General features: G+C 39.7%; 1 protein-coding gene across 1 annotated transcript; it reads right to left on the bottom strand.

Annotated features, from left to right (window-relative positions):
• Positions 1-19,406: 19,406 nt before the first annotated feature.
• LOC106092580 (collagen alpha-1(I) chain-like) lies at positions 19,407-47,895 on the bottom strand. The gene is made up of 5 exons (XM_059365649.1): positions 47,865-47,895; positions 46,925-47,809; positions 33,965-34,189; positions 33,171-33,919; positions 19,407-19,586 (listed from the first exon to the last, which is right to left on the bottom strand). The coding sequence occupies exons 1-5, from the start codon at positions 47,893-47,895 to the stop codon at positions 19,407-19,409; spliced, it is 2,070 nt and encodes a 689-aa protein (XP_059221632.1).
• Positions 47,896-72,089: the final 24,194 nt, after the last annotated feature.

Raw genomic sequence — 72,089 nt, 5'->3', positions numbered from 1 at the left:
GAGCTATATCAGGTTATGGACCGATTTGAACCATATTTGACACAGTTGTTAAAAGTCATAACAGACCACCTCATGCAAAATTTCAGCCAAATCGGATAGGAATTGCGCCCTCTAGTGGGTCAAGAAATCAAGATCCAAGATCGGTTTATATGGCAGCTATATCAGGTTATGAACCGATTTAAACCATACTCGGCACAGTTGTTGGAAGTTATATCGAAACACGTCGTCCAAAATTTTATCCAAATCGGATAGGCATAGCGCCCTCTTGACGCCCAAGAAGTCAAGACCACAGATAGGTTTATATGACAGCTATATCAGGTTATGGGCAGACTTAAACCATAATTGGCATAGTTATTGCAAATCATAACAAAACACCTCATGCAAAATTTCAGCCAAATGGCAGCTATATCAAAACATGGACCGGTATGGCCCATTTACAATCCCAACCGACCTACACTAATAAGAATTATTTGTGCAAAATTTCAAGCGGCTAGCATTACTAATTCGAAAGATAGCGTGCTTTCGGACGGACGGAAATGGCTAGATCGACTAAAAATGTCATGACGTTCAAGAACATTAGAACGTGAGAAAGCTATGACTTCACTCATTCTCAGTAAACTGCACCTTTGAGGCGAGGTCTGCTGCTATCAAAGTACTTTGGGAGTTCACGATCTTCGTCAAAAGCCACACCATACCAGTCGCCCCGTCAGCTAGTGGAGTCAGTTTTGAGCTTGATGCCGCCCTTTAGATCTGCCGCTCCATGGGAAATTGTGAAACGGAGAACATTGTTAGAATTCCTTAGACCTTAGAAATCTGCGCTTTGAACTGATTTGACAGAGATTTGGGAAGTGAAGTTCACTTAAGCCCTCTAACACTCGTATCAAATGTCACCCTGATGGGTCAATAAATTAATAGAGCTTCCTTAGAATCATGACTCCATTAGAACATCTATATGGCTGAATCAACATTTTAAATTGCGTTAACAAGTGCTGTTTTAGCCGAATCAATGGTGATGTGTAAAGTTGAAAACTTGTCTTGATATGTGTGTTCCACTTTGGCTAATACGCTATGCCGCTTACTGTGTGGCATGTCAAACGTGTCGCTTGAATTTCACAACAACGACCATTCCCTAGTAAACTTTATATCGATACCCATACTTTCACATGTTACAGATAAATTGAAATGATTTCTGTTATTGTCTGCTTAAATGCTCACCCCTGCAGTATGCGAAATGGATTTCCATGACTTCATATCATACCTGTGATTAAAATTATTGTGTAACATTTTTTTTAGCACAAAAGTTATGTGTGTTAATTGAAATTGCATTCATTGAAATTTACACGATAATCCTTGAGGAACAATGCCTGGCTGCATAACAGGGTAATTGCTGATAAATTGAGGTGAACGAGGTTAAATACATAAAAAGCTTATTTTCAATATACAGTGTGTACACTGTGTCAGGAGTATACGTATATATGTTGAGATTACCCAGCGTGCCCCGATGGTAAAGTAGATCTTATCTGGTTAATTGACATTCGGAGATAGTTGGTATGAAAATTAAGGAAAATGAGCAGCGGAATAAGAGCAATGTGGACGAGAAGAAGTATGGGGAGTTTGTTGTGTATGGGAGCTATTTTTACAAACGTTAGGAGAACAAGTTTCATGAGCTTTCACCCTATGACAGTCGCTAGCGTCGAACTAGACACAAACCCATAGATGCTACTTCACCCAGATTAGGTTAGGCGGTTCCTGGTATTGAAAGATCTTCTGTTCTAGAATGCACGTGAATATCTCTAAAGACCAGCACGAGGTGAACGAGGTTAAATACATAAAAATCTTATTTTCAATATACAGTGTGTACACTGTGTCAGGAGTATACGTATATATTTTGAGATTACCCAGCGTGGCCTGATGGCAAATTAGATCTAATCTATTTAATTGACATTCGGAGATAGTTGGTATGAAAATTAAGGAAAATGTGCAGCGGATTAAGAGCAATGTGGACGAGAAGAAGTATGAGGAGTTTGTTGTGTATGGATGCTATTTTTACAAACGTTTGGAGAACAAGTTTTATGAGCTTTCACCCTAGGACAGTCGCAAGTGTCGAACTAGACACAAACCCAGAGATACTACTTCACCCAGATCAGGTTAGGCGGTTCCTGGTATTGAAAGTTCGTCTGTTGTAGAATGCTTTACTTTATAGTTTCTAGAGCTCACAAAAAACCGATTACTGGCTTAGGTGTATGTCCATAGTGGCATGGGGCGGATTAATATCTGCAACCTCTTTTCAACCTAACCTAACCTTAGCTATGCTATTGGAACTATATCAAGTTATAGTTCAATTCGGATAATAAGTGAATTCTGAACATTGTAGAAGTCATGGTGTAATTCGGATAAGAATTGCGCCTTGTAGGTGCTCAAGAAGCAAAATCGAGAGATCGGTTTATATGGGAGCTGTATCAAGCTATTTATCGATTCAGAGCATATTAGACACGAATTTTGAAGGTCATGAGAGAAGCCGTTGTAGAAAATTTCTTCCAAATCGGATGAGAATTGCGCCCTCTAGAGGCTCAAGAAATCAATAGATATAAAAACCAGATCGGTTTATATGGCAGCTATATCAGATTATGTACCGATTTGCCGCCTACTCTGCACAGTTGTTGGAAGTCATAACTAAACATCTCATGCAAAATTTTAGCAAAATCGGATAAGAATTGCGCTCTCTATTGGCTCAAGATCCAAGATTGGTTTATATGACAGCTATACCAGATTATTATCCGATTTGAGTGATACTTAGCTCAGTTATTGGAAGTGGTAGAGAAACTTTACATGCAAAATTTCAGCAAAATCGGATGAGAATTGCGCGCTCTATTAGCTCAAGAAGTCAATATCCAAGATCGGTTTTTATGGCAGCTATATCAAAACATGGATCGGTTTGAACCATACTTAGCGCTGATGTTGGAAGTCATACCAAAATACCACGTGCAAAGTTGCGCCCTCTAGAGGCTCAAAAATTCAAGACCCAAGATCGGTTTATATGGCAGCTATATCAAAACATGGAGCGATTTGGCTCATTTACAATCCCAACCGACCTACACTAATAAGAAGTATTTGTACGAAATTTCAAGCGACTAGCTTTACTCCTTCGAAAGTTAGCGTGTTTTCGGAAGACATACTGACGGACAGACGGACGGACATGGCTAGATCGACTTAAAATGACATGACGATCAAGAATATATATACTCTATGGGGTCTCAGACGCTTATTTCGAGGGGTTACAAACAGAATGACGAAATTAGTATACCCCCATCCAATGTTGGAGGGGATATAAAAAGTTCACACCTATAGATCAGACTAGGAATTTTGCTAACAGAATTCGTATTTCGATTGGTGTATAAGAGCGTGCTATCCATAGTGCACACAGCTTTGCATATGTCTGCCGGGAAATAGCATTTATAAGATTTGACCAAGTTAAAGAACTGTTAAAAATCACACCTTAATTCTCACAATATCAATTTTCAATTTAAATTTTCTATTGATTTATAGCGATATCCAGGTCTCGCAAACTAAATCTTTTATTTTTGTGAATAACATTCACTTTCGATTTCCGGGGGTTCAGAAATAAACCATTTGCTGTAGCCCTCTTATAGACATGGGACAGGTTCTCGTTGAGTTTCGCAACGCATTCACTTATATTATTGTATTAACATAGCCGCTAAGGAATAACTGAACATCATCACCATACATAAGGATTTGGCTATGGAACAGCTGGGTAGGAAGTTCGTTTGCGTAGAACGGACCAATTATTAAGCCTTGTGGAACTCCCTTGGGCAATATAATTGGATCTGATATTGAATCACCTACGTGCACTGACTGTTGCCGATTACTAAGATATGATTCAACCAATTTGATAGAAGTATCGCTAAAATTGAAAAATCTTCTAAGCTTCATATATAAGTTATGATGATCAACCGATCATAAAGCCTTTAAATGATCTAGTAGGACGAGAAAAGTATCATTGCCATCATCAACTTCGCTTCTAATTGATTCCGAAACTTCAACTAATACACTAACGCAACTATGATGGGCACGAAATCCGGATTGTCTATCGGACAACAAAGATTCATGATGGAGATATTCGGACATTTGTTTATGCAAAATCTGCTAGAAAACTTTCGAGAGGTAACATAATATAGAAATCGGACGGAAATCACTATTCGATTTAGAGATTGGGATTATCTTTGATATTTTTCAAATAGTCGAATATGCACTGGTGATTAGATTAGAAACTAAAGGGATCAGTAAAATAAGGTAGAAGAAATGAACTAGTATTCTAATGAAACCCAATACCATTTGACGTGACTGATCTAAAACAATGTAAAACTTCGTCGTGCGATACACATCTAAACTCAAAACCGCAATCAACAGTTGTGTTATTAGTGTCTTGTGTCTACTAGTGTCTTGATAAAAGTCAAGTCTATATCTAAGGTCGGAATATTAACAAAAGTGTCATTCAATTCATTTATATCATCATGGTAATAAAAAATTGCCTTGGATTTTCCAATCCCAATATCGTTTTTAACCCTCCACTAGCCTTTCGTGTCTAACGCCGAATAATATTTGGATGAATAATATAGTAATTATGCATCACTATTCTTTATTTATTGCTGTGCGGAAATCCTCATGAAGTTCAGTCGTTTTAAAACGTTTCCACATGGAGTAGGCTAGGTCCCTGTTACGAATAAAATTCTTAATAGTGGAATTAGTAGCCGATTTCTTCATCTTAGTCCGAATGGGGACTGTTGCATCATAGATACGTCCAATGTTATCTTGAAGAAAGCTGCATTTATCATCGATACATATAATAGACTTCCTAAATCCTTTCATCTAAAGCAGAATAGTCAAAATTTTTGAAATCGCTGTACGAAAACTTCTCCAGTGAAATTGTAAGCCAGATAAATCAAATCATGTCTTGAGAAATAAAGGACAGATATTTGGTCATAGAGCGAATTATTATAAGTATGTTTCTCGAAGAACAAATCCAAAAGGGCATTGACAGTTGACGAAAAATGAGGGGGGTTTCTAGAATTGGTAGGGAAGCGACCCAGTGCTAACATATTGTCCGTCAATTTGGAATCTATAAGAATATTGGAATTAAAGTCCCCAGCGGTAATAACATCATTATATCCCAGTGTATTGGTCTCTAAGACGTTACGAATTTGATTCAAATCTATTGTTTGCCCGGTAGATACAACCAAACAAGATTTTTTTTTTTTAAGTTAGCTAAAAGCTCCACAACTTCGACTAATTAGTTTGCTGATTATTGACCTTACGTAATGGCGAACTCTACCTATAATTTTTATACGCACAATGATTTAACTAACCTACGAGTATATCATTTTGATATCATGCAAACATTTTACCTTTAGCGTAGTGTTGATGCTAAACATTTAATATTTGTGTCACTTTTGCTAGCTACTCAATGTGTTGTACATTAGGGACTAGCATTTAGTACCCGTCACTATTTTCTCTTTTGTGCTTTATGCTTTTTAATTAACGGCAATATTGCACTGAGCATAGTCACTCTGATGTAAATCTCCTTAAATTGTTGTTCACAGAAGTTTGCATTTTCTGTTTCTATGAAATCCTCATCACTTTTCGCAGTTGGCTTGTTTTTGGTCTAATTATTTGGAAGTCTCTGTTGCCAAAAGTTAAAGAAGAGGAAAAACTAAACACTTTTCAATTGTCGTATCTTTTTGCAGCTCAAGTGTTGTTTTATCTGTTGCCCATTTGAAGTGTTTCTCTATAATTGCGTTACAATGTTCATGAAAAAATGTAATCTGTATTGTAATGGACGAAATCGAAACTAATTGGGGAGATTAGGTAACAATGGCGCAAAGTTTTTTTTGGTAGTTTCTGCATACCTTTTGAAGCTTAAAAGGTTTTTTTCTCGTGGAATTAAATACTTAAAACGAAATGTTGAACAATTAAAGCGTTTCAGATTATTTGCCCCAGAATTTGTCATTCAAAATTATGAATCCGAGAATCCGAAATTATGAATAGAGGTCTGGATCTTTATCCAGACAATACTAAAGAAGTTTACGAAGAAGTCGAAGATTGGTCGATTCGAGTAGACATAATTTCTCAACAGAACGATTTTGATATCCAAAAATTTAGAATATTTCGGAATGTCTTGGATACGAAACTGTAGGCGAGCCGTTGACTAAATATGGGGTCAGATTCGGAAGACAGTCCACTGGCTCTATCAGAGCTTGATAGACTCAAAAAAAAGAAAACTTACGCCTCGGCAGCATTTATAAAGGTTATTATGGATGAGAAAGCCAAATACCTACAATTATTACAGTCGAACCCCTAATCACAGAGAGAAAGGATGAATGGGTGAGTAAATTGAAACCACCCTGAAGTACTGTGAGAGCGATCCCAGGACGGTGGTTCCTGTGTAGGAACACTATTGATTGTGCCCTATAATTACGACTATTAAAAAAACATGTAAAAAGGCGTTAAGTTCGGCCGGGCCGAACTTTGGATAGCCATCACCTCGGGTATATATGTAAACCACCTTTCGTCAAAATCCAGTGAAAAATGTATACCTTATGCCCCTTAGCAGCTGTATCGAAATATGTTCCGATTGGACCAAATACTAATGAGTACAAGTCATTTTTCAATTGTGTATAACAAAATATTGGTATTTTTAGTTGCTATATCTAAAAACCAGTAAGGAAAGGCAAAAGTCGGGCCGAGCCGACTATATAATAAGCTACACCACCGAGTCTACTTATTACTTTTAGTATATAGTCAGGCTTTAATTTTGCATACCTATTGAAATATCGAATAGAACCTTATATCATTTCCTTATGATGGTACGAAAATTGTGGCTTCTACAGCCTTAAAAGTCGAAATTGGAGCTTTATCTGAATCTGATTCGACTTTGATGAAATTTTGCACACATATTGGGATGTCAATTAAAACATGAACAAGTAAAATGGCGTTAAGTTCGGCCGGGCCGAACTTTGGATACCCACCACCTTGGGTATATATGTAAACCTCCTTTCATCAAAATTCGGTGAAAATTTCATACCTTATGTCCCATATCAGTTATATCAAATTATGTTCCGATTTGGACCAAATACTAATAAGTACACTAGCAATATCTAAAAATAAACCGATCTGAACCATATACGACACGGATGTCGAAAAGCCTAACATAAGTCACTGTGTCAAATTTCAGTGAAATCGGATTATAAATGCGCCTTTCATGGGGCCAAGACTTTAAATCGAGATATCGGTCTACATGGCAGCTATATCCAAATCTGGACCGATTTGGGCCAAGTTGCATAAAAATGTCGAAGAGCCTAACACAAAGCACTGTCCCAAATTTCAGACGGTAAATGACTCTTTTATGGGCCCAAAACCTTAGATCGAGAGATCGGTCTATATGATAGCTATATTGAAATCTGGACCGATCTGGGGCAAATTGAAGAAGGACGTCGAAGAGCCTAACCAAATTCACTGTCTCAAATTTCAGCGACATCGGACAATAAATGCGTTTTTTATGGCCCCAAAACCTAAAATCTAGATATCGGTCTATATGGCAGCCACATCCAACTCTGGACCGATCTGTGCGATATTGCAGAAGTATGTGAAGGGGCTTAACTTAACTCACTGTCCTAAATTTCGGCGACATCGGACAATAAATGAGCATTTTATGGGCCCAAAACAATAAATCAAGAAATCGGTCTATATGGCAGCTATATCCAAATCTGAACCGATCTGGATCAAATTGAAGAAAGATGTCCAAGGGCCTAACGCAACTCACTGTCCCAAATTTCAGCAAAATCGGACAATAAATGTGGCTTTTGTGGACTTAACACCATAAATCGGAGGATCGGTCTATATGGCAGCTATATCCAAATCTGGACCGATCTGAGCCAAATTAACAGAGGAAGTCGAAAGGCCTAACACAACGCACTGTCCCAAATTTCAGCGAAAGCGGATAATAAATGTGGCTTTTATGGGCCTTAGACCATAAATCGGAGGATCGGTCTATATGGCAGCTATGTCCAAATCTGAACCGATCTGGGCCAAATTAACAGAGGCAGTCGAAAGGCCTAATACAACTTACTGCTCCAAATTTCAGCAAAATCGGATAATAAATGTGGCTTTTATGGGCCTAAGACCCTAAATCGGAGGATCGGTCTATATGGGGCCTATATCAAGATATAGTCCGGTATAGCCCTTCTTCGAACTTAACCTGCTTATGAACAAAAAAAGAATCTGTGCAAAATTTCAGCTCAATATCTCTATTTTTAAAGGCTGTAGCGTGATTTCAAAAGAGAGACGGACAGACGGAAATTGTTGAAAATTGTTGTTACTACGGCCATGTAAGTGCAAACCGAGCGGTAAATATATATGGGAGCTAAATCTGAACCAGTTTTTAGCAAAATCAATGGATCTGTACCTTGATTACAAGAACAAACAAATGCACAAACTTTTTATACCCTGTACCACAGTGGTGGTGTAGGACATACAACTAAATGTTATTTTTAAAAAAGTTCTATTGGCCGGAGTCGAGCAAATTTTTTCGATCAAATGTCTCTGACTCCGCGATCCTGATTCGGACTTGCCTATAAAAAGAAGACCCCTTATCGTTGATTTCGAACTTGGATCGGACAGCACTGATTGATAAGAAAAAAGTTTGGCCCTGTTCCTGAATGGAATGTTCATGGTAAAATTTGTATTGCATTGCATTGGATAATAATTGCGTTCTGTAGAGGTTCAAGATGTATAATCGGAAGATTCTTTTATATGAAAGCTACTAGCTGACCTGGGCCCGCTTCGCTGCGCCTTCTTTTACTATATATGGTACAAAAGTTTCCTTGGAATATTTATTTTCGACAGTTAAAGAGCTTTTAGTGAAATACCATGCTACGAAAATAGTATATCGCTTGACTAACAATTTAACATTATAAATGCCTTTATCTGAATCCCATGTGATCTTTATTGGTCTACGAATTTAAGTTTGGATGTAAGGTGTACTCCATTCTTAAAATACTTTATTTCAGCCCGCTACTCTCATGATATCTGATTTAGGGGTGTTTTCGGGGGTGAGGTGGTCCCCCAGGCACTTGGCCGTGAAAAAATATCTGCATCGTGCTCTTCTTTCAAAAACCATTTATTTAAACCCCATATTGCCATTGGTTTAGGGGTGTTTACACGAGGAAGGGGTGATTCCCTAAATACATGGTCCTAAATTTGGATATCAAATTCGTATTCTACTCCCAAATCACTTTATTTGAGCCCCATTTTGCGATGGTCGCTCAAAAATTGCTGGTTGTGGGGTATTTTGGGAGAGGGATTGACCCCCAGCAAATTGGTCCCGAAAGTGGGCATCAATTCTTGATCTACCCCCCAATACCTTTCATTTAAGCTCCACATTGACATGGTCGGTATATATGGCCAATTTGGGGGTGTTTTGGGGATTAGGGTGGTCGCCCAAACACTAAGCCCGGAAAATATATCAGCAACGTGCTCTATTCTCATATATCTATAATATATATCATTTATTTGAACCCCATATTGCCATTGGGCTCAAAATTGGACATCAAATTCGTTTTATACCCACCACCGAAGGATAGGGGTATATTCATTTTGTCATTCCGTTTGCAACACATCGAAATATCCATTTCCGACCCTATAAAGTATATATATTCTTGATCAGCGTAAAAATCTAATACGATCTAGACATGTCCGTCCGTCTGTCTGTTGAAATCACGCTACAGTCTTTAAAAATAGAGATATTGAGCTGAAATTTTGCACAGATTCTTTTTTTGTCCATAAGCAGTTTAAGTTCGAAGAAGGGCAATATCGGACTAAATCTTCATATAGCCCCCATATAGACCGATCCGCCGATTTAGGGTCTTAGGCCCATAAAAGCCACATTTATTATCCGATTTTGCTGAAATTTGGGACAGTGAGTTGTGTTAGGCCCTTAGACATCCTTCGTCAATTTGGCTCAGATCGGTCCAGATTTTGATTTAGCTGCCATATAGACCGATCCTCCGATTTAGGGTCTTAGGGCCATAAAAGGATATAACTGCCATATAGACCGATCTCTCGATATAAGGCTTTGGGTCCATAAAAGGCGCATTTATTGTCCGATTTCGCCGAAATTTGGGACAGTGAGTAGAGTTAGGCCCTTCGACATTTTTCTGAAACTTGGGCCAAATCGGTTCAGATTTGGATGTAGCTGCCGTATAGACCGATATCTCGATTTAAAGTCTTGGCCCCATAAAAGGTGCATTTATAATCCGATTTCACTGAAATTTGACACAGTGACTTATGTTAGGAATTTTGAAATTCGTGTCGTATGTAGCTCAGATCGGTTTAGTTATAGATAAAGCTACTTAAAAGACCAATATTTTGTTATACACAATTGAACAATGACTTGTTCTAATCTCATTTAAACTCCTTATTGCAAAAGTCAGCAAATATGTCCGGTTTGGGGTATTGGCCCTAAAAACTCTAAATATTTAGTTCCACACTCTTTACGACGCAAATTGTCTTGGTGAGCAAATACGTCCTATTTGGGGGTTGTTATGTTGGTGGGACGTCCCCTAGACAGTTGGTCCCTAATATTGATATCAGATACGTGGTCTACTCCCAAATACCTTTAGTTTGAGCCCCATATTTCCATAGTCGGGAAATGTGACCGGCTTGGGGGGTGTTTTGAGGGATGGCGGCCACTCAGTGAGTTGGCCTTGAAAATATATATCGGATTCGTGTTCCACTCTAAAAACCCTCTTATTTAAGCCTCATATTGCAAAAGTCAGCAAATACTTACTATTTGGGGGGTGTTGTGGGGGTGGGGTGGTCCCATAGACACTTTTCCGTGCTTTACTCCAAAGACCTTTCATTTGAGCCCCATGTGGCTATGGTCGTAAATTTGTATCCTTTGGGGCAGGTTTTTGGGGAGAGGCGGCCCCCCAAACACTTGGTCTAATATTTGGATATCAGATTCGAATTCTGTACTCAAATACCTTTTATTTAAGCCCCATATGCCCATGGTCAGTTAATAAGTCCTGTTTGGGGGGTGTTATGGGGAAGGGGTGGACCCCCAGAAACGTGGTCCCACATTTAGATATCAGATTCGTATTCTACTCGCAAATACTTTTCATTTGAGTCCCATATTGCCATGGTCGGTAAACATGTCCGATTTTGGGGTGTTTTGGGGCTTGGGGTGGTCCCCCTAGCACTTGGCTCGACAAATGGATATCAGATACATTTTCTTATCCTAAATAACTTTCATTTGAGTCCCATATTGTTGTGATTAGTCGAAATATATGTTTGGTAGGTTTTAGGGTGGGGCGGCCCCCCTAGGTACCCCATCCGAAATTTGGATACCAAATTTTTAGTTTTTGGGTACTATATGAGAGCACACAAAATTTCGCTTAAATCGCATCACCCATCTCCGAGATCTGGGGTTTCTGATAATAAGGGTAAGGGGGAGGGTCCGCTTCAAATTTCAAGAAAATCGGTTCAGCCGTTTCTGAGTCTTTAAAGAACACACAAACAAAACTACAAACAAACAAACCTACAAACAAACACAAATTGATTTTTATATATACAAGATATCAGGTTATAGACTGAATCGGAACATGCATGGAATATTTGTTGAAGGTCATAGAAGAATTCATTGTGCAATATGTCAGGATTGCGCTCTCTTTGGGCTCAATGTGAGTAATCGGGAGATAGGTTTATATGGGAGCTATATTCTTACATGGACTGATTTAGCCCATTTATCCCAACCGGTCTTAATCACTAAAAGCATTTGTGCAATATGTTGATATTCTAGTTTTACTTGTTCGAATATTAACAAACTTTCGATGACGGATGGACATGACTAGATGACTTTATGGTGTTTAACACCAATAATTCGGGGTGTTAAAACGCAATTATAAAACTTAGTATGCCCCAATCCTATGTTGGAGAGTATAAATTCAACGCAAAAAAAAAAAAAATCATATAGAATTCATATCCATTTTGTCTGTAATGAACATTTCTTTGAACACAATTTACAGAGGAAATGTCCAGCATTCTGCGAAGAGTAGTTCCATTGTTACCTTACACGGGACTGGGTGAGTAATTCAAGGTATCATGACTTTCAGACCACACTCATTGGGCCAAACATATCTTCCTTTGATTGACTTCTGTTGAATACTTCAATGGTTAAAAATCTGAATACTTTCTTATCCAGGGATTTCTTGGTTTAAACTTGCTAATGGAGTGGGCATTAAACATTTTTACCACATTAAGTTCAAAATCCTATTCCGCTAAATTCAATTAATTAGCATTTCTCATCGCCACTAAATACAACATAATTCTCGTCATTCATTCCGGCTTATTTCCCTCGAACCTTCAGCAAAAACACATTTTCTTGTGAAAGTCATTACCAGATTATGTTGAATTTCACCTTTCTCCAGACTCTATGCAGTGCTCTTTGCGTCACCATATTGTCCTTGGCTTCTGGCGGCAATGCGTTTCCGCTTCCTGTCGTTTGTATGCATTTCAAGCAGAAACACTAATTAACAGTATTTAGAAAAAGGACCCGTTTTGTACTTGAGCTTGTTATTTTTTCTCCATTGCTTCTTTATTTAACAAATTGTATTTACTTTTAATGCAACTCTTGTCTACATTTTTCCGTAATAAATAATACAGCTGAAGGGCATAAGCGAAAAAACTGCAAAAACGGACGAAGCATAAAACGCATGGAAAAAACGCCAGTTAGTAAGTGCATGCAGTTGCTGTTGGATGTTTGGATTTACAGCAAATCTACTGTAAGGATTTAAACTGTAAATGCGTTTTTGAATATAATTGGCTGAGATAATACATAGAGTAGCCGAGAATGGAACACTTGGCAAATGGACATTTAGTCACAGAAATGGCAGCACATTTTTTGGGTTTTTTATTTCAAAATGTGTGACAAATTTTAAAGGGATATATACATTTAAAAAACTTTGATATAAAAAAGCTTTAAGTCAAACATTTTTTTTTTAATTTCTCTATTTATTTGCAATGTATTAATCTATGTATCACAGTAGTGGTATCTTATACATATTTGTGGGTATGTAAGTTTGTTCCTTTTGGACTCAGAAACGGCTGAACCAATTTGAAATTTTCGCAGGTTGTGGAAAGTGGTCTGGAAGAAAAAATAGAGCATATAATTTTTTGATATCGGAAGGGGGTCGGACCCTCCACCTTACTCTAAAAGTTCCACCCAAATGCAAAAGTGAACCGATTGGGTTCAAGTAACTAGCGAGCCGCCCCGCCCCCTTAACCCCCTTAAACAGGTTTATTGGACGCTAATGTCAATATGTTAGGTATTCGGGAGTAGATTACAAATATAGTCAGGAAGGAGGTAGGTTAGGTTAGGTTGAAAAGAGGGTGCAGATATTAATCCACCCCATGCCACTATGGACCAAGTCAGTAAACGGCTTGTTGTGCGCTCTAAAAACTATAAAGTAACCTCTAAAAAGAAAACAAGTAAAAGCGTGCTAAGTTCGGCCGGGCCGAATCTTATATACCCTCCACTATGGATCGCATTTGTCGAGTTCTTTTCCCGGCATCTATTCTTAGGCAAAACAGGATATAAGAAAAGATTTGCTCTGCTATTAGAGCGATATTAAGATATGGTCCGGTTTGGACCACAATTAAATTATATGTTGGAGACCTCTGTAAAATGTCAGCCAATTCGAATAAGAATTGCGCTCTTTGTCAGCTCAAAAAGTAAAATAGAGAGATCGGAGCTGTATCGGGCTATGGACCGATTCAGACCATAATAAACACGTATGTTGATGGTCATGAAAGAATCCGTCGTACAAAAATTTCATTCCAATCGGATAAGAATTGCGCACTCTAGAGGCTCATGAAGTCAAGACCCAAGATCGGTTTATATGGCAGCTATATCAGGTTATGAACCGACTTGTACTTTATTTGACATAGTTGTTGAAAGTAACCATAAAAAACGTCTTGCGAAATTTCAGCCAAATCGGATAGGAATTGCGCGCTCTAGAAGCTCAAGAAGTCAAGTCCCCAGATCTGTTTATATGCCAGCTATATCAGGTTATGAACCGATTTGAACCATATTTGGCACAGTTGTTGGATATCATAACAAAATACTACGTGCTAAAACTCATTCAAATTGGATAAGAATTGCGCCCTCTAGAGGCTCAAGAATTCAACACCCAAGATCGGTTTATTTGACAGCTATATAAGGTTATAACCCGATTTGAACCATACTTGGCACAGTTGTTGGATGTCGTAACAAAACACGTCGTGCAAAATTTCATTCCAATCGGATAAGAATTGCGCACTCTAGAGGCTTAGAAGTCAAGACCCAAGATCGGTTTATATAACAGCTATATCAGGTTATGAACCGATTTGAACCATACTTGGCACAGTTGTTGGATATAATAACGAAACACGTCGTGCAAAATTTCATTCCAATCGGATAAGAATTGCGCCTTCTAGAGGCTCAAGAAGTCAAGACCCAAGATCGGTTTATATGGCAGCTATCCCAGGTTATAAACCGATTTGAACCATACTTGGCATAATTGTCCGATGTCATAACAAAACACGTCGTGCAAAATTTCATCCCAATCGGATAAGAAATGCGCACTCTAGAGGCTCAAGAATTCAAGACCCAAGATCGGTTTATATGGCAGCTATATCAAAACATGGACCGATATGGCCCATTTACAATACCAACCGACCTACACTAATAAGAAGTATTTGTGCAAAATTTCAAGCGGCTAGCTTTACTCCTTCGGAAGTTAGCGTGCTTTCGACAGACAGACGGACGGACGGACGGACGGACAGACGGACGGATATGGCTAGATCGATATAAAATTTCACGACGATCAAGAATATATATACTTTATGGGGTCTCAGACGAATATTTCGAGTAGTTACAATCAGAATGACGAAATTAGTATACCCCCATCTTATGGTGGAGGGTATAAAAATTAAGTTAGAAATTCCGTGCTACTTACTCTGTTATGGGCTGGCACCCAAAAGATGCGGATTTCCCCATCCTCAGAGAAGGCATTAATCTCCTTCTTACACCGCAAGACTGTTCGTGACCTTGCCGTCCTGGTTGTTATTGCCCTTATGGCAATTTTACTGTCTGTAAAGACATTCAGACTCGACGTCCTCGCGTTAGCACCACACCACATCACGCATTCCGTGATCGCCCGGATCTCCACCTGCAGGACCGTGTTGTGGTCAGGCAGTCTAAAACAGATGCCAGTCTCTGGGTTTTCAATGTAAACCCCCAGATCCACTCGGTTCTCTAGCTTTGATTCATCCGTGTAACATGATCTTCCAGATGGCAATACTAGGGTTCCGTCAATCCAAGACTGTGCCGATGGCAGCAGTGTCTCGCATTCGACCTCAATTGTCGTCACAGGTATCCGATCGGAAACCTCTCCCCCTTCCTTCCAGGTTTCCTATCGTCGCCTCGATTATACCGCGATGGTATGAGCCGCTCCCATCCTCAATTCATTCTCCCGTCGCCTTAAGTCTCATAGCCGCAGTGGCTGTCGCATACTTAATCTATATGTCAATGAGTCAGATATCTAAAATAGTCTCCAGTACCCTAGTGGGCGTGGTCCTCATCGCTCCGCCTATGCCAAGGCAACATGATCTCTGAACCTGTTGTGTGGTCTTTATGTTGCACTTTTTCTCCAAAGAAGTCCACCAAACTACTGAGGCTTTAATAAGTATTGGTCTTATCACGCTCCTGTAGAGCCAGTGGACTATGCTCGAATTCAGCCCCATTTCGAGCCTACGGCCCTTCTGCATATTGCCCAACATTTGTGAGCCTTGTCAGTACGCTCCTGAATGTGACACTTCCAATTCAGTTTCCTGTCCAAGTTCACACCTAAGTATTTGACCTTGTCAGATATCGAAATCGTCTTATTGAAGAAACGTGGTGCGTTAAATTCGCCCACCTTCCTCTTCCTCGTGAACAGGCATATTTCAGTCTTCTCTGGGTTAACATTGAGACCTCTGGGTCTAGCCCATTCATATGCCATATGCAAGACCCTTTCGGCCCTTCTGCATAACTCCTTCGGATCCTTACCATTTAGAATTATTATAACATCGTCTGCGTAGCAGACGGGTTCAAATCCCTCCTCAGTCAGCATCCGTAATAGGTCATTTATGGTGGTCACCCATAGGAGTGGCGATAAAATGCCTCCCTGTGGCGTGTCTTGTGCCACTTTCTCCCTTATATTTATGCCATGGGACACACAATTTATCCACCTGTTCCTTAGCATATGGTTTATCCAGTCTCTAAGAACCGGGTTCATCTGTTACTTGTCTAAAGTTGGATCAGTGTGTCGGTTCGCACATTGTTAAAAGCCCCCGTCGATGTCAATGCATACCGCCAGGGTGTACGTTTTGGCATCTAAGGTTTCTTCTATTTTATGCACAGCCTCGTGCAAGGCAGTCTCCACCGACCTTTTCTTGATATAGGCATGCTGTTAGTATTAGAGCAGTTCGCTGGATGTCCTACTCTTTATAATGGTGTCCACAATAAGTTCCATGGTTTTGAGTAGAAAGGACGTAAGGCTTATGGGTATGTAGGCCTTTGGTCTCGCATAACTTGGCTTGACGGATTTGGGTATAGATACAAACCTTCCCCCCTGCCAGTCTATCGGAGTATATGCAAGTTCCAGGTAAGCTGTGCAAATAGTGGCCAGATAGTCGTCCTCCTTCTGTAGTAATGCCGGAAATATTCCATCAGGTCCGAGCGACAAGGTTTTACTTTACTGTAGATTCCGCACTGACAAGCCTTCGATCAAACTCATTAATCCAAGAGTCCTACGTCTCCGTGATCCTCGTTGCATTCTGTGGAAATGTGTTTTCATCAAATGAGGCTTTATCATGTTCTCCTTTGCCTCTGCTCTCACTCCCATGTCGTCTACTAACATTTCAGTTCGGACATGGGCATAAACGCTATCTACCTGTTCACAGGAAAGATTCCAGGTGGCACGTTTTGTCGCTCTGAAAATCTTATTTTATTCCTTGAGCCATGTGTAATATTATCCCAATATACTTCAGATTTTTACGATATGCTCTGTTAAAAAGCCTGCGAACCACTTTCCCAATATTGCCCCGGAAGCCGAAATTTTTGTCCGATTTGGCTGAAATTTTGCACGTGGTGTTGTTTTATGACTTCCAACAACTGCACCAAGTAGGGTTCAACTGAGTCCATAACCTGATATAGCTCCCATATAAACCGATCGCCCGATTTGTCTTCTTGAGCCCTTACAAGCCGCAATTTTTTCTAATTTGGCTAAAATTTTGCAAGTAGTGTTTTGTTATGACTTTTAACAACTGTGCCAAATACGGGCAAAATCAATCCATAACCTGATATAGCTCCCAAGTAAACCGGTGTCTCGATTATCCTGGTTCGGTTCCTAGAAGATTTAATTTTTGCTGGTTTTACAGAAGTTTGGTATGTAGAATAAAATTATGCCCTACAACTGTATAAATTTTTAGCAGAATCCATGGTGGTGGGCTCCCAAGATTCGGCCCGCCAAACTTAGTACGCTTTTACGTGTTAATGTTGGTAGCATCGCACCCTAGGAAAGGTGGTACATTTCCTGTCTGTTTTGCTTTCCTCACCAGCCGTTACAGCTCCGACGTGGGTGGCGGTGTCGGAGAGTCGAAAGACAGATAAAGTGATGCCAGGTATGCTCCACCATGTCACTGTCTCATCACTGTTGCATCCGACGTTGACAACTCAGGGGATAATAAATAATAAAAATTTTAATGTCAGTTAATGCAGGTCCTCGGCCGTGTACCACTGATAGCATAGAATAATTGGTAATTTGTTCCGGTCGTCCATGACTCCTGAGTTAAGGCAATATGAATCATACTCGAGCGCGTCTCGCTGCGGTGAAGGTATATCTGGATTACCTCAATCGTGTGCCCTCCAGTTGATGGGCATCTTGGGAGTAGGTGATGATCTCACCGTCTGCTTCCTGATCTTTAGATTGCATTGACTTTTTTGTCATTGCACTGCCTGATGTCATCGTATTAGGTTCTTTGTCGATCCTAGTTTTCCGAATCGTTATAAAGTCTAGCCTGGCTAGGCTAGGATCTTTGCCTATATTAGTCTACCAAATCTTAAGTAAATGGGCTTTTTGGGAGTAGGTGATTTTACCATCTTCGGCTCCCTGTTCTTTAGGCTGCATTGAGACTCCTGTCGCTGCGCTCTCTAATGTTTCGATATTAGGATCTTTACTGAACCTAGTCTTCCGAATTTTAAAGTCGGTGATGGGTCCGTCGTCGGGTCTCTATGTGTTAGGCTGTGTTGGGTCTCTCGCCACTGCAATGCCTGGTATTAGGATCTTTGCTTATCCTAGTGTTTCCAATATTGAGAGAGGCGGTTATTGTCTCGGCGTCAGCCCACTCTTCGTTGCGTCACCTGCCACTGCACTGCCTGATGTCTAAATATAAGGATTTCTGCTTATCTTAGTCTTCCCAGTTTTGAAAAAGACAGCCTTGATCCCGTAGTGCGCCATGCCTTTAATCTTAGCCAAACTCGTCACGAACACTTAATCAATGCCAACCACAAGAAGAGTTCTTTCCCCCTTCTCTTCCCTGGGGATGACCTCTCACTTGGGAGGAGATCCAGGGTTACCATAAAATATCCGGTAGTTGATATGGTACAGTCCAGAAAATTTGTACTAGAGAGTGGAGGTGAAGGTTTATCTGGTCTTAATAATTGGTCCTCCAGTAAATGGGCGCCTTGGGGTTGGGCGACGGTCTCATCTCACTGCCTGATATTTCAATATTAGGATCCTTGCATATCCTATATTAAAAAACCTTCCATTGTATTCTTGATCGTTTTTACAACTTTTTATGGTAGAAAAATATTAATAAATTTTTTTTAGAATTACATATATTCTTATGATTGACATTTCAAGGTATATTACAGAAAATTCCCAATGCTCGCACTACTCCTTTAAAATTTTGCAAGCATAATTTTTTGTTAGAAAATTAGAAATCAAACATCAATTGCTTGAATCCACCAATTAATTGGCCATGGTGATAAACCTCCAACTGTGGTGGGTGGCAACGAACATTCTGCCATAAAGCACAAATTCATAGCCAACTACAATTGTCCGTGAACTTTTAATGGTTTTCATGTGTATGCCTCGTGATGATGTCCCTACCGCATCGTGACCATGGTGCTATCTCCAATTCCTGGCACTTTGCCTGATAAATTGTTAACCGGATGTATTGTTTGCATTGGCCGAAGCGACAACCTGAATGCGAGTGCCATAAGCGCCCATCCTTTGCATCAAGAATAAGTGTCAGACCAGCTCATCCATGCAGCTGCTGGTGGCTATTATTGTCAGTGCTGCGACTACAACATTATCATCAGCTGCGGCGGCATCGGCGATTGCCAGGTCCAGTGGCTGACTACATGTCCAAAAACAGCCTGGTTGTATTGAAGTGCGTTTTGTTAGAATAACTACCTGGCAGGTGGCCACCTACTAAGTTAACAATGTGCGTGGGCAATGTTGTAAATGGAAATGATGGGGGCGAACCATAAAGAGTGTGACTCTACCATAGATAGATGCTGGCAGACAAGCATGGTAGCTGCTTGGCTAGCTCACTCCCTTAACATCGTCGCCCATTGGTTGCTGTTAAATGATGTGACCATAATTAAAGTGACTGCATCTGGGTGCCAATCTTTGGTTGATAGGTTATATTGATTTGGCTCATGGCAACGATTTCCGCCAATGTCATTTACCACCGACTACCTTTTGTATTCAATGTCGTTATTAGGCTTTAGACTGCGATGTAATGTCAATGATATGTAGATTGTAATGTTGAAGTTAAGCTGCCTTTGGAGAAAGATAGTCCACCGTTTTTACGAGAGTTTTGATATCTGTCATATAGACCGCTGTCCCGATTCAACTTCTTGCTGTCTCAAAGGCTCAGTTTCTGACGGACCGTTCTTTTGATTCGACTTCTAAAGATTATAGAAGACGAATATCGGATGAACACACACTATGAAAGTACCGATATTATAGCGCCAGACAACCCACATTACCACGATGTTCAAAGTATGCAATATAATTGGATACCCTACTTCTTCAAATAATGCCATCGCTCTCCTCTGGATACGGCTCAGTAGCTCCAAGAATGATTTAGAAGCTCCACCGCATACATGTGAGTTATACTCAATTTTCGGCCTTATGAAAGAGGTTTAGTTGTTTAGGAGATCAGAGGAAATGAAGAGTTGAAGTAGTTTTTGCACCTCTTAAGGATACCTAAACACTGGAATGCTTCTTTCGACACTTAGAATATGTGCTAAGGCCAACGGATATGACACTGTATCTTTATGTCGTGAATATCAAGATATTCTGATTGTTCGACATTTATACCGTTGACAAATGGAGATTGTGAGGGGTCAGCGAATCGTTTATGTTACAACAAACAGCACTGAGTCTTTAATGCATTAAAATCTACTTTATTTATTCGACCCCACTCTGAAATGGCTAATATTGGCAGAGTGTATCGTCCATAATTCGCCTCTAGTCCTCGATCTGTTAAAGACTTTCATCCGCAAATCAGTAGATCGTATTCGATATCTCACTCAACAGATTATTGATGGAAATAAGGAATGGAGAAGCAGAAAGAAAAGAGATATCGGTCTATATATCAGCTATATCCAAATCTGGACCGATTTGGGCCAAGTTGTAGAAAAATGTCGAAGAGCCTAACACAACTCACTGTCCCAAACTACGGCGAAATTGGACAATAAATGCGCCTTTTATGGCCCCAAAACTTGAAATCGAGAGATCGGTCTATATGACAGCTATATTCAAATCTGGACCGATCTGGGCCAAATTGAAGAAGGATGTCGAAGGGCCTAAAGAAATATGTCAAAGGGCTTAACTTTACCCACTGTTCTAAATTTCGGCGACATCGGACAATAAATGCGCCTTTTACGGGGCCAAGACTTTAAACGAGGGATCGGTCTATATCAGTGGTGGGTATAAAAGGCCATTTGCAACAACAAAAGCGACAACCTTTGATAGGAGTGCATCGTGTCAGACCCTATCAAATGTCATGGAGATATCTAGAGCTACCTTAAACTCACCAAACTGGCGGATTGAGCGACTCCAGCGTTCCGACAGAAATGCCATGAGGTCGTCCGTGAAGCGATTTCTGCTGAAGCCATACTGTTGGTCGCTATGTAGGCTTATAGCAGTTGGTCTGTAATTCGCAAGGTTCCCTAGAACCTCCCAAGGTGCCTAGAAACCTCCCGCATTGTAAGCAAGGTTGAATATGTTGCATAATGCACAAGCGATTTTCGAAGAATATTTGCGTAAGACAAGTGTTGTTATGCCATCCTCGTCCGGGGTTTCTCGAGCACCCTTTGAACTAAAAACCACAAAAGAAGGAATACCACTTTTCCTGTCTGAGTTGCGCTGGTGACAATCTTTCCCATCGAGTCATCCGCTATTGATGCGTTGATAATTTCAGCATTCTATCAACCTAAGTTACCAGGAGAGACGATCTTTATGATCACTACAGAGTCATGTATAGACTCCAAATTTAAAGCTATTTCGAGCTCTTCCAATTTTCTGGGTTGAGAACGTGCATCCTGTAGTTTTCATTTTTAAATTGGTTTGGGTGCCAGGTGGACTAGGGTTCTAAACTTTTTCTGAGAACCTATAGTATCCATTATTGATTTCTTAGACTAGATAGAACTCAATAAGAAGTATATTCATCATCGTTTCTAGTTTATCTTGCGGTATAGGAATTAGTGACCTCATTATTCCGACTACGGCCAGTCTTTGGATTTACTATAACTCTAGAACACAATCTTGCCTATCCCCATTGAACCATATGTCGGTACTGATCTTAATGAGGTTGTGAACATCTGTTATATCATGAGTAGTTGACCCGAACATCCTCCTTCAGGAGTAGAAGGTTCACAATGCCCTACAGTTTATTCCTTTTCCTCGCTATCAAGTGCAGCTTCGAATCGAAGATTAGACCTACTTATTTAGCTTTCTTCAATTCCATTCAGAGATTGGATTTTAAATTTTGGTATTTTTCTGTTCAGTCTTCCTCGGGACCTGAATTCAACTTGATAGCCTGCCTATTGACCTGTCTATGAACTTTGCCTCAAACTGGTAGCACGATATTACCCAATTTAATCTATCTTCACCTTGTTAAATGTCGCCACATTATCGTAGAATGTGGCCATGGTGTAGCTATTCTTTTGAAAAGTCGTCTAGACACGTGGAACTAGGGTCGTTTCCTCCGTCTGTTAATAAATTTTCCGCATTTGTCCAAGCTCATATAGCCAAGATTTTTAACCTATTTTTATTTGTTCTGAAGATTCTGTAAAATTCTACTTCATGACTTTCAGATTAACAAGAATTCATCTCTCTATGGAGGTCACATATTTTCTCATTGAGAACTGATTTGGCTTCTGTATAAAAATTGTTTGTGACAAATAAACAAAAATCTCAAAAAAAAAAATCACTAAGCCATACAGAATTTATCAGCAGTGGTGAATGGTTGTTCGACTCTCGCACACCCACACATAAGACCAGAACTTTGGCAAGAAGACAGGAAACCAGCTGCTAGGACAATTCAAAGTTTTCGATTGAGACAGGAAGTGGGTGGCTTGTTGTCGTGGGTGGGCTTGTGCTTGGGTGTATGCGGCCCAATGTTAATGTTGACAATCATACTTAAGCATGGCCGGGATATGGTGAAGAATATTTAATTTCCTTTTCCTGTTCCTTTTTTCGGCTCAATTACATGCGATTATGTCTTGTTTTATTGAGTGTGTGTGTGTATAAGTGTGCATATGGGAATGAAGAAGTCTTCATAGATTCATTCACCATTGGCTAAATGATTGTGTGGGTGTCTAATGTATGCCTGAAATTGGGTGTGATTGTATGTCTATCATTTTGTTAGATTCTCAGGATTACACATGCCTTAGTGAGTGTAGCTGTGTGGGTGTGAGTTTATGAGTGCTGTGTGTGTGTATGAATATATCAACTTATTTGAAGATTGTGAAAATGTAAACACTTAATAAAAACAATTTACAGATTTTATGAAGCATCACAGAAGAAAAGGTAGCACACCTGATTGTCAGCTGTTTTTCGGTGTTTATTCGGCACAGTCTCTAAATCGTGGCACATAACGCGTATAAATGGCATACATGAAGCCTAGGAGCGTATAATATGATTTAGGTACTTTGAGAATTTGTTATAATTTAAAGCTTTTTCGTGACTTGGGTATTGATGCTGAGCATGGGAACTCTTGGAGTCATTGGAATGGAGTCATTTTCAGAGATTTGTCATTTTGGAAGAAACAAAAACGCACTCGATAAGTATACCGGCTCGAGTAATATCACTTTCATAGTTGAACTACTTGTGGTCGTTGGCCTGTTTGCTTATATTAATTTATAATTTAATAAATATATTGGTCTGATTATGATAATGTGTCACTTAATTTATTGGTGTTGGGAAGTAAAGTGTGAATCTATCCTCTCAGGTTTGGATTATGTCTGCGGCAACCCAATTAGGTGAATATTTACTCGACATCATAATAGTTTATGCAAAAATTTTTACTTAGTATCTTCAATCTATTGGCATATTTCTCAAAGTTTTTTCTTTGGGCTTCCGGGTTTGGTTTGCGCTCGAAAATGTATGTAAGGAAACATAAGGCTAATTTTCCCATAATTGACACTTGATTCCTTTTGGTGTACGAGAGAGCTAAGAAGCTGAAGTTCCCACTTTAGGGTATGCCTTCAACTAGCCAGCTTAAGCAGGCTTACTTATGAATACACCTTGACAGCACATCGCCTATTGTTATACCCTACACCACTACTGTAGTACAGGGTATTATAACTTAGTGAATTAGTTTGTAACACCCAAAAGGAAGAGAGATAGACCCATTGATATATATACCGATCGATTCAGAAACGCTTTCTGATTCAATTTAGCTATTTCCGTCTGTCTGGCTGTCTGTCCGTCCGTCTGTATGTCCGTCTATCCATGATAATTTGTGTACAAAGTACAGGTCGCAGTTTTCATCCGATCGTCTTCAAATTTGGCACAGGCATGTTTTTTTTTGGCCTAGAGACGAAGCCCATTGAAATTGAAAAAATCGGTTCAGATCTGGATATAGCTCCCATATATATGTTCATCCGATGTTCAGTAATACTGCAATAAAATGGTTTATTAACCAATTCTCTCGAAATTTGGCAGGAACGATTTCTTTACGACTGTCGACATTATTGGTAAATTTCATGGAAATCGGTTCAGATTTAGATATAGCTCTCATAAGTGTATATATCGGCCGATTTTCACTCCTAGAGCCACAGCAAGCACAGTTATTGACTAATCTTGCCAAAATTTTGTAAAGGGTGATTTTTTTGAGGTTAGGATTTTCATGCATTAGTATTTGACAGATCACGTGGGATTTCAGACATGGTGTCAAAGAGAAAGATGCTCAGTATGCTTTGACATTTCATCATGAATAGACTTACTAACGAGCAACGCTTGCAAATCATTGAATTTTATTACCAAAATCAGTGTTCGGTTCGAAATGTGTTCATTCACCGTAACGTTGCGTCCAACAGCATCTTTGAAAAAATACGGTCCAATGATTCCACCAGCGTACAAACCACACCAAACAGTGCATTTTTCGGGATGCATGGGCAGTTCTTGAACGGCTTCTGGTTGCTCTTCACTCCAAATGCGGCAATTTTGCTTATTTACGTAGCCATTCAACCAGAAATGAGCCTCATCGCTGAACGGTGAATGAACACATTTCGAACCGAACACTGATTTTGGTAATAAAATTCAATGATTTGCAAGCGTTGCTCGTTAGTAAGTCTATTCATGATGAAATGTCAAAGCATACTGAGCATCTTTCTCTTTGACACCATGTCTGAAATCCCAATTTTCTCGAAATTCGGCTGGAGGGATTTTCTCTTGACTCTCAATATTACTGGTGAAGTTCATGGAAATCGGTTCAGATTAAGATATAGCTCTCATATATATATATATATATATATATATCGTCCGATTTCAACTTCTAGAGTCACAGCAATCGCATTTATTAATCCATCTTGCCAAAATTTTGCAAAACGCTTTCCTCGACGACTGCCGACGACAGACTAATAAGACGAAAATCTTTCGCCTTCATGTGGTTAGGTTTTCCTGCTTTCGGAATAAAAATGATCTTCGTGTCCGTCCATCCCACAGGTATATACGACATTCTGATACAAGCGGAGTATATCTCTCTAAGCTAGGTAGCCAATCTAACAGACACAGCTTGTAATTCAACCGGTGATACATCATCAGGGCCTGGCGATTTAAAGGGGTCGAAACTTCTTATCGCCCAAAGGATTTTCGGCTCAGACATAAGTTCCCTAATGGCCTCCGACGAATGTATATGAGTGACAACCTCTTCTGGCGCCTCGTTGTCCGTTGAAGAATTTCCTGGGAAATGTATATCAACGAGTAGTTCTAGTGTTTCCTCACTAGACATTGTCCATATATCTCTGACTTCTGAATATACCCCACTGTAATAGGTCTTGAGGACAGAATCTTCCTTAGCCTAGAGGCCTGAGATGTATCCCCCACGGAGCTGCAGAATTCTACCCAGGATTTGTTCTGAGCCTTTCTAAGCTCGCCCCCATATTTTCTTAGCTCAGTCTTATAGATGTCCCAATCGTGTGGTGCTCTTGTGGCTTTTGCTCTGTTGAAGAGTTTTCTGCAGTCCTTCTTTAAACCAAACAGCTCTGGGATCCACCATGGCGTTCGCTGTTTGCCCCTTGGCTTGACACTAGGGCATGCTTGACACAAGCGAGTCATTTAGGGCTTTCGTGTTCCGCTTGACGACTATCTAATGTACCTAACTTATGACTGCCAAATCAGACAAAAATTGGAGCTCTAGGGGTCATCGAAGACTAGTAAGGATATCGGTTTATGCGGAAGCTATATCAGATAAAAGGCCGACTTAGACCATATACCCCGAAAAAAAATTATACAAAACGTGCTCAGTTCAGTACCATACGGTATTGATAGCAAAGCAATACCGTATGGTTTGGTATTAAACGTATAACCGAACTGGTATTGGTTTTCAAGTTTTTGCCTGTTAGGGTGAAGATAATTTAATTTCAAAATATTTAGTTTTTCTTTCGAGGCGAGCTTAAAGAGGACGATTAAAATTAAAAAAATTACTTTCACATAAGATCATATTTTGGGAAAAAATCGCCTCGTTGAAAGCAGGCAATTTTAAAAGCTCAAAAGATCAAACAAAAAAATTGTTCCCAAAATCTTGGAGTGAGATTTCAGGGTCTTATTGCATTTGATGGTTCTTATAAAGGGTGATTTTTTTGAGGTTAGGATTTTCATGCATTAGTATTTGACAGATCACGTGGGATTTCAGACATGGTGTCAAAGAGAAAGATGCTCAGTATGCTTTGACATTTCATCATGAATAGATTTACTAACGAGCAACGCTTGCAAATCATTGAATTTTATTACCAAAATCAGTGTTCGGTTCGAAATGTGTTCAAATTTTGACAAATTTTGTTCAGCGATGAGGCTCATTTCTGGTTGAATGGCTACGTAAATAACAAAATTGCCGCATTTGGAGTGAAGAGCAACCAGAAGCCGTTCAAGAACTGCCCATGCATCCCGAAAAATGCACTGTTTGGTGTGGTTTGTACGCTGGTGGAATCATTGGACCGTATTTTTTCAAAGATGCTGTTGGACGCAACGTTACGGTGAATGAACACATTTCGAACCGAACACTGATTTTGGTAATAAAATTCAATGATTTGCAAGCGTTGCTCGTTAGTAAGTCTATTCATGATGAAATGTCAAAGCATACTGAGCATCTTTCTCTTTGACACCATGTCTGAAATCCCACGTGATCTGTCAAATACTAATGCATGCAAATCCTAACCTCAAAAAAATCACCCTTTATTAAAACAAGTAAAATCGTGCTAAGTTTGACCGGGCTGAATTTTGGGAACCCACCACCATAGATTCTGCTAACATGTATACGAACTAAGTATAGTTGAAGGGCATTATTTTATTCTACATACCAAACTTCTGTCAAACCAGCAAAAGTTAAAGCTTCTAGGAACCAAACAAGAATAATCGAGAGACCAGTTTATATGGGAGCTCTATCATGTTATAGACATATTTGGACCGTACCTGGCACCATTGTTAAAAGTCGTTACAGAACACCGCATGCAAAATTTAAGACAAATTGGACAAAAATTTGCGGCTTGTAAGGGCTCAAGAAATCAAATCTTAAGATGGGTTTATATGGGAGCTATAACAGACTACAGACCGATTTATACCGTATTTAGCATAGTTTTTGGAAGTCTTAATGAAACACCACGTGGCAAATTTCAGACAAATCGAATGAAAAATGCGACTTTCAGTGATTCAAGAATCAAATCTTGATGTCGGTTTATATGTGAGCTATGCCAGGTTATAGACCGAGTCAGACAGTACTAAGCCCGGCTATTATAAGTCATGACAGAACCCTATGTGAAAATTTCAGCCAAATCGGATGAAAATTGAGGCTCCCAGGAGTTCAAGTAGTGAAATCGGAAGATCGGTTTATATGGAAGCTATATCAGGTTATAGACCGATTTGGCCCGTACTTGACACAGTGGTTGAAAATCATAACGGAACAGAATGTGCAAAATTTCAGATAAATCGGATGAAAATTGAGGCTTCCAGAGGCTCAAGAAGTCAAATCGGGAGATCGGTTTATATGGGAGCTATATCCAAATCTGAACCGATATGGCCCATTTTTAATCCCCAATCCCCTACACCAATATAAAGTATCTGTGCAAAAATTTTAAGCGGCAAGGTTACACGTTCGATCGCTATCGTGATTTTAACAGACGGACGGTCGGCCATGTCCGGCTAGATCGACTCTGAATGTCGAGACGATCAAGAATAGATATACTCTATCTGGTCCTATATCAATATTTTGATATGTTACAAACTGAATTACTAGATTAGTATACCTCCATCCCATGGTGGTGGGTATAAAAATGTCAAGCTTTACGATAGAGCTATCAGCTGACAGATTGCAACATTAGGGATGTCCAATCCCCAAATATAAAAGGCAACCATTGTACTTCACTGGGTCTCAGATCAATATTTCAATGTGTTACAAACGGAATACGAAATAAGTATAGAGTAGGGAGGGTATAAAAATTGGGAAATGGTTGGAACGAGATACTTTGGTGGCGTAGGTTATATTTATAATTTCAACGAAGTTGTCTTTTAAAGTTTTAATTCCATTGACGTTTTTATACCATTCTCCATTAAATGGAGACGAAATATTCGTCTAATCTAGGCACTTGAAATTTTCACAAATACTTGTTATTAGTGTAGGTCGGTTGGGTTTGCCACTGGGCCAAACCAGTCCATGTTTTGATATAGCTTCAATATAAACCGATCTTGAGTTTTGACTTCTTAAGCCTCTAGAGGGCACAATTCTTAACCGATTTTGCTGAAATTTTGCACATGGTGTTTTGGATCACTCTTAACGACTGTGCCAAGTATGGTTCAAATCGGTTCCTTAACCTGGTGTAGTTGCCATATAAACCGATCTCCCGATTAGATTTCTTGAGCTTCTAGAGGGCGCAATTCTTATCCGATTTGGCTGAAATTTTGCGCATGTCGTTGACTTCCAACAACTGTGCCAAGTATGGTCTACATCGGTCCATAAACTGAAATATCCGCCTTATAAATCGATCTCCCGATAAGATTTCTTGAGTTTCTAGAGAGCCCAATTCTTCCAATTTGGTTGAAATTTTGCATAGGTCCTTTTGGTAGGACTTCCAAGAACTGTGCCAAGTATGGTCTAAATCGGTTGATAATCTGATATAGCTGCCAAATCAATCTCCCAATTTGACATTCCGAGCCACTGCCTTTGAAACTTGAAAGCTGATCGTTTCGCAATCTTCTCGCGGTTTGTAGGAGAGTTTATTGGGTTGCCCAAAAAGTAATTGCAGATTTTTTAAAAGAAAGTAAATGCATTTTTAATAAAACTTAGAATGAACTTTAATCAAATATACTTTTTTTACACTTTTTTTCTAACGCAAGCTAAAAGTAACAGCTGTTAACTGACAGAAGAAAGAATGCAATTACAGAGTCACAAGCTGTGAAAAAATTTGTCAACGCCGACTATATGAAAAATCCGCAATTTCTTTTTGGGCAACCCAATATAAGCTTTAAGCAAATTCAAGAATTGGCCATGCTGTTCATATAGGATGTGCTAGGGGGACATATTTACCGACCATGGCAATATGGTACTCAAATAAAAGGTATTTGCGAGTAGAATACGAATCTGATATCCAAATGTGGGACCACGTTTCTGGGGGTCCACTCCTTCCCCAAAACACCCCACAAAGAGGACTTATTTACTGAACATAGCAATATGGGGCTTAAATAAAAGGTATTTGAGTGCAGAATACGAATCTAATATCGAAATATGGGACCAAATGTTTGGTCTCTTCAGAAACATCAAATTAAAAGTCATTGGGCTCAAATTAAAGGTCATTGGGAGTAAAGCACGAATCTGATATCAATATTCCGGGAAAGTGTCTGGGGGGCCACCCCACCCAAACAACTCCACCCAAATAGGAAGTATTTGCTGACTATTCCAATATGAGGCTCAAATAAGATGGTTTATGGAGTAGAATACGAATCCGATATATATTTTCAAGGCCAACTCACTGAGTGGCCGCCCATCCCCCAAAACTCCTCCCAAGGCGGTCATGTTTGCCGACTATGGAAATATGGAGCTCAACTTAAAGGTATTTGGGAGTAAACCACGTATCTGATATCAACATTAAGGACCAACTATCTAGGGGACGTCCCAACGCCATAACAACCCCCAAATAGGACGTATTTGCTCACCAATTCAATTTGGGTCTTAAAGAGAGTGGAACTAAATATTCATAGTTTTTAGGGCTTAATGAGATTAGAAAACGATATTTAAATAAATGATATATAGATAGATGAGAATAGAGCACGTTGTGGATATATTTTCCGGGCTTAGTGTTTGGAGGCCTCCCCTTAATCCCCAAAACACCACTAAATCGGGAATATTTACCGACCATGCCAATATGGAGCTTAAATGAAAGGTATTGGAGCGTAGAGCAAGAATTTATACCCACTTTCGGGACCAATTTTCTGGGGGTCTACCCCTTTCCCAAAATACCCCACAAACAGCAATTTTTTACTGACCATCGCAATATGGGGTTCAAATAAGGGATTTGAGGGTAGAATACGAATTTGATATCTAAATGTAGGCCAATATTTTAGGAATCACCCCTTCCCCAAAACACCCCCCAAAGGGTAAAAATTTTTCGACCATCACAATATGTGGCCCAAATGAAATGCATTTGAGATTAGAAAACGAATTTGCTAACCAATTTCGGGGCCATATGTTTGGGGGGCGCCTCATCGTGTGGGGGTTTAAATAAATGATATTTGAGAGTAGAGCACGATGCTGATATTTTTTCAGGGTCAAGAGTCTGGGGAACCACCTCACCTCCGAAAACACCCCTAAATCAGCATCATGAGAATATAGGGCTGAAATAAAGTATTTTAAGTATCTTACATCCAAACATAAATTCGTAGGCCAATAAAGATCATATGGGATTCACATAAAGGCACTTATATTGTTAAACTGTTAGTCAAGCGATATACTATTTTCGTAGCATGATATTTCATTAAAACCTTTTTTAATTGTCGAATATAAATATTCCAAGGAACATTTTGCTCCATATAAAGTAAAAGAAGGCGCAGCGGAGCGGGCCCGGTTCAGCTAGTGGTTAATAAAATAGGTTTTGTTGCTTTTTATACCCTCCATCATAGAATGGAGTTATACTAATTTCGTCTTTCTGTTTGTAACTCCTCGAAATTTTCGTCTAAGACCCCATAAAGTATAATATATATATTCTTGATCGTCAAGACATTTAATGTCGATCTAGCCATGTCCGTCCGTCCGCCGTCTGCACGCTAACTTTCGAAGGAGTAAAGCTAGCCGCTTGAAATTTTGCAAAAATACTTTTTATTAATGTAAGTTAGTTGGGATTGTCTATGGGCTATATCGGTTCAAGTTTTGATATAGCTGTCATATAAACCTATTTGGGGTCTTGACGTCTTGAACCACTAGAGGGCGCAATTATTATCTGATTTGGCTGAAATTTCGCATGATGTGTTTTGTTGTCACTTTTAACAACTGTGCCAAATATGGTTGAAATCGGTCATTAACCAGATATAGCTGCCATATAAACCAATCGGGGATCTTGACTTCTTGAGCCTCAAGAGGGCGTAATTATTGGGTTGCCCAAAAAGTAATTGCGGATTTTTCATATAGTCGTCGTTGACAAATTTTTTCACAGCTTGTGACTCTGTAATTGCATTCTTTCTTCTGTAAGTTATCAGCTGTTACTTTTAGCTTGCTTTAGAAAAAAAAGTGTAAAAAAAGTATATTTGATTAAAGTTAACTTTTAATTTTATTAAAAATGCATTTACTTTCTTTTAAAAAATCCGCAATTAATTTTTGGGCAACCCAATATTATTTCTTATTTTGGCTGAAATTTTATATAACGGCTTCGCCCATGACCTTAAGCGTTCGTGTCAAAAATCATAGCACTGGAGGACGCAATTTTTACCCGATTTGTCTGAAATTTTGCAGATGGTATTTTTCTGTGAATTCTAACAGCCATGGCAAGCACATTGACAGAACTTGATAAATGCGATCCGAGTTGGAGGGTACATACAAGTTTCGGCCCGGCCGAACTTAGCACATTTTTACTTGTTAAAATTTATTTTCTGTGGAAAAATACAGACACTTTTATATTTTGTAACACAAACACTTCGTTGCTTAGCTGTTTACTTCATTTTTAAGAAATAAAAGATGTTATAAAATATATTGTAAACAATACCGAACGGTTCAAACTCGATTTAATTTCAAATTGTAATGGTTATGAGGCTTATGTCTCTAAGAGGTCTTTCATTTACAAACTCGTCAATGTAGTTCCCCACTTTCGTGGCTGGGCCATTAACTTAAATCCAATGCATTGTTGGACAGTTCTTTTGTTCGATGTAAGATAAACTGGTGTTATACCTTTCACAGCACAATCGAACAGTTAAAATGAGTGACTATTAAGAATGCTAACATCACTCATATAACAGCTAAGTATAGGCGGCAGCAATGTTGACTATAGCACAACTGGTTTCATTCATGGGGAAAGGCTAGTGTGTATTATGTTCCAGAACAAAGAAACAGCATTTGGTGGAGAAATATCTGTTTGACATACTAATGTAGCATTTGCATCTAAAATGTCTTAACTTTTCAAAAAAAAGAAATGAAACATTTTGAACTAGACATTTTGATTGAGATTGCAAACCCAAATTTGCTCGATTCAAGTTTAAGCTCAATGATATGGGACCTCCTTCTCATAGCCGGGTTCGAGCAGCATGCCACTGTGGAAAAGTTTTAACATGGCACCCAGACTTTCAGCGTCATAGGCGGACATGCTAATCACTGCGGTACGGCTAACTCCTCCTGTGTTTTGAAATTTTTGATTTGTTTTGTTTCGATGGGAGTATCTTCAGCGGTTTGCAACATCGGTTCCAAGAGGCCTTCTAGGGCGTAGTGTGTCCTCAGGACAGAAGGAAATTTTAATACCAATTTTGCATAGAAGAATTCAAATACATTTTGCCTATTTAAAACTGAGATTTTGCCCTTTTAATAGCTAAAGCATGAAATATGCAGAAAATGCTCTTTTCAATCCTCCGATTCGGTGGGGCAACAAACCAAAGCTATTTCAAATAATTTAACAAATTCTTTTGCGATAAGGCGCTAAAGTGAGAATTACGTTGTGTTCAAATTTAAGTAAAAACCCCACTTTTAGGTTTGCGAACGCTAAAAAAAGACAAAATAATTTCTTTCCAAATTACATTTTTATTTGTTCAACGTGCTTAAGCATCAATGGCCATATAGAATCTGCTTGCTGCATTAATATTGCCGCTTACATCTTGTTGCTCGTCTTTATCCAATATATCATTGTTGCTTGACTCGTCATCCTCATCTTCGGGATCGGGATTGTCAGAATCTTGGGGATCAAATTCGGCATTACGAGGCCAAGGAGGGCCACCAGGAGTACCAGGCCAGCCGGGAGGCAAAGAGGGACCACCAGGCCCACCAGGTCCACCGGGTCCCCAAGGACCGCCAGGCCCCCAAGGACCACCAGGTCCATAAGGACCACCAGGACCACCGGGACCCCAAGGACCACCAGGACCATTAGGACCCCCAGGACTTCCAGGTGGATATGATCCTGGCCAACCTCCATTATTCCAACCACCTCCACCGCCACCTCCTCCACCACCTCCATTGCTACCGCCACCTCCTCCACCTCCTCCACCGCCATTGTTACCACCACCTCCTCCTCCACCACCTCCGCCACCACCACCACCTCCTTTGCTACCACCACCTCCTTTTCCAATAGGTATGGGTATAATAACTGGATGTGGACTGGGAGATGGTATTATAATTGGCGGATGTGAATTTCCTCCCTTGTCATGGTGATGATGATGATGATGTTTTTCTTCAGAATGTATGGGATATGGATAATGTGGAGGGGGCGGTGCCGGAATTATTATCGGCGGATGATGGTAGCCTTTGTCATGCTGACCGGGTGGACCAATAGGGCCAGGTGCACCATTTTGACCTGGAACGCCAGGATTTCCCGTATTGCCCTTTGGTCCTTTACGACCTGGCGAGCCTGGGTTGCCAGGAATACCTGGAGAACCAGGATAACCAGCGCTACCTTTATCGCCTTTTGGTCCTCTTGGGCCTTGTTGACCGGGCACACCGGGAGGCCCTGGAGGACCAGGTGGTCCTGGAGGACACTGACATTTCGGTGGGTAGTAGGGTGCGGATTTGATGACCACCTGCCGTGCTGGCGATGGACGATTACTTAGACTTTCGAAATTTATCAAACGGGGAGCATTCTCGTCCTTCTCTTCAGCTTGATACAAGCTTATGCTGAAACCTGCAAAATAAGCGTTTGAAAAAATTTGTCTCCTACATTAGTACTCATACTTACATAGTACCACAAAGGCTATGCACCACTTCATGCCACTGTTTTAGGCAAACAACTGTGATGAAATTTCTTCGAAACACTTGTTTTATATAGCAACAAGACTTTCAATTGGAAATAAAGAAAATTTAGAAATTTATCATTTATTTATAGCGGGTATAATGCGTTGATCTTCTATAGACACATTTTGCAAACGATGGATTTGCATTTGCATTTTATAAAGTCGCTTTTGTTTTTAATGCCTTTATTGTCTTCATTGTTAAAAAGACACAAATCGATATTCTCATAATTTGCATATGATTTTCTATGAAAAATCAAAGTTGCATGAAGTTTTCACTAAAGGTGGGTATTAAGTTCGTTCACTAATGGAATTTTTACAAAACATTGTTTCACTAATTATAGAAGTTCAATGAAGTCAACTCTCATTTCTGATATTGTAATTATCTCATTTATTTATTTTTATTTGTATGTTTTTGGCCGAGTCGTCGAGGCCGAGTCGTCGAGACGACTTAAAAAAAGGGTGCATTACCATGTGAAATCGTTGAAGACATATAGCCGATAGGCCATAAAAATCGTTGATGACATTTTCATATAGTTGTTGCAAAAAATCATAGACGATATTTTAGGCGACATTGTGAACAAATTCAATTGACAGGTCTGTGACGATGTCAGCGTCAGCTTTTTAAAGAAAAAAATAAGTATAATTTTACATTTTTCAATTAAAAAAACAAGTAAAAACGTGTTAAGTTCGGCCGTGACGAACTTTGAATACCCACCACCATGGATAAATTAACCACTACAACTGCACTCCCACATCCACAGTAATATGCTAATGGGGGCTGTTCTGGACCATATTTGATTCAGATCCCGAAAACTCTTATACAACTTATACAAGTCGCAGTTTCAGCGAAATCGGGCAATACTTTCGCTTTTATTGGATTTTAAAATTCACCGAAATTGGGTTTTAATGGGCTTAAGACCCCCAATCGGCAAGTCGGTCTATATGGCAGCTATATCTAATTTTTTTTTTTGATCTGCACCATATTTAAGTGTGATGGCAGAAGGCTTAAAAAACTCACTGTTTCAAGTTTCAGCGAAATTGGGTTATAAATACAGCTTTTATGGGCTGAAAACCTTTAATTGGCAGATCGGTCTATATGGCAGCAATATCTGAATATAGACCGATCTGTACCATATTTTAATTGGATATTGGGAGGCTTTAACTAACTCACTGTTTCAATTTTCAGCGTAATCGGATAATAAATGCGGCGTTTATGGGCTTAAGTTTAAGTGATTAAAACAGCAGTTCGGTCTATATGACAGCTACATCTATATATAGCTCGATATGAATCATATTTGAGTAGGATGTCAGGGGTTAAAAAATTTTCTGTTTTCAATTTCATCGAAATTGGATAATAAATGCGCCTGTGAAGGAATTAAGACCGTAAATCGGCATATCGCTCTATATGGCAACTATATGTACAAATTGTCCGTTATGGACCATATTCGTATATCGTATAACTTCTAGTTTCATATATCAGCGAAATCGGACAAAAATGTTGGCTTTTACTGGTTTAAGACTCTAAATCGCCAGATAGGTTTGTATGGCAGCTATATCTAAATATAGTCCGATTTGGCCCATTCAAAAACTTTCAACACAATATCTCGATCTCTAAAGACTCAATATCTCAATCTTTAGAGACTGAAGAGTGATAACAGCTGACGAACACAGGGACGGACGGACAGGTACACAGACATCGTCCAATATACCCTTATTCTTGGAGGTGGGTATAAAAATTGGTAGAATCACCCAAGGCACCACCTTAAACCGAAAACTCCCCCAAACAGACATACATGATGTACATATCAATATGGGACTCAAACGAAACGTATGTGTGATTAGATTACGCCCCCACCCCCAAATAGCCCTCCAAATGGCCATATCCGATCATGTCTAATGGTACTCAAATGTAAGGTATTTGGGAATAGATTACGAATATGACATTAGAATTTGTATTCAATTTCTATCTAGCCCTAAAAAAATTCCGAAATACCTGGAACTTTTGCACACAATTACGCTGGCTCCTCAGCTCTAGCTCTAACTATTCCAAATTTCGAAGAGATATCTCTACCAGTTCTCACATGGCATATTTTTACTTGTTTATTTTGGACCTATGCCACTGTGTTATGTGCCGCAATGCAACACTTTTTTGTTCATAAGTCTTACATGGTTTAATTACTAAGAAGTGTCGCCACCATTATCGTAGAGACAACCATCGCAAAATACAGTCTGTTGCATCTTCCAAGTTTCGAAACCAGGCGTTCAGCGGTACAGCTTACTCCCTGGTGAAAATAGGGCAATTCATTTTATGATATCCGCGAGTGGGGCGGACCCTTCCTCTTTCCAATATTTTCACAAAACGATAGAATTCAGAGATGGGTGCGTCATATTAAGCTAAATTTTGTATGCCCCCTTATGGTAACATAAACACACAAAATTGGTAATAAATTGGGTTCAAATAACCGTAGGGGACGCCGTACTGCAAACGAACCCAAACGGACATGTTTACCGATTTGAACAATATGGGCATCAAATAAAAGGCATTTAAGAGTAGAGTACGAACTTGATATAAAACAAGTAAAAAGGCGTTAAATTCGGACTATGGATACCCACCACCACGGTTATATATGTAAACCACCTTTCCTAAAAATCCGGTGAAAATGCATACCTTACGCCCCATAGCAGCTATATCGAAATATGTTCCGATTTGGACCAAATACTTATAAGTACAAGTCATTGTTCACCTGTATATAACAAAATACTGGTCTTTTAAGTAGCTATATCTAAAAATGAACCGATCTGAATCACATACGACACGGATGTCGAAAAGCCTAACATAAGTCAATGTGTCAAATTTCAGTGAAATCGGATTATAAATGCGCCTTTTATGGGGCCAAGACTTTAAATCGAGATATCGGTCTACATGGCAGTTATATCCAAATCTGCACCGATTTTGGTCAAGTTGCAGAAAAATGTCGACGAGCCTAACACAACGCACTGTCCCAAATTTCGGCGAAATCGGACAATAAATGCGCCTTTTATGGGCCCAAAATCTTAAATCGAGAGATCGGTCTATATGGCAGCTATATCCAAATTTGAACCGATCAGGGCCAAATTAAAAACAGACGTCGAAGGGTATAAGACAACTCACTGTCCCAAATATAAGCGATATGTGATAATAAATGCGCCTTTTATGGCCTCAAAACCTAAAACCGAGAGATCGGTCTATATGGCAGCTATATCCAAATCTAGACCGGTCTAGGCCAAATTGAAGAAGGATGTTGAAGGGCCTAACACAACTCACGGTCCCAAGTTTCAGCAAAATCGGGTAATAAATGTGGCTTTAATGGGCCCAAGACTTTAAATCAAGAGATCGGTCTATACGGCAGCTATATCCAAATATGGACCGATCTGGGCCAAATTGAAAAAGGATATCGAAAGGCTTAACACAACTCACTCTCCCAAATTTCGGCAAAATTGGACAATAAATGCGCCTTTTATGGGCGCAAGACCCTAAATCGGCTGATCGGTCTATATGGCAGCTATATCCAACTCTGAACCGATCTAGGCCAAATTGAAGAAGCTTGTCGAATGCCCTAAATCAACACACTGTCTCAAATTTCAGCAAAATCGGATAATAAATGTGGCTTTTATGGGCCTAAGACCCTAAATCGGGGGATCGGTCTATATGGGTGCTATATCAAGATATGGTCCGATATCACTCATCTTCGAACTTAACCTGCTTATGGACAAAAAAAAAAGAATCTGTGCAAAATTTCCGCTCAATACCTCTATTTTCAAAGACTGTTGCGTGATTTCTGACGGAGACTGACGGACATGGCTAGATCGTCTTAGATTTTTACGCTGATCAAGAATATGTATACTTTATAGGGTTAAAATTGGATATTTCGATTGACTGCAAAAGGAATGACAAAATGAATATACCCGCATCGTTCGGTGGTGGGTATAAAAATATCGAAAATATTGAATGTTGTGAATATCGATAGTTTTCCAGCTCTACTCCACCATGGATCGCATTTGTCATGTTCTTTGCCCGGTATCTCTTTATAGGGAAGTGGAGGATATGGTATAATAATTGATAAGCTATTGGAGCTTAATCTGATTATGATCCGATTCGAGCTTTACCTGGTTTGGATGTAGGAGGTCATAGTAGAAGGCATTGTGCAAATTCTTAGTCAAATCTTCGCGGTGCTTCAAAAGACGTGACGATCCACGTCCAGTGACCAGTGGCGATCTTCACTGGTGGCGAATCATGGATCTATGCATATGAGCCCGAAACAAAACAGTAATCGACCATGTGGAACTTCGAAGGCGAGCCAAATCCAACGACATTTGTTCTTTATTAATGCACTTCGAAACAAATGGTCGGTTGTTTCTTCGGCGAAACTGTTTATGTGGCTGCCGTTCCGTTTTTGCAATGTAGGACAGTCAATTTTGAGTGGTACACCACAATTTGTTTGTCTAAGGTCTTGGGAGAAATTTAAAAAATGAACAAGGGAAGACAAATCACTGTTCACCATGATAATGTGAGCTCTCACATATTGGCTCAGACCTTTAACACCCAGAAGGAAGAGAGCTAGACCCATTGATAAGTATACCGATCGATTCGAAATCACTTTTTCATTCAATTTAGCTATATCCGTCTGTCTGTCTGTCCATGTTAATTTCTTAGCATGTTTGTTTAAGTTTCAATTTTCATCCAATCATCTTCACATCAAGCACAGACAAGAGGCGAAGCCCATTGAAATTGGAAAAAATCGGTTCCAGATTTGGATAATGCTCCCATATATATGTGTCCGTCACATTTGGACTAATACTGCATTTGTCATTTGTTACTTGTTTCTCCCAATATTTCGCGGGAAGGATTTTCGAATGACTCTCAATATTACTGGTAATTTTATAGTAATCGGTTCTGATATGGATATAGCTCCCATATATTTATATCGCCCGATTTTCGTTTCAAGAACCTCTGCAAGCACTTTTATTTACCAATCGTCCCAACATTTTGCATAAAGCTTTCCTCGACAGCTACCACAAAGTCACGGAATTTTAGTTGAAATCAGTTTAGATTTAGATATAGCTCTCATATATATGTTTGTCCGATTTTGAACAATATTGCAAGATTATGCCCATTTGTTAACCGACTCTCTCAAAATTTTACAGGAAGCATTTTTTTATAACTCTCGAAATTTCTGATGAATTTTATAGAAATCGGTTAAGATTTGAATGCAGTTCCCATTTAAAAATATATTGCCCAATTTTCTTCCGCAGCTACTGCAAGCGTATTTGCACTACATTTTCCTAGACGACAACAAATATGTCTAAGAAGTTTGGTCGAAATCGGTTTAGATTGGAATGAAGGAGTAAAACTACACGCAAAAAAAGGCGTTTGGGACTTTTTTACAACAGAACAAGTAAAAGCGTGCCAAGTTCGGCCGGGCCGAATCTTATATACCCTCCACCATGGAGCGCATTTGTCGAGTTCTTTTCCCGACATCTCTTTTTAGGCAAAAAATGATATAAGAAAAGATTTGCTCTGCTAATAAAGCGATATCAAGATATGATCCGGTTCAGACCACAATTAAATTATATGTTAGAGACCTGTGTAAAATGTCAGCCAATTCGAATAAAAATTGCACCCTTTGGGGGCTCAAGAAGTAAAATAGAGAGATCGATTTATATGGGAGCTGTATCGGGCTATAGGCCGATTCAGACCATAATAAACACGTATGTTGATGGTCATGAGACGATCCGTTGTACAAAATTTCAGGCAAATTGGATAATAATTGCGACCTCTAGCGGCTCAAGAAGTCAAGATCCCAGTTCGGTTTATATGGCAGCTACAAAATATCAGGTTACGAACCGAATTGAATCATACTTAGCACAGTTGTTGGATATCATAACAAAACACGTCGTGCAAAATCTAATCGGATAAGAATTGCGCTCTCTAGAGGCTCGAGATATCAAGACCCAAGATCGGTTTATATGGCAGCTATACCAGTTATGGACCGATTTGAACCATACTTAACACAGTTGTTAGAAGTGATACTAAAACACTATGTGCAAAATTTCAGTCAAATCGGATGAGAATTGCGCCCTCTAGAGGCTCAAGAAGTCAAGACCCAAGATCGTTTTATATGGCAGCTATATCAAAACATGGACCGATATGACCCATTTACAATACCAACCGACCTACACTAATAAGAAGTATTTGTGCAAAATTTCAAACGGCTAGCTTTACTCCTTCGGAAGGGAAGTTAGCGTGCTTTCGATAGACAGACGGACGGACGGACATGGCTAAATCGACATAAAATGTCGCGACGATCAAGAATATATATACTTTATGGGGTCTCAGACGAATATTTCGAGTAGTTACAAACAGAATGACGAAATTAGTATACCCCCCATCCTATGGTGGAGGGTATAAAAAACACTTTTATCATGAAGTTTTTCTTTTATTGTATCCATGTAACGTTTCCCTTCAATATATCAACGTTAGCTATAACGTAGCTATCTTTGTTTTTCAAGTTTTTTGTCTGAAGATCATTAAATTTTACACATTTTTGTTTGTTTCTCTTTCGAGACGAGCTCAATGATCGGAGATTGCAAATGGAAAAGGATAGCCAAAGATAACAACACACCCCAACCACTGTGGGACGCGTTTCGTCTTTGGTTAGAATACTTTTCAAGGGTCGTGCCTTGGTATGTTGCATTTGAATCCTACATGTATTTTTGTGTAATGACAGACTATTTTTCTTTGGCAATTACATTTCTTCCGTACTTCACATGATTTTGTGCATCTTGTTTAACTAACTGTAGCAATTTCGCATACGATAAAATGACATTTATTTTGTTGTAAAACCATAATCTCTTTGATTGCAAAAGTGTTTCGTTAGCCGCAAATGTTTATTCGTTTGCCGGACCAATTATTATTCTCTTGCGTCTATCATCCTAGAGAGAAAGGGTGAGTTTTTGACCGTATAGACCAGTGATGTGCAAAAATACTCACATTATTGCACATTACTGTGTACGCGCAAAAGAAAACAATCCCAAGCATGGCCATGAGCTCGCACATAATTGCAATTGTGTGCTTGTCACTGGTGTAGACAAATTCTCACAAACAACATTTTTATTCCCACCACCATAGGATGGGGGTATACTAATCAAGTGATTCTGTTTGTAACACCTCGAAATATTAAACTAGGATCCCTTAAAGTATATATATTCTTGATCGTTTCGAAATTCTGATTGGAACTAGCCATGTCCGTCCGTCCGTCCGCCCGTCTGTCGAAATCACAATAGCGGTCGAATGCGTAAAGCTAGCCGCTTGAAATTTTGCACAGTTACTTAATATTGATGTTGGTCATTGGCGATTGCAAATGGGACATATCGGACATATATACCGATCTCCCGATTTGACTTCTTGAGCCCCTGGAAGCCGGAATTTTTGCTCGATTTGGCAGAAATTTTGAACGTAGTGTTCTGTTATGACTTCCAACAACTCTACAAATTACGTTCCGAATCGGTCTATAACCTGATATAGCTCCTATATAAACCGATCTCCCGATTTGACTTCTTAAGCCCCTGGAAACCACAATTTTTGTCCGATTTGGCTAAAATTTTGCAAAAAGTATTCTATTTTGACTCTCAACAACGAAGCCAAGTACAGTCTCAGTCGGTCCATAACCTAATATAGCCCCAATATAAACCGATCTCCCGATTTGACTTCTTGAGCCCCTGGGAGCCGCAATTTTCATCCAATTTGGTTGAAATTTTGTACATGGTCTTCTGTTATGACTCCTAACAACTGTGCCAAGTATTGTACGGTTCACAACGATTTGACTGAAATTTTGCATATAGTGTTCCCTTTGAATCTCCACAAGTGCGACAAGTGCGGTCCAATTCGGTCTATAACTAGTTATAGCTCCCATATTTTAACAGAACCCATGGTGGAGGGTTCCCAATGTTCGGCCCGGCTGAACTTAGCACGCTTTCACTTGTAATTTGTTTCCTTAATGTTTCGAATGAGCAACGTGTCAGTTTATGAGTGGCTCCGTCTAGTCTAGTTAACCCGGAAAGTGAAAATTTTTAAAGTTTCGTCTTAGAAACAACAAGTAAGAAGGCATTAAGTTCGGCCGGGCCGAACTTTGGATACCCACCACCTCGAGTATATATGTAAACCACCTTTCATCAAAGTCTGGTGAAAATTGCATACCTTATGTCCCACAGCAGTTATATCGAAATATGATCCGATTTGGACCAAATACTAATAAGTACAAGTCATTGTTCAATTGTGTATATACAAGTCATTGTTCAATTGTGTTGCCAAGACTTTAAATCGAGATATCGGTCTATATGGCAGCTATATGCAAATCTTGTTCGATAACTTAACTCTCTGTCCCAATAATGTCCCTTTTATTGGCCCAAAACATTAAATCGAGATATCGGTCAATATGGCAGCAATATCCAAATCTGGATCGATCTGAGTGAAATTGAAGAAGAATGTCGAAGAGCCTAACATAACTCACTATCACCAATTGCGGCGACAGCGGACAATAAATACGCTTTTTATGGCCCCAAAACCTAAAACCGAGAGATCGGTCTATATGGCAGCTATATCCAAATCTGGACCGACCTGTGCCTTATTGAATAACTGTGTTAAGGGGCTTAACTTAACTCACCCAAATTTCGGCGACATCGGACAATAAATGCGCCTTTATGGGCGAAAGACCTTGAATCGAGGGATCGGTCTATATGGCAGCTATATCCAAATCGGATCCGATCAGGGCCAAATAGAAGAAAGATGTCAATCAGCAAAATCGGATAATAAATGTGGCTTTTATGGGCCTAAGACCCTAAATCGGTGGATCGGTCTATATGGGGGCTATATCCAGATATAGTCCATTTTCGAACTTAACTTGCTTATGGACAAAAAACGAATCTGTGCGAAGTTTCAGCTCAATATCTCTATTTTTGAAGACTGTATCGTGATTTCAACAGACAGACGGACAGACGGACGGACAAGTCTAGATCGTCTTAGATTTTTACGCTGATCAAGAATATATATACTTTATGGGGTCGGAAACTGATATTTCGATGTGTTGCAAACGGAATGACAAAATGAATATACCCGCATCCTTCGATGGTGGGCATAAAAATGATGGTATATTCAATGACAACAACCATTAGCGCAACAGACACATGGCTGATAGGTACAAGGAAACACGACAACAATTATTTGGGCACATATATTCAGCTAAAGTGTACCCTTATATTTGAATTATTTTGGTCTCAAGAAGTCATATCGGGATGTCAGTACTTACGGAGGCCTATATCACCATATCGACCGATTGGGATAAAATTTGGAACTGATGTTGTAAGTCAGGACTAATGAAGCCATCAAGGAGAAGCGACCAGAATTGGTCAATCGTAAAGGTGTCGTATTCCACCAGGACAACGCTAGACCGCACACATCTTTGGTCACTCGCCAAAAACTGAGTGAGCTTGGCTGGGAACTTTTGATGCATCCACCATATAGCCCTGACCTTGCACCATCAGACAGCCATTTATTTCGATCTTTGCAGAACTCCTTAAATGGTAAAACTTTCGGCAATGATGAGGCTATAAAATCGCACTTGGTTCAGTTTTTTGCAGATAAAGGCCAGAAGTTCTATGAGCGTGGAATACTAAATTTGCAGGAAGATGGCAAAAGGTTATCGAACAAAATGGCAATTATATATTTGATTTAAGTTCATTCTAAGTTTTATTAAAAATGCATTTACTTTCTTTTAAAAGATCCGCAATTACTTTTTGGGCAACCCAATACTTGGCATGGATGTTGGAAGTCATAACTCAAGTCTTTCTTGCGAATTTCAGCCAAATCGGATGAAAATTTAGGCTCATTAGGGTTCAACAAGTCAAATCCGGCCATCCGGTTTATATACGGGCTATACCTGTTTATAAACTGATTCGGATCATACTTGGTATGGGTGTTGGAAGTCAGAACTCAAGTATCTGTGGAAAAGCGGCTTAATTTACGCGTTCGACCCCTATCGTTACTTCTACAGACGGACGGACTGGCGCACGGACATGGCTAGTTAGGCTATGAATGTCGAGACGATCCAGAATATACATACTTTATGAGGATGCAGATCAATATTTCGAGGTGTCAGAAACAGAATGGCTACATTGGTATACCCCCATCCTATAGTGGTGAGTATAATAAGGTATATATAAGCATGACGTATTTATAAATAAAGAACAAGTAAAAAGGCATTTAAATCGGCCGGTCCGAACTTTGGATACCCATGTATATGTAAACCCCCCTTTCGCCACAATCTGGTGAAAATTGGATAACTAATGCACCCAAATTCGGCACGGACATTGAGTGATCTAATAAATGTAAGTCACTGTTGAATTTTGTATTTAAAATTTCAGCGAAATCGGATAAAATAAAATAAAGCTTTTATGGGCTTTAGACCCTTCATCGGCAGATCGCTCTGTATGGAAACTATATCTAGATATTGTCCGATACAAACCATATTTGGGACGGGAGCCCTACAAGTTCCCACTATTGCAAATTTCAGCGAAATCGGTTAAAAAATAAAGCATTTATGGTCTTCAGACCCTTACTCTGGAGATCGGGCTATATGGCAGTTATATCTAAATATAGTCCGATCTGTACCACATTTAGGTCGGATGCTGAGAGGCTCAAAGCTGCGCATGATCTCCAGACCCTTTATCAGGAGATCGGTCTATATGGTAGCTATATCTTAATATAGTCCGATTTGAACCATATATAGGTCAGATGTCTGGGGGCTTGAAGTAACCCACTCTTTTAAATTTCAGCGAAATCAGGTAATAAATAAAGCTTTTATGTTCTTCAGACCCTTTATCGGCAAATCGGTCTATATGACAGCTATATCTAAATATAGTTCGATCTGAGTCATATTTGAATCAGATGTCGAGAGACCTCAAACTACTCACTGTTTAAGATTTCAGCAAAATCGGACAAAAAATTTAGTTTTTATGGGCATTAGACCCTTTGTCGGAAAATCGGTCTATATAGCAGCTATATCCAAATATGGTCCGATTTGGCCCGTTCAAGAACTTAACAAGCGCGCATCAATTCGTGAGTGATTACAACATACGGGCGGACAGATACATGGTCATCGTTAAATCGTCTTAGAATTTTATGACGATCCGAGATATATATACTTTTTAGGTTGATATTTCGATGTGTTGCAAACGGAATGAATAAATGAATATACCCCCTATCCCACGGTGGTGGGTATAAAAATAGTCAAAATACCGAATAAATATATATCAAAAGTGAAAAGTACTGTCAGTGTAAAAAAATTTTATATACGTCACAAGTATGTATACTTTTATCGTAAACAAAGCCAAACGTTTCTCAGAAAATAAAAGTTTCTTTGGTGGAAATTTTCTTTGTGTTAAACGATTTAGTTTTTTTTCTGCATTTAGGAGCTTAAAATTTTGCACAAATGCTTTCTTTTTGTGTAGGTCAGTTGGGATTGTAAATGATCCATATCGATCCATGTTTTGAAATAGCTCCCATAAAACCGATATCTCGATTACAATTCATGAGCTACTAGAGGGCGCAATAATTATCCGATTTGGCGGAAATGTTGTACTATAACATTTAACAGATGTGTCCAGAATGGTCCGAATCGACCCGAAACCTGATATAGCTCCTATATAAACCGATGTCCCTATTAAATTTCTCCCTATACCTCTTGAAGGTGCATTTCATATTTGATTTGGCTGAAAAATACGAACCTTGTATGACTTGAATCGGCTTTAAACCTGATATAGTTCCCATATAAAACGATCTCCTGACTGCACTGTGATACCACAGGAACAGAAGAAGAAATATGACTTCTAGTTCCTACCATTGATCCATCCAGATCTTTTTTAAAAACCCAACAACTAGCGAATGTTCACATCCGGTAAATCAAATAGGTTCTCAAAGAAATGAGAACCTAAAGTGGAACCCTTTTCATCTGCTAGTCTAGATTAGGCCACATAGTTTTAGAATGCTCACAGCCCCCTCTTTGTGACCATCTCTCATTTGTTGTCCTTCGGACCTGGTACTGAAAACTTAGTTTACATGTCGCTAGAGGCATACCCACAGATTCCAGTATCCCTGGAATGTGTAAGGTAGTTCCTAGTCTCGCAAGCTCGTCCGCTTTAAAGTTCCCTGGGATATATCTGTGGCCCGGCACCCAGAACAGGTGAATTTTAAACTGTTCAGCCATCTCGTTGAAAGATCTGCCCTCGCTAATGCTGGCCATATTTGAAGTGTTTTCAGCCATCAATAACTGCTCTACGAAAAGCCGAAAATCATGGTTTGATATTCGTTGATTGTTCATGGGCAAATAGACAATAGGAACCTCTTTTATTTTTCTAATTTATAGAAGTTATCTATAAAAGCCGAATTACGACAGTTTTTTCTTCCCTACATTTAAAATTTGGAAATGTTAATAAACACAAAATTTTTTCATTCATAGCATATTTTTATAACTTTTTCAGATTGCTTGCAGATTCAATGGCCATATAAAATCTATCCGTTTCAGGAAAATAACCGCTTTCATCTAGTTGCTCGTCTTCATTCAAAAGATCATGGTTGCTTGACGACTCGTCATCTTCATCTTCCTGATAGTCATCATAGCCAACTTCGTTATTGGGGTATAGGCGAGAATTTTGATCATAAGCGTCTCGTCGTCCGGTTCCACCTGGTGGCCAGCCAGGAGGCAAAGGAGGACCACCAGGGCCGCCAGGACCACCAGGGCCATAAGGACCACCAGGCCCATAAGGACCACCAGGACCATAGGGACCGCCAGGGCCACCGGGCCCCCAAGGACCACCAGGGCCATTAGGACCGCCAGGAGTTCCAGGTGGTGGTGTAGATGGACCTTTGTGGCCTCCTTTGTGCCCTCCTTTACCACCAGGTATTGGTATGATAATTGGATGTGAACCGCCTCCTCCTCCTCCCTTATGATGGTGATGATGATGATGGTGTCCCTTAGGAGGTATGGGATATGGATAATGGTGAGGTGGTGGTCCTGGAATTATTATCGGTGGATGGGGATAGTGTTTGCCACCATGGCCGGGAGGACCAATAGGACCAGGTGCGCCAGGTTGACCGGGAATGCCAGGAGCTCCAGTATCACCCTTTGGACCTTTGTGACCCGGCGGGCCTGGTTTGCCAGGTATACCAGGAGAGCCGGGAAAACCAGTGCTACCCTTATCTCCTTTAGGTCCTCTCGGTCCGGTTTGACCGGGAGCTCCAGGGGCGCCTGGAGGACCCGGAGGCCCTGGAGGACATTGGCAGCTAGGAGGGTAGTACGGTCCCGGCTTGTAGATTACGTGCGGCGGTGTCGTTGGTGAGGTATTTGGATTCTCAAAATTTATTAAGCGAGGAGCATCCTTGTTTTTTTCTTCAGCTTGGTACAAGCTAAGGCTAAAACCTGCAAGAAAAAAGTTTTATTAAATTGGACCTTAATTTTTTTTTGCAGCACTAACTCAGCGCCAGGAAGCCTATGCACCACTTCATGTCTCCGAAATTGAGAGACAACTGTTATGAAATTTCTTCCGAAATCATATCTTATATAGCCTAGACAAACGTTACCTTTCCCAGACTTTCATTGAATTCAGAGGAAATTTTAAGCTTTGACTCATATTTAGAACCGTTAGCATAGGGTAATCTTCCATTGGACATTTCGCCATCATACGATTAGCATTTTTATTTAATCACTCCACTTTTGTTATGAATGCCTTTGTTTTCTTTACCTTCATTACGTTTTTGATCAAAATTTTAAAAGTCTGTAAAAAAACAATGGTCTCACAATCTAAATATGAATAGAACCCGACAATAGAAATTACGAGTATGTTTATTTTAGCAACCAATTTGTCTTAGATTCATCATCCGCAAATCATAGTTTTACCCTTTCTATGCTATTTTGGGATATCGGCCAAGTTAAAGTGCCATTGATCTATAAAACATTTAAAGATATTGTAAAAATAAAAAAGAATTTAAAGATAAAGGGGTAGCCATTGTTTGACCGGTTTATTAATTAAGAGAATTTTTCCACTCAACACTAAACATTTTCTTATGGCTTCCAAAATCCATGGTAAGTATTGTCTAAATCGGCCTATAACCTAAGATTGTTCATATTTAAATCCGATTTGATATCTTGGCTGAAATACAGCCTTATGCCGTACAGCAGTTAGCAATACATTCCGAGCATTTAGCATTACATGACATCAAAGCAAATTTCAAATTTGCCCATGAACTTTCCGTGAAGGAACTGGGACAAACTTCTCACATATGAATGAATGCTGTCCGATTAAAGTTTATGCTCAAAGATATAGAACCTCCTTTTTATACCTCCTTTTTAACCTCGGCGTACCGCTGTACAGCACCTCTTTGGGTAGAAGTTTTTAAATGGCTTCTATTCTTGGCATAGAACCTAACAATGCCGCCAGCATTAGGAGGGAAAAACCACCGCTACAAATTTTTTCAGATATTTCAGAAATTCGAACCCAAGCGATCAGTCTCATAGGCGGACTTGCTAACCTCAGCGATACGGTGGACTTCTGCGGGAGCTGGTGATATCATCGGTGCATTTTTCTTCAAAGACAACCGTGGAAGAAATGTTGCCGTCAACGCCGAACGATAAAGAGTTATGATACGTCAATTTTTATACCCACCACCGAAAGATGGGGGTATATTAATTTTGTCATTCCGTTTGCAACACACCGTAATAGCCATTTCCGACCCAATAAAGTATACATTTTCATGAATGTCGTAAACATCCAAGAAGATCTAGCCATGTCCGCCATGTCTGTTGAAATCACGCTGCTATCTTTAAAAGTAGAGTTATTGAGCTGAAACATTGCACAGATTCATTTTTATACCCTCCACCGAAGGATGGGGGTATGTTCATTTTGTCATTCCGTTTGCAACAAACCGAAATATCCATTTCCGACCCTATCTTATATGTATATAAAAATCAATTTGTGTTTGTTTGTAGGTTTGTTTGTATGTTTGTGTGTTGCTTATAGACTCAGAAACGGCTGAACCGATTTTGTTGAAATTTTCACAGATGGTGCATAATGATCCCGTGGTGTAAATAGGGCACAACATTTTTTGATATCTGAAGGGGGGGGGGGGGGGGGGGGGCGGACCCTCCCCCTTACCCTAATTTTCAGAAACGCCAGATATCGGAGATGGGTGGTGCGATTTAAGCGAAATTTTGTGTGCTCTCATATATTACCCTAAAAAATAAAAATTTTGTACCCAAATTTCGGATGGGGTACTTAGGGAGACCGCCCCACCCTAAAACCTACCAACCATATATTTAGACCAATCACGACAATATGGGAATCAATTGAAAGGTATTTCCGAGTAGAATACAAATCTGATATCCATTTGTCGAACCAAGTGCTAGGGGGACCACCCCAACCCCAAAACCCCAAAACAAGACTTATTTACTGACCATGGGAATATGGGGCTTAAATAAAAGGTATTTGAGTGTAGAATTAGAATCTGATATCCAAATATGAGACCAAGTGTTTGGGGGCCGCCTCTCCCCAAAACCTCCCCTCAAGGGGACACATTTGCGACCATAGCCACATGGGGCTCAAATGAAAGGTCTTTGGGAGTAAAGCATAAATCTGATATCAATATTCGGGAAAAGTGTCTATGGGGCCACCCTACCCTCACAACACCACCCAACCGCCAAAACATCCCTAAATCGGACTTATTTACCGATCATGGCAATATGGGACTCAAATGAAAAGTATTTGCGAGTAGAATACGAATCTGCTATCCAAATGTGGGACCGCGTTTCTGGGGGGTGGACCCCTTCCCCAAAACAGGACTTATTTACTGACCATGAGAATATAGGGCTTAAATAAAAGGTATTTAAGTGTAGAATTAGAATCTGATATCCAAATATGGGGCCAAGGTTGTTTGGGGGGTGGACCCCTTCCCCAAAAACATACCCCCAAAAGGGACAAATTTACGACCGTAGCCATATGGGGCTCAAATGAAAGTTCTTTGGGAGTAAACCACGAATATGATATCAATACTTGGGAAAAGTGTCTATGGGGCCACCCCACCCCCACAACACCACCCAAATAGTAAGTATTTGCTGACTTTTGGAATATGAGGCTCAAATAAGAGGGTTTTTAGAGTGGAACACGAATCTGATATATATTTTAAGGCCAACTCACTGAGTGGCCGCCCATACCCCAAAACACCCCCCAAGCCGGTCAAGTTAAAGGTTTGTGGGAGTAGACCACGTATCTGATATAAACATTAGTGACCAACTGTCTAGCGGACGTCCCACCACCATAACAACCCCCAAATAGGACGTATTTGCTCACAAAGACAATTTGTGTCTTAAAGATAATTTAAATAAATATTTATAGTTTTTAGGGCCAATAATCCAAACCGGACATATTTGCTGACTTTTGCAATAAGGAGTTTAAATGAGTTTAGCAAACAAATTTGATATCCAATTTTGAGGCCAATGGGATATGAGAATAGAGCACGTTGCTGATATATTTTCCGGGCTTAGTGTTTGGGCGACCACCCTAATCCCCAAAACTCCCCCAAATCGGCCATATTTACCGACCATGTCAATGTGGAGCTTAAATGAAAGGTATTGGCGGGTAGAGCAAGAATTGATACCCACTTTAGGGACCAATTTTCTGGGGGTCAACCCCTTTCCCAAAATATGGGGTTCAAATAAATGATATAAAGATATATGAGAATAGAGCACGTTACTTATATATTTTCCGGGCTTAGTGTTTGGGGGACCACCCAATCCCCAAAACACCCCTAAATCGGCCATATATACCGACCATGTCAATGTGGAGGATTAAATGAAAGGAATTGGGGGGTTGAGCAAAAATTGATTCCCAATTTTGGGACCAATTTTCAAGGGGTCAACCCCTTTCCCAAAATAGCCCACAAGCAGCAATTTTTTAGTGACCATCGCAAAGATATTTGGGAGTAGAATACGAATTTGATATCCAAATTTAAGACCATGTATTTGGGGAATCACCCCTTCCCCAAAACACACCGCAAAAGGTAAACAATTTTCGACCATGCCAATATGTGGTATTTAAGATTAGAAACGACTTGATAACCTATTTTGCGCCATGTGTTTGGGGGACCCCTCATCGTGTAAACTCCCCTAAACCAATGGCAATATGGGGTTTAAATAAATGGTTTTTGAAAGAAGAGCACGATGCTGATATTTTTTCAGGGCCAAGTGCCTGGGGAACCACATCACCGAAATGAAGTATTTTAAGAATGGAGTACACCTTACATCCAAACTTAAATTCGTAGACCAATAAATATCATATGGGATTCGGACAAAGGCACTTATATTGTTAAATTGTTAGTCAAGCGATAAACTATTTTCGTAGCATGGTATTTCACTAAAAGCTCTTTAATTAACGGATAAAAACTAAGATATCCGACAAAAAAACAAGTAAAAAGGCGTTAAGTTCGGCTGGGCCGAATTTTGGATACCCACCACCTCGGGTATATATGAAAACCATTTTTCGTCAAAATTCGGCTAAATATGAATACCATATGCCCCATAGCAGCTATATCGAAATATCATCCGATTTGGAACAAGTACTAATAAGTACAGTTCATTGTTCAATCGTGTATACAAAAATATTGGTCTTTTTAGTAGTTATTTCGACGCGGATGTCGAGAAGCCTAATATAAGTCACTGTGTCAAATTGCAGTGAAATCGGATTATAAATGCGTCTTTTAGTGGGCCAAGACTTTAAATCGAGATAACGGTCTATATGGCAGCTATATACAAATCTGGACCGATTTGTGCCAAGTTTAAGAAAAATGTTGAATAGCCTGACACAACTCACTGTCCCAATTCGCGGCGAAATCGGACAATAAATACGCCTTTTGTGGTCTTAAGACCTTAAATCGAGAGATCGGTCTATATGGCAGCAATATCGAAATCTAAATCAATCTGAACAAAATTTAAAAAGAATGTTAAAGGGCCTAACACAGTTCACTGTCCTAAATTTCGCCAAAATCGGACAATAAATGTGGCTTTTATGGGCCTAAGACCCTAAATTGACAGATCGGTATATATGGGATCTATAAATAATATAATATAAAGCGCATCTTCAAACTTAACCTACCTATGGACAAAAAAAGAATCTGTGCAAAGTTTCAGGTCAATATCTCTATTTTTGAAGACTGTAGCGTGATTTCAACAGACAGACGGACAGACGGACGGACATGTGTAGATCGTCTTAGATTTTTACGCTGATCAAGAATATAAATACTTTATAGGGTCCGAAATGGATATTTTGATGTTTTGCAAACGGAATGACAAAATGACTATACCCCCATCCTTCGGTGGTGGGTATAAAAACAGTCAATCGGAAGATCGGTCGAAAAAGCATTCAGTGCATCAATGGGAATAACTTTCCACATTCATTTTTAAATAGCTTTTGACACATTTGTTTATTTGAATCAGTGAAAGTCATTGTCTATCGTCCAATTCAAAACTGTGATCTGAGGTCAGTTCTTAAATCTTTACATACAAAAATTTGAATGGCCTTATTGTATTTCTCTATTGTATTGACCTTTTGGCCATGATTTAATTCACATTCTTTAAGATGTGAACAAGTTTTGGTAGACATAAAATGTATGCATAAAATTTGAAGCAGTTTTTCAAAGAAAGTCATAAAACACTTTTGATCATAAAGACCACGGGAAGAAATCGCAATATTCGGCGAAGGTTATCTTTGTATATTTTTTAAGACAAGAAGAGATTTTTAGCCTAAGAAATTAGGCTACGTATCATTCAATCTGATATAATCAAATATGAGACACAACTGTGATTCGGCTAATCTAAATATCGAGCGTTTAGAGCCAAATAAGATGTGATAAAAACCGGCTACTGGTTTCTCATAGGAAATTCAATTCACACCCTGCTTCTCAAGAATACAACTCTGAGGTATAGGCAAAAATTATAACTTCCTGCGGCATTCACGAGTCCCAAAAATCTAGCATAACAGGCCTTTTCTCAATGAAACAAGTAAACAGGCGTTAAGTTCGGCCGGGCCGAACTTTGGATACTCTCAAACTCGGGTATATATGTAAACCACCTCTTGTCAAAATCCGGTGAAAAATGCGTTCCTTATGCGCCATAGCATCTATATCGAAATATGTTCCGATTTCGACCAAATGCTAATAAGTACAATCATTGTTCAATTATGTACAACAAAATATTGTTCTTTTTAGAAGCTACATCTAAAAATAAACCAATTTGAACTATATACGACACGGATGTCGAAAAGCCTTACATAAGTCACTGGGTCAAATTTCAGTGAAATCGGATTATAAATGCGCCTTTTATGTGGCCAAGACTTTAAATCGAGATATCGGTCTATATGGCTGCTACCGATATGGGCCAAGTTGGACAAAAATTTCGAAAAGCCTAATGCAACTCATTCCCACATTTCGCCGAAATCGGCCAATAAATGCGCTTTTTCTGGCCCCAAAACCTTAAATCGAGAGATCGGTCTATATGGAAGTTATATCCAAATCTGGACCGATCTAACCAAATTGAAGAAGATTGTCGAAGGATCCAATACAACTCACTTTGCCAAATTTTGGCGACATCGGATAATAAATCGAGAGATCGGTCTATATGACAGCTACATCCAAATCTGGACCGATCTGTGCCATATTGCAGAAGTATATCGAAGGTCTTAACATAACTTACTGTCCAAAATTTTGGCGACATCGGACAATAAATGCAGCTTTTATGAGCTCAAAACATTAAATCGAGAGATTGGTCTATATGGAAGTTAGATCCAAATCTGGACCGATCTAAGCCAAATTGAAGAAGAATGTCGAAGGTTCCAACACAACTCACTTTTCCAAATTTTGGCGACATCGGACAATAAATCGAGAGATCGGTCTATATGGCAGCTAAAGGGTGATTTTTTTGAGGTTAGGATTTTCATGCATTAGTATTTGACAGATCACGTGGGATTTCAGACATGGTGTCAAAGAGAAAGATGCTCAGTATGCTTTGACATTTCATCATGAATAGACTTACTAACGAGCAACGCTTGCAAATCATTGAATTTTATTACCAAAATCAGAGTCCGGTTCGAAATGTGTTCATTCACCGTAACGTTGCGTCCAACAGCATCTTTGAAAAAATACGGTCCAATGATTCCACCAGCGTACAAACCACACCAAACAGTGCATTTTTCGGGATGCATGGGCAGTTCTTGAACGGCTTCTGGTTGCTCTTCACTCCAAATGCGGCAATTTTACTTATTTACGTAGTCATTCAACCAGAAATGAGCCTCATCGCTGAACAAAATTTGTCAAAATTTGAACACATTTCGAACCGAACACTGATTTTGGTAATAAAATTCAATGATTTGCAAGCGTTGCTCGTTAGTAAGTCTATTCATGATGAAATTTCAAAGCATACTGAGCATCTTTCTCTTTGACACCATGTCTGAAATCCCACGTGATCTGTCAAATACTAATGCATGAAAATCCTAACCTCAAAAAAATCACCCTTTATATCCAAATCTGGACCGATATGTGCCATATTGCAGAAGTATATCGAAGGTCTTAAAATAACTTACTGTCCAAAATTTCGACGACATCAGACAATAAATGCGCCTTTTATGGGCCCAAGGCCTTAAATCGAGAGATCGGTCTATATGCAGCTATATCCAAATCTGGACCGATCTGAGCCAGACTGGAGAAGGATGACGAGTGGCCTAACACAACTCTCTGTTCCAAATTTCAGTAATATCGAATATTAAATGTGGCTTTTATGGGCCTAAGACGCTAAATAGGCGGATCGATCTATATGGCAGCTATATCCAAATCTGGACCGATCGGAGCCAAATTGATTAAAAATATCGAACTTTATCAAGTTATAATCTGATTCGGGCCATAAATGAATTGAATGTTGAACATTGTAGAAGTCATTGTGTAATATTTCAGTCCATTCAGATAACAATTGCGCCTTGTAGTGGCTCAAGAAGCAAAATCGGGAGATCGGTTTATGTGGGAGCTGTATCAAGTCGTTATACAAAGTTTCTGCCAAATCTGATGAGAATTCCACCTCAAGAAGTCAAGAACCCAGATCGGTTTATAAGGTAGATTAGCTTATGAACCGATTTGAACCGTACTTAGCGCAATTGTTGGAAGTGGTACCAAAAGACCACGTGCAAAATTACAGCCAAATTGGATACGAATTGCGCCCTCTAAATGCTGAAGAAGTCAAGACACATGATGGGTTTATATGACAGCTATATCAGGTTATGCACAGATTTGAACCATATTTAGCACAGTTGTTGGAAGTGATACCAAAACACCACGTGCAAAAATGCAGCCGAAGCGGATAAGAATTGCGCTCTCTAAAAGCTGAAGAAGTCAAGACATATGATCGGTTTATATGACAGCTATATCAGGTTATGTACCGATTTGCGGCATACTAAATACAGTTTTTGGAAGACATAGCAGAACATCTCATGCAAAATTTCAGCCAAATCGGATGAGAGCTGCGCCTTCTAGTGGCTCAAGAAATCACGACCCAAGATCGGTTTATATGGCAGCTATACCAGGTTATGAAACGATTAGAACCATACTTAGCACAGTTGTTGAAAGTCATAACAGAACACCTATTGCAAAATGACAGTCAAATCGGTTTAGAATTGCGTCCTCTAAAATCTGAAGAAGTCAAGACCTATGATCGGTTTATTTGGCAGCTATATTAAGTTATGAACCGATTTTGACAATACTTAGCACAGTTGTTGGAAGTAATACCAAATAACCACGCGAAAAATGCCAGTCAAATCGGAGGAGAATTACGCCCTCTAGAGGCTCATGAAGTCAAGACCCAAGATCGGTTTATATGGCGGCTATATCATAACGAAGGGCCTAACTCAACTCACTGTCCCAAATTTCGGCGAAATCGGATAATAAATGCGCCTTTTATGGACCCAAAACCTTATATCGAGAGATCGGTCTATATGGCAGCTATTTTCGAATCTGGACAGATCTGGGCCATATTGCAGGAGGAAGTCGAAGGGCTTAACCTTACTCACTGTCCTGAATTTCGGTGACACCGGACAATAAATGCACCTTTTATGGGCCCAAAACCTGAAATCGAGGGATCGGTCTATATGGCAGCTATATCCAAAACTGGACCGATCTGCACCAAATTAATCAGGGATATCAAAGATCCTAATACAATTTACTGTCCCAAATTTCAGCAAAATCGGATAATAAATGTGGCTTTTATGGGCCTAAGACCCTAAATCGGCAGATCGGTCCATATGGCAGCTATAACCAAATCTGGACCGATCTGAGCCAAATTGACAAAGGATGTCGATGGGCCTAACACAACTCACTGTCCCAATTTTCAGCAAAATCGGATAATAAATGTGGCTTTTTTGGGCCTAAGACCCTAAATCGGAGGATCGGTCTATATGGCAGCTATATCCAAATCTGGACCCATCTGAGCCAAATTGACGAAGGATGTCGAAGGGCCTGACACAACTCACTGTCCCAAATTTCAGCAAAATCTGATAATAAATGTGGCTTTTATGGGCCCAAAACCTAAAACGGAGAGATCGGTCTATATGGCACCTATATCCAAATCTGGACCGATCTGGGCCAAATTGACAAAGGATGTCAAAGGGCCTAACACAACTCACTGTCACTAATTTCAGCAAAATCGGATAATAAATGTGGCTTTTATGGGCCTTAGACCCTAAATCGAAGGATCGGTCTATATGGCAGATATATCCAAATCTGAACCCATCTGAGCCAAATTGACGAAAGATGTCGAAGGGCCTGACACAACTCACTGTCCCAAATTTCAGCAAAATCGGATAATAAATGTGGCTTTTATGGACCTAAGACCCTAAGTCGGCGGATCGGTTATGGACAAAAAAAAACCTGTGCAAAATTTCAGCTCAATATCTCTATTTTTAAAGACTGTAGCGTGATTTCAACAGACAGACGAACAGACGGACGGACATGTCTAGATCATCTTAGATTTTTACGCTGATCAAGAATATATATACTTTATAGGGTCGGAAATGGATATTTCCATGTGTTGCAAACGGAATAACGAAATGAATATACCCCCATCCTTCGGTGGTGGGTATAAAAAGTATCCTGCCGCATAAATTTTAGTGATCAAATGAAACAATTTTTGCTTAAGTCATATTTGTAACCAATTTTTTTTGTTAAGCTTAAAGTAATGCATATTTTAGCAAGTATGTTATTAATAAACTTTCTTACGGTAGTACTGATGCATAAAAACTCTAGGTCCGTCATGATTGACATCAGCTTGACATTATTGCACTTTCAATGTCAAGAAATCATACCTTTGTGTATTCCTTGACAGCGAGAAAGCCTTCGCTAACGCCGACTAAGTCATGACGGCTGTTTCAGTGAGCTAGCCATTACTATATGCATGCTGCTGCAGAGACAGGTGATCTCCAGAGATAGTTGGCTAGAGATATATTTCTATTAACATCTCTAGAGTTTTCAGTATAGGGGATGACCGACCAAAAGAACGAAAATCTTTCGCCTCTTCTTTGACCTATAAATTAAGATATACAGATTTCAAGCCTGCCGTAATGCATGTTTTAGTAAGTAAGTGATTGATAGACTTTCTTACGGCAGTGTCGATGATTGGAAACTCTAGCTCCTCCTCTGTCTCTCCATCCCACAGGTATGTACGATATGCTAATAGAAGCAGAGTATATCTTACTATGCAAACGAGCTTGTCTATCTGACACAGCTTGTATTTATACCGGTGATACATCATCAGCGTCTGGCGACGAAAGGAGTCGAATTTCCATCGCCCAAAGGAATTTTGACTCAAACACATTTCCCTAACAATTTCCTACGAATGCATATCATTGACAACCTCTTCTGGCGCCACGTTGTCCATTGAAGAGTTTTTGGGAAATGTACAATATATCAACGAGCAGTTCTTGTGTTTCCGCATTGCACCTACACTACAACTGGAAATGTCACATACGCTACAGACAGAACTTCAGTTGGCTATCCTGGACTGGAGTACTCCTGAAGGCCGGCTATCCACTGAATGATGGTTACTAGTCAAAGAAAAGATTCTCCGAGCTCTATTGGAAGCAATTGGAAAAGGCGAGGAGGACTCCTACGAGGCTTTCGATGGCGCCAAGTGGCAGAAGGGCGTCAATGTAATCGGATGCCGTAATAAGAACTCTCTGGATTTTCTTTCGACCTGCATCGGTGGCCTTGACCCTCTTTGGCCTGGCATGAAGATAGAGCTGGTCCCGATTGATCAGAACCCCGCTGGACGACGTTGCGAGTTGGATGGGGGATCCACATTCCCCATCCAATATTGGAGGACCAAGCTATACTCAGCCTGCCTAAAGTGAAGAATAAGCGGAGAGCTGAACAATTGTTAGGAAACGACGCCTTAACGGATAGTCCGCATTTTCTGGCCATTTAAGTCAGCCGTACCTAACGGAACTATGTCGGCTCTGCTGCAGAAGTCCCTTGGAGTCATCCTGCCTTGGCTTGAGCGGATCTTCCGAGCGAGTCTGGCATGGTCCTACATACCGAGGGCATGAATGGGAGTCAAGGTGGTTTTAAAGGTGGTGGCGGAAAGAATAAACCACAGAACGACTATTTGTCCGTAATCGTTTCTGCTGAAAACACTGGAATGACTGATTGACCTGAAAGCAAGAGGGAGACTGCCGCCGGAAAACTTCAGTGGGGCAATACACGGTGGTGACGGCCCTTCACCAGGTGGTACTGGAGGTCGAAACGTCTCTCCGACAGGAGTACACTTTGGCGCCCGTCTTGGATAATGAGGGGGTCTTTAATAATGTGGAGTTAGGGGCGATAGTCGCTACACTGGATCTCACGGGTATTCACCCATTAATCTTTATGGCAGGATTATTAGTACGAACCTGGGGGATAGTATGGTCAGAAGGCGGGAACTCCCCAAGGGGGGTGTTCTCACCGATTCAATGGAACCTCGTGATTAATGAAATCCTGATGAATCTCAGTGGGGACGGCGCGACGATTATCACTTATGCGGACGACGTCGTGCTGCTGGTCCGAGGCAGGTTTCTGTCGACGATCAGCGAGATCATTGAAGGGTCACTGAGGAGGTTGTCGCGATGGGCTACCAGAAATGAGTTGAGGACAAAATGGAGCTGGTGCTCTTCACGCGTAGATATAAGATACTGGATTTCAGGCTCCCGTCCTTGGAAGTACCTAGGCATGGTCGTCGAATCGAAACTGTCCTGAAAGAGGAACACCGAGGAAAGAAGACGTAAGGCACTGTGAGCTTTTGGATGTTGTTGTGAGGATGTTCGGTAGGAAGTGGGGGGTAACTCCCAAGATAATTTATTGGATGACACGGATGATGAATCGGACACTATGCCATAGACCGCATGGCGGCGCGCATGGGGATGACGCTCAATGACTTCTGTAGGAGGAGGAGATTATTGAGAACTTGCTGTGTTTTGTCTGGTTCTGCAGAGACGTAGGCTCTCCTTTCTGGGGACCCGTTTCTTCTGTGATCTTGGTGAACTTGCGAACGTACCACTTGAATGTCTCCTGAGGTTTGTTGAAGGAACAGGATGGTTCCTGCGGGGAGTGCCATAAGCTCTGGTGTTGGTACATTGGTGCTTGCGTAGGGGCGGGCGTTTTTTCACCCCCTGCTCGGGTTCTCCTGACTCACATCTTCTTTGGGTTATTTGGGTTCTTAACCTGATATAGATCCAATAGCATAGAAATGTTTATACATTATCCTATATTTGCATATAAAGCGATGAAGGGCAAAGAACTTGGCTAATGGCGGAGTGTTTATAAGATTCAGCCCGGCCGTACTAAGCAAGCTTTTACTTGTTATTAACTAAGGCTGCAATTTGTTTAAATCTCTCAAAGAATTTCGCACTAGATGATCTAGAGTAAAAACTGAAAATACTCTGTTACAATTCAATTAATTTGTTCGTGTGCTCTTATGTTTTTTTTTTTTTTTTTCTTTCGAACAAATTTTGATAAGATGTCATTTTCTCATAGTCTCTACTTAAAAAGCAAAGACAATAAAGAGGTTTCAGAAGTAGGTTATTATGGTAGTAAAACGTTTTGTCTTGTAATAGCTACACATTTAGCATCATAATGAAACACCGAATGGGATGTGAACATTGTGTGTGTTCAACAGTTTTGATGGATTTCATAATGCTTCTGATAAAAATAATTCTAACTTTCATCGATGGCATGATGAGATGATTTTGTCGCCTTTGTTCTGTTTGATAGGCATGCGTTTTATTGAAATATGGGTCTAGTTTAATATGCTTTTAGTATGTTAATAACTATTGAAAGCAGCTCTGAGCACACATTCACTGTATTGAAGTTTAAAGACTCAAAACTTTACATGACAGCTTGTCATATTTTGCTTTCTACATTATTGCTGACATAGCAAATGACAACTTAAATATTTAAACCGGATTCCGAGTCGTGCCTACCTTTCCCATTGGGTTGACGCAACTTTAAACGACAAAAAAAAGGGAAAAAGAATAAAGAATTCCGTGTTTATCCAAAAACAAAACAATAAAAAAATAGGGTTTCAGTCAGAACGAGGTAAGGTAAGAAACAAAATAAAAATTTTTATTATCTAATGGGATTCTACTGCAATTACTATGTCAAGTTATAAATATTTATAATGAACGTGGAGGAAGTTAAAACTTATCTAGTTAGTCCAGGCTAAATCTTGGAACCGCGGTTATTATCACAAATGTGGACAAATTAACTCAGTTAATAGAGGATTGGTATCGATAGATTCAATCTATGGGTAGATATGATTTCCCTTGGCCCTTGGCGTTTCTGATTCTTTGTATTGTACTGAGAAAAAAAGTCCTCTAGACCATACGTCTATGGTTCTCTCAGGTTTACTCAGACTTTTGTCACGTTTTTTTTTGGATATTTTGGCCTATAACAGTCAAACCATAGAGATTTCGATCCAATACTAAGACAACAAGTAAAAGCGTGCTAAGTTCTGCCGGGCCGAATCTTATATACCCTCCACCATGGATCGCATTTGTCGAGTTCTTTTCCCGGCATCTCCTCTTAGGCAAAAAAGGATATAAGAAAAGATTAGCTCTGCTTTTAGAGCGATATCAAGATATGGTCCGGTTTGGACCACAATTAAATTATATGTTAGAGACCTGAATTTCAGCCAAATCGGATAGGAATTGTGCCCTCTAGAAGCTCAAGAAGTCAAGTCCCCAGATCTGTTTATATGACAGCTATATCAGGTTGTGAACCGATTTGAACCATACTAGGCACAGTTGTTGGCTATCATAACAAAATACTTCGTGCAAAAATTCATTCAAATCGGATAAGAATTGCGCCCTCTAGAGGCTCAAGAAGTCAAGACCCAAGATCGGTTTATGTGGCAGCTATATCAGGTTATGAATCGATTTGAACCATACTTGGAACAGTTGTTGGATATCATAACAAAACACGTCGTGCAAAATTTCATTCCAATCGAATAAGAATTGCGCACTCACTCTAGAGGCTCAAGAAGTCAAGACCCAAGATCGATTTATATGGCAGCTATTTCAAAACATGGACCGATATGGCCCATTTACAATATCAACCGACCTTTAATAATATTCGAAAGATAGTGTGCTTTTGACAGACAGACGGACAGACGGACATGGCCAGATCATCAATGTCGCGACGATCAGGAATATATATACTTTATGGGGTCTCAGACGAATATTTCGAGTAGTTACAAACAGAATGACGAAATTAGTATACCCCCATCCTAGGATGGAGGGTTAAAAATTGTAGCCAAAACTATTAACGTGGCGAAAGAATTGAAACGGAATTTCAGGTAGTTTTGGCTTTGTTAAATTGCAAATTGTTCGTGTTCTGCCTTCGTAGATCAACGCTCAATTGAAATGTATCGTTGAGTCCTAGTCCCATTTACAATACCAACCGACCTTTAATAATATTCGAAAGATAGTGTGCTTTTGACAGACAGACGGACGGACGGACATCGCCAGATCGACATAAAATGTCGCGACGATCAAGAATATATATACTTTATGGGGTCTCAGACGAATATTTCGAATAGTTACAAACAGAATGACGAAATTAGTATACCCCCATCCTATGATGGAGGGTTAAAAATTGTAGCCAAAACTATTAACGTGGCGAAAGAATTGAAACGGTATTTCAGGTAGTTTTGGCTTTGTTAAATTGCAAATTGTTCGTGTTCTGCCTTCGTAGATCAACGCTCCATTGAAATGTATCTTTGAGTCTTAGAAAAGATTGGTGAGATCTGGCCAGGTGCAGTACTGGATCTAGTCAAGAAGGAAGATATTCCTTTTCGACCAATGGCGCACGCCCAATCCTGAATCCATACTTGGAAGACTAAGGGAATGAAATACCAATATTTCAACTATCGATTGGAAGATTGGTAGATTGGATGGGGCTGGTGCTGATTGGAGGCATGCAGTATTCGTACTAAACTCCGGCTGGGAAGGGAATGAAATCCCAAATTTTCAACTATTGATTGGAAGATTGGTAGATTGGATGGAGCTGGTGTTGATTGGAGGCATGCAGTATTCGTACTTAACTCCGGCTGTCTCGCAGACCTCAACAAGTCGGAAGGACTTGTATCCTACGGATATATCAAGGTGAAACTGAAGGTCTATAGAAGCTGTGGTTTTGAGGAATCAGGAGACTAGTCAGCAGTTGTTGCTGAACACTTGCCTGAGGAACTATCGACCACATCGCTAATATCTGGCGGATTGCAGGAAACTGAAAATCCCCCAAAGAAGCCACAACCGACACAGAAATGGATTGCATCGAAATGGGACCCGACAAGCCCTGTGTGGGTGGGTCATCCGACTGAACTGGGCTCAAGGTGTGCACCAGCGGGAAAGGACAGAACTCAAAAAGTACTCCGACAACAGCAGCTATTGAAGTACCTAAGGAGAAATTGTCCACACCGCAAGTGTCCAGTGTCCTGAGGAAGAGTGGTTCCACTGCTTTCTCAACTGCCCCTGGATGCGTACGTTAGATCTTGTCTTATCACGACAAGATCTAACGAATCTCGTGGTGGAATCAGAAGACGAGGCTAATGCAACAGTGGTGGAAATTCTGAATCCTGACTGAGGTCTGGTTTCTGCAGACATATCTCCACCATTGTAAGGCCACTCCGGCTGCACTAAAGGTCCTCCTGATGGCAGTGGGATTTGAGGTGGAGGATTGGTATGTGGACTAAGAATTCCGTTATTTAAACTACTCAAGGGTAAGGGGAATGGAAGACACAGAGCCTGAATTCTTGCAAAGAGTAGTTTAAATTCTTCTCTTAAAACTTTTCTTCTTCCGTCGGTAAGCACTGAAGATTCAGTTGTTGTTGTTGTATCAGTGTTTTATAAACTGAGGCGGCAGCCCTTCCCGATGAAGAACTCCATCTGGTCAATCTGGTACGTACAACAGGCTGCCATGGTATTGCTGAAGAGTAGGTATTTATTAAAATAAATAAGTCTCATTACTGACTGGCACACGATTCAGAGATGCCGCCTTAAGTTGCTGGTTGAAGCCGCTTCTGTGGGAAAAAACCTCATTGTAGGAAGTGATGCTAATGCACATCACCAGATATGAGAAAGTTCGGATGTCAACAAAAGGGGTGGGCTGCTTATCGAATATATGTTGCAATCTGGCGATTTGTAAAAAAGGGGGATAAACCTACCTTTATAACCAGGAACAGGCAGGAGGTACTAGATATTACCTTTGTATTGAAAGATTTTGGCGCAAGAATAAACGGTTGGGAAGTGTTGGATGACCATAGCTTCTCTGATTATCGTTATATTAGTTTCAGCCATGGAGAAAGAAAGGCTTATTGGGATAAATTTCGGCACAAATTCTGCACGTATATCCCCTCTAGAGCAAAATAAGGAAGTGGAAACTGCGGAGGATATACACATAATGGCCAAGCGGATCACGAATGTCTCGCTTGTGCCAGCATGTCCTAGTGCCAAGAATAGGGGCAAACAGAGACCGCAGGATACATCTGTGCCCTGTAGGCTAAGGAAGATTCTGTCCTCGAGGCCTATTACGCTCGGGTATATTCAGACGTCAGAGAATGTATGGACAATGTCTAGTGAGAAAACACTAAAAATACTCTTTGATACATATTTTCCGGAAAATTCTCCAATGGACAACGTGGCGCCTGAAGAGGTTATCACTGGTACGCATTCGTCGGTGTTTATTGGGGAAGTTATGTCTGAGCCAAAAATCCATTGGGCGATAAGAAGTGTCGTCGCCTTTAAGTCCTGCCCCTGATGATGTATCATCGGTGGAATCACAAGCTGTATCTGATAGACTGGTTCTTTGGCCTAGGGAGATACATACTGCTTGTATCATCATGTCGTATATACCTGTGGGATGGAAGGACGCAAAGGTCATTTTCCCTGGAGATCGGTTGTCTCGGCAGCAGCATGCATATAGTAAAGGCAAGTCCACTGAGACGGCCCTTCACGACATAGTCGGCTACATAGAGGTTTCTTTCGCTGTCAAGGAATATACAATGGTAGCATTTCTTGACATTGACTTTCAATAATGTAAAAACGATGTCAATCATAAAGGAGTTGGAGTTTGGCTAAAGGAGCCTTCTCTTTGGTCATGTGGTGTCTACGGACACTGTGTTATCCTCGATGCAATATCCGATATTCCAGGCTGTGTGGATGACACCTTGCCTGAGCCGCTTTTTGATAAAAAGTACTGTACCACTATTCCTGAAACGATTGGAACTACCACATACCAACTAGACGAGCAGGTAAGCTTTGGGGTGTACTTTGAAAAACCAGAACAGGTCATATCGAAAAGTTTACCCCACCACTGCAGTGTGTATCAAGCGGAGATCTTTGCAATTAAGGAAGTGGTGGAACGGCCAAGATATAATGTCATCACGACGATTGGCATAAATATCTTCTCGGACAGCCAGGTAGCCATTAAATCACTGGATAACGTATTCCTGAATACAAAAACCGCCCTCGACTGTCGCAGATCTCTCAACGAGATGACTGAAAAGTTCAAAATTCACCTGTTCTGTGTGCCTGGCCACATAGATATCTCAGGGAATTGTAAAGCTGACGAGTTGCGAGACTAGGAACTACCCTACACATTCCAGGGAAATTGGAATCTGTGGGTATGCCTCTAACAACATGAAAGCTAGGTGTTCAGGATAAGGCCCGAATTGCAATGAAGGATAGATGGTCACAAAGAGGGGGCTGTGAGCATTCCAAAACTATGTGGCCTAATTTAGACTTGAAGAGGTCTACCGCTTTGCCAAAAGAGACGTCTCAGTCGTCTGGCTAGAACAGACGTCTCAGTCAGATTGTCCGTCATGACAGTTCACTGTCTAGTCGGAAAACATGCTCATAGACTGAAAGTTGCCAGTAACGACTTTGCAGAGAAGAAAGAAGCAGAAGAGACAATAAAACACATTCTGCGTGTGTGTCTCATTCTGGCAGTCAGAAGGAGTTCCACTGTAGGTTCAGAAAAATTTCATAAAAAATAAAATCGGATGAGAATTGCGCACTCTAGAGGCTCAAGAAGTCAAGACCCAAGATAGGTTTATATGACAGCTATATCAAAACATTTACCGATTTCAACCATACTTATCGCAGTTGTTGGAAGTGCTACTAAAACACCTCATGCCACATTTCAGCCAAATCGAATAAGAATTGCACGCTCTATTGGCTCAAGAAATCAGGTCCCAAGATCGGTGTGTATGGCAGCTATATCAGGTTATGAACCGATTTGGACCATACCACCACAAATGTTGGAAGTGATACCAAAACACTACGTGCAAAAATTCAGCAAAATCTAATACGAATTGCGCCCTCTAGGAGCTCAAGAAGTCAAGACTCAAGATCGGTGTATATGGCAGCTATATAAAAACATGGTCCGATTTGTATCATACTCAGATCAGTTGTTGGAAGTGATATCAAAACACCACGTGCAACATTTCAGTCAAATCGGACGAGAATTCAGCCCTCTAGACGCTCAAGCAGTCAAGACCCAAGATCGGTTTATATGGCAGCAATATCAAAACTTGGATCGATTTGTCCCATTTACAATCCCATCCGACGTACACTAATAAGAAGTATTTGTGCAAAATTTCAAGCGGCCAGTTTTACTCCTTCAAAAGTTAGCGTGCTTTCGACAGAAAGACGGACGGCGGATATGGCTAGTTCGACTTAAAATGTTACGACGGTCTCAGACTCATATTTCGAGGTGTTACAAACAGAATAACGAAATTAGTATACCCCCCATCCTATGATGGAGGGTATAAAAAGAAAAAAGTTACAAATGTATGGGAAAAAACTGTAAAAATCAGAAACGCGAAGGGCCCATTAATATTTTTATACCCATTACCGAAGGATGGGGGTATATTTATTTTGTCATTCCGTTTGCAATACATCGAAATATCCATTTCCGACCCTATAAAGTATATATATTCTTGATCAGCGTAAAAATCTAAGACGATCTAGTCTGTCTGTCGAAATCACGCTACAGTCTTTAAAAATAGAGATATTGAGCTGAAACTTTGCACAGATTCTTTTTAGTCCATAAGCGCGTTAAGTTCGAGATGGCCTATATTGGACTATATATTGATATAGCCCCCATTTAGACTGGTCCGCCGATTTAAGGTCTTAGGCCAATAAAAGCCACATTTATTATCCGATTTTGCTGAAATTTTGGACAGTGAGTTGTGTTAGGTCCTTCGACATCATTCTTGAATTTGGCCCATATCGGTCCAAATTTGGATATAGCTGCCTTGTAGACCGATCTCTCGATTTAACGTTTGAGGCACATAAAAGTGACATTTATTGTCAAATGACGCCGAAATTTGGCAAAGCGAATTGTTTTAGATCCCTCGACATCTTTCTGCAATTTGGCTCAGATCGGTCCAGATTTGAATATAGCTGCTAAATAGGCAGATCTTTCGATTTAAGGTTTTGAGCCCATAAAAGGCGAATTTTGTGTCCGATTAGCCGAAATTTGGCAATCGTGACAAATGTCAAATGTTGTGTAACACTTTTCGACATATTTCTGCAATTTGGCCCAGATCAGTTCAGACTTGGATAAAGCTGCCATATAGTCTGATCACTCGATTTAACGTTTTGGACCCATAAAAGGCGCTTTTATTGTCCGATGTCGACGAAATTTGGGACAGTGTGTTGTGTTAGGGCCTTCAACATCTTTCTTGAGTTTGACCCAGATCGTCCCCGATTTGGATAAGGCTGTCATATAGACCGATCTCTCTATTTAAAGTCTTGGCCGTTTTAAAGGCGCTTTTATAAGTCGATTTTGCTGAAATTTGACACAGTGATTTATGTTATGCTTTTCCACATCCGTGTCGAATAGTGTTCAGTTCGGTCTTTATTTGGATATAGCTACCAAAAAGACCAATGACTTGTACTTATTCGACCACTCAATGACCGTGCAGAATTTGGTCCAAATCGAACCATATTTCGATATAGCTGCTATGGGGGCATAAATTATGATTTTTTTACCGGATTGTGACGATCGGCGGATCGGTCTATATGGTAGCTATATCCAAATATAGTCAGATCTGAACCATATTTGGGTTAGATGTCGGGAGTCTTAAAATATCCCAATGTTTCAAATTTCAGCGAAATCGGTTAAAAAATAAAGCTTTTATGGGCTTCAGACCCTTTATCGGGAGATCGGTCTATATGGCAGCTATATAAAAATATAATCCGATCTGAACCATATTCTGGTCAGATGTTAGCATGCCTAAAACAACTCACTGTTTTAAATTTCAGCGAAATTGGTTATAAAATAAAGCTTTTATGAGCTTCAGACCCTTTATCGGCAGATCGGTCTATATGGCAGCTATATGTAAATATAGTCCGATCTGAACCATACTTAGGTCAGATGCCGGGAGGCTTAAAGAAACTAACAGTTTCAAATTTCAGCGAAATTGGGCAATAAATGTAGCTTTTATGGGATTCAGACCCTTTATCGGCGGATCGGTCTATATGGCAGCTATATCTAAATATTGTCCGATCTGAACCATATTGGGGTCAGATATTATCATATCTAAAAATATTTACTGTTTTAAATTTCAGCGAAATCGGTTAAAAAATAAAGCTTTTATGGGCTTCAGAACCTTTATCGGCAGATCGGTCAATATGGCAGCTATATCTAAATATAGCCCGATCCAAACCATATTGAGGTTAGATGTTAGCATGCCTAAAAATACTCACTGTTTTAAATTTCAGCGAAATCGGTTAAAAAATAAAGCTTTTAGGGGCTTCAGACCCTTTATCGGGAGACCGGTCTATGTGGCAGCTATATATAAATATCGTCCGATCTGAACCATACTTAGGTTAGATGCCGGGAGGCTTAAGGTAACCCACTGTTTCAAATTTCAGCGAAATTGGGCAATAAATAAAGTTTTTATGGGTTTCAGACCCTTTATCGGGAGATCAATCTATACAGAAGCTATATATATCAGGTCAGTTGACGGAAGGCCTGAAATTACCTACTGTTTCAAATTTCAGCGAAATCGGATGAAAAATAAAGTTTTTATGGGCATTAGACCCTATATCGGAAAATCGGTCTATATAGCAGCTATATCCAAATATGGTCCGATTTTGCCCGTTCAAGAACTTAACCAGCGTCCATCAAAAAGACGTATCTGTGCCAAATGTCAGCTCAATATCTTAATTTTTGAAGCATGTACAGTGATTAGAACGGTAGGACGGACAGACGGATAGACACGCATGCTGAAGGTCATGGGAGAAGTCGTTGTACAAAATTTTTGTTTTCTTCCTTTTCCTTTATGGTTGTTGAAGACACTCTAAAGAATTCTTCAACGAAAAAGAGAGTTTTCCAAAACTTCAATTATTTTCTCAACATCATTCGTATGGCTTATCATCATGAGTTAACTTTCCTGTGTTAAAAGTACCAAATGATTTTAGAACACATTTACTGATCAATTTTGCCTTATCTTATTTACATTTAAACTTTTGCTTTACTTGTACTGTTATTATTTGCAACATTGTGTATTCGTTGTGATTAAATTTCCTGTTTGAAATCGATGATTTTCCTAATGCTTAAAGTTTTGCAAATTTTAAAACAAGAGTATCACAGGTGGTGTATCTCAGAAAGTATAGGGTATAATTAAAGGCGTGGATTAAATTTTGTTAAAAGGGGGTTGGGTTTTGAATAAAATGTATATTTATATGGTAAGTTGCCGCTCTTATGTATCATCTGGCCCTAAAATATCGAATTTACAGTTAAGTACATACCAAAACCTCCGTTGGCAATCGAACCTTCTACTCTCGCTCTTCTAAACCTAGCATGCTACGTATACAGATACCGGGGTGCTTAGGTGATGACTAAGGATTTGATATATACTATAACCTTAGTTTAAAATATGTTCACCTCCTTTTCCTTTATATCGCATATCAATGTGACGCATCTGCTTTAATTTGCAACAAGGTATCATTGCAAATAGCAACTGAAAATTTCCAAATGCAGTCAAAGATTCGAAAAGTAATTTCATACCACTCTACATATCATAGGCAATTCTATAATACCACAAGCCATTAAAGCACATAGACACATGCATTATAACTCAGCAAAATATATCTGTATACCTAAAGTACGAAATATTTCTTCTAAATACACTAAGAATATTCTAATGAAAGCTTTTGAAGAGCGTAAATACAAAAATTAATCAAAAAAAAAAAAAAATATTGTAGTTGTAAAATGCAAACATTGGTACATCATAGAGTTCTTGTTAGAGTGTAGTTGTATTAATAAAATTTTCTAATGGATTATCCATACAAATTTAAATCAAGTAACCAGTAAGGAAGGGCAAAAGTGAGGCGGTACCGACTGTATAATACCCTAAACCCACCCTATAAGTACAATGTGGGAGCTATATCCAATTCTAAACCAATTTTGATGGATCTCGGCGAACTGTAATACCTACGGTTGACAAATGACAACATTATTGCAAATTACCCAAAATCTGACGAACATATATATGTCGGCTATATGTAATTCTGAATCGCAAACTTCTCAGACAATGTGGTAGTTGTCGAGGAAAGCGTTGTAGAATATTTTGGCAAGATTCGTCAAACAATGCGCTTGCAGTGGCTTTTGGGGTGAAAATATGGCGATATACATATATGACAGCTATATCTGAATCTGGACCGATTTCTATTAAATTCATCAGTAATATCGAGAGTCGTAAGAAAATCCTTCCTGCAAAATTTCGGAGGGATTGGTTAAAAAATGAGAACTTTCTTGATATATTTCTCAAAATCACATGAACATATATATGAGAGCTATACTTAAATCTGAACCGATATCGATCAAATTTCTCAGATACTGTGTCAGTAGTAGAAAAAAGGGTTTTGCAAAATTTTGGTAAGATGGGTGAATAAATGCGCTTGCTGTGACTCTAAAAGTTGAAATCAGGCGATACATATATATGAGAGCTATATTTATATCTGAACCGATTTCCATGAAAGTCACCAGTAATATCGAGAGTCGTAAGAAAATCCTTCCTGCCAAATTTCGAAAGAATCGGTTAACAAAATACCATTTTATTGCAAATTACTACAAATCGGACGAACATGTATATGGGAGCTATATATTAATCTGAACCGATTTAGAGCAAACTTCTCAGATACTGTGACAGTCGAAGTTTTGGGAAGCTTGGTCAATAAATGCGTTTGCAGTGGCTCTAGGAGTGAAAAGTGGGCGATATATATGTATATATATATATATGAGACCTATATCTAAATCTGAAGCGAAATGAAATTCACCATTAATGTCGAGAGCCAATGGAAATCCTTCCTGCCAAATTTCGAGAGAATCGGTTAACAAATGATCATTTTATTGCATTATTACTGAAAACCGGATTAACACATATATATGAGAGCTATATCTGAATCTCAACCGATTCTTCCGATTTCAATAGGCTTCGTCTTTAGACCAAACAAGTAAAAGCGTGCTAAGTTCGGCCGGGCCGAATCTTATATACCCTCCACCATGGATCGCATTTGTCGAGTTCTTTTCCCGGCATCTCTTCTTAGGCAAAACAGGATATAAGAAAAGATTTGCTCTGCTATTAGAGCGATATCAAGATATGGTCCGGTTTGGACCACAATTAAATTATATGTTGGAGACTGTGTAAAATGTCAGCCAATTCGAATAAGAATTGCGCTCTTTGTGAGCTCAAAAAGTAAAATAGTGAGATCGATTTATATGGGAGCTGCATCGAGCTATAGACCTATTCAGACCATAATAAACACGTATGTTGATGGTCATGAAAGAATCCGTCGTACAAAGAATCCGTCGTTCAGGCAAATCGGATAATAATTGCGACCTCTAGATCGGTTTATATGGCAGCTATATCAGGTTATGCACTGATTTGAACCATACTTGGCACAGTTGTTGGATATAATAACGAAACACGTCGTGCAAAATTTCATTCCAATCAGATAAGAATTGCGCCTTCTAGAGGCTCAAGAAGTCAAGACCCAAGATCGGTTTATATGGCAGCTATATCTGATTATAAACCGATTTGAACCATACTTGGCACAGTTGTTGGATATCATAAC

Source organism: Stomoxys calcitrans, chromosome 3 (genome assembly GCF_963082655.1).
Source record: "Stomoxys calcitrans chromosome 3, idStoCalc2.1, whole genome shotgun sequence".
Taxonomy (NCBI): Eukaryota; Metazoa; Arthropoda; class Insecta; order Diptera; family Muscidae; genus Stomoxys; species Stomoxys calcitrans.
Note: the sequence above shows the minus strand (reverse complement) of the source record. Positions and strands in the feature narration are given on the sequence as shown.

Excerpts from the sequence above, each read along its gene's own strand:
- LOC106092580 (XM_059365649.1), bottom strand. The coding sequence starts at position 47,895 with ATGAAGTGGTGCATAGGCTTCCTGGCGCTGA. Across the intron at positions 47,810-47,864 it reads CATAGGCTTCCTGGCGCTGA|GTTTTAGCCTTAGCTTGTAC; the intron begins GTTAGTGCTGCA and ends TTTTTCTTGCAG. Across the intron at positions 34,190-46,924 it reads CGAGCAACTAGATGAAAGCG|GTTTCAGCATAAGCTTGTAT; the intron begins GTTATTTTCCTG and ends CTTATTTTGCAG.